General features: G+C 35.4%; 2 pseudogenes; both read left to right on the top strand.

Annotated features, from left to right (window-relative positions):
* The first annotated feature begins 34,981 nt into the window (after positions 1–34,981).
* On the top strand, positions 34,982–35,859 carry LOC149828721 (uncharacterized; annotated as a pseudogene).
* Positions 35,860–41,491: 5,632 nt separating this feature from the next.
* LOC149828720 (uncharacterized) lies at positions 41,492–42,370 on the top strand (annotated as a pseudogene).
* Positions 42,371–72,089: the final 29,719 nt, after the last annotated feature.

Raw genomic sequence — 72,089 nt, 5'->3', positions numbered from 1 at the left:
GCTCTGATCTTGACAGAGTGAGACCAATTCCATAAGGGGATTCGTGAATTTGACACACTTACACGTCGTGAATGAAATCTAGGATATTCCCAACTTATGGGAATAACATTGGCATTACCACAGTTGGTTGTCGTGCTCGCAGAACCCAACGATGCTGTTAGAGTGATGGTTTTGATGAAGCCATCGAACAATTAAGTCAGAGGAAAACTTTATGTACGCGTGGGAAGCGTAAATCTCACCCGACAACTCCTACCAAAACTACCAAAATGGGCCCACGGAGAACACAGAGTTTACTCTGGACCCAAACTCCAATTCGTCTACCCGAATGATCAATACAAGGTACAATGTACCGATGCATCAAAAATAATAAATGGGACTCGTATGGTCACGAAATATACATTTTTGACAAAGCACAAGTGTGCCAAGCATCTGACTGGGTCCACTAGACAACGAACCCACACAGTCTAACTCCTATATGTTCACGGTTTAGCTCACATTCCTTTTTTTTTAACATTTACAACACATTTACCAAGGACAAAAACTGTCCCTAGAGGCTGGCCTTTCAGACGTGTCCCGCTAGGTTACACATGGCACTGGAGTGAACCTAAGAGTTCAGTTCATACTCTGCACCCGTGGTGCAGTCTGGACCAAAGCCCCGCAGTACCGGCTAGACCACCCAACCCCGCACTCGAGCAAGTGCCCAATGGGGCAATCCAGGGGAAAAAGAGGGTCGCGTCTGGTTCTCTAGACCAGACCATAATCTAGGTCCATTCTTGGTCTGAACCCAGAGTTTCAGAGAAGGTGGACCAAGAAACAACAGTAAAAAAAGGGGTGCCCAGCCCGCAGGGTACTTGGGTGCGGTTAGCACCCGGCAGCCCACTGTTGTGCCAAGGCAACTCAAGTAAGGTAAGTGCGGGTCTGGTCCTCTGGACCAGGCCATAGGTCTGACATGGGTTCTGGTCTGAACCCATGGTTCAAACCAAACAATTAGGCCAAGGAGCCACATACCCCAAACAAACAAAACTGGGCTACCCAGGGGGCGGCAAGCACCCGGGTGGGGGGCACTATGGTGCTAAGGCTAAAAGAAAGGTCCAATGGTTTGCTCTCGGCCAGGGCCTTGGGTCTGGTCCTTTGGACTAGACCACTCGGTCTATCCTTGCCACTGGTCTGAACCACAGGTTCAGACCATGCGTCTAGGCAAACCCAGGTGCACCTAGCACCCGACGGCTAGCCAAAAGCTAAGGCTAACCCTAGCGGGTCTGGTCCTCTGAACCAGACCACACAGGTTTGCCAAGACTCTGGTCTGAACCTACGGTTCAGACCAGACTCACTGGTCTAAGGGTCGATGGTCCCGAAGTAGGGCTACCCGGGTGCAACTAGTACCCAACGGCCACTATACGCCAAAGGGAAAAAGCTTAAAGGGATGGGTGCACCTGGTTGAGCCCTGCTTGGACCAGAGTGCACCTAACTGGGCTTGTCCCAGCAAGGTACAGACCAAACTGAACCAAAAGGGGACGGGAAACAAGAAATTAAACAAAAAGAAAGGTAAACAAAACCCAAGGAATGGCACCTCGCATGCCAAACACCCGAACCAAAACTTCAATCGCATGCAAACCTCTAATGGGCAAAGCAACGAACCTGCATTCGAAGAACTCAGTACCAAACCCATACCATAACCTAGGCGTAGTGACTAAAAATGAGTTTAATAGGAAGAAAACATGTTAATAAAAGTAAAATGATAGGATCAATGGTAGAGGCAAACAAATAAAAATACGTTTTTACTCGAGCATTCTCAATGTTTTTCATGGATTGAAAAGAAATGAACATATGCTCAAATATTTATGCATTTTACTAAATCCACCAAGAGGCTTCTAGAAAAGGAGAAAATCGCACAACTCTCTCTTGGCTTCATGATCCGTGTTATAAGAACCTCCACGAAAGAAACATGGAGATAGAGGGTTGTAGTTCACTTTGCTATCGGTTGGAGTTGGAGCCTTCACTTGCCAACACACACATACACTCATGGCTAACACGTTAAGAAGGAGAAGAATAAGAAAACAAGAATGAGAGGGAGAGAGAGATGGGAAAGAGAGGGAGAAGAGAGAGGATGCCCCCCAAAAAAAATCGCCACTTGGGCTCCTTTCTCTTTCCTAGACCCTTAAGTATGGTTGCATGCATAAGGAAGGGTCGGGATCTCTCTAAGAGATCCAACGGCTGGGGTGAATCACACCCCCCCATAGCTTTCCAACCTACCCACTCACCCCTTGCTATTCAAAAGAGTTTGGAAAAATTACAAGGCCATGGGGTGCAGCCCCATGCCTCTCTATCTTGGAAAATCGCCCCTCATGATGAGGCTTTAAGCCTCATCATGAGGCCTTGAGCCAAGGGCGTGGCCAATCATGGCCTTTCCTTTTCTCAACACCTTGCATTCTTTATAAGAATGCTATCAACCCAGCTGGTCAACTTGACCAGCTGGTCTCCAACTTCCCAAAATGACCAAAAGTGGTCGACCAAGGGCTTGGTCGACCCCTTGACTAAACTAGCCCAAAAATGATTTTACAACAATTTATTTAAAACATTAATTAATATCAAAAATATCATGACCTATATTCTTTTATTTTAAATTTCCAATACAATACCTTTCTAAATCTCATCTCAAGAAAATTTTCCATCTCTTACAGAAAATTGCTCTCGTTTGACTCTCGTTCTATTGCTACGCGATCTCCAGTAATTCACATGCACTGATGGGTTTTTTTCGTTGTTTGGGTCTAAAATTCGGGGTCAAACTAAATATATACATTATAAATTTACCCTTAAAATTTCAGAGGTTAACTCACTACGGATTTCCCTCAATCGCTATTTACATTTTACTTACGTGATTAAGGTCTCGTAGAGTCCAGAACACATATTTTACGAGGAAGTCTAGCAATCACGCATGAAATTTCCGTCACTAAAGCACATCAAAACATATTTTATTTCAAAAAAACATTGTGGATCTTACATTCTCATCCTTAAAAAAATTAGTCATTGTGGGCATAATTGTTTTTGCGAACTTCCTCATCCTCGCAAAAAAATAGTCATTGTGCATATAATTTTTTTTTACAAACTTCCTCATCCTCGTAGATCTTGGTCATTGTTCACAAATCTTTGAAACAGGCTTTGTGAATGACCATTTCAAAAGTATTATACAAGGATCTAGGCATAAACTATTCTAATATTTTTATATCAGATGGTGCATAAAGTGATATTTTATGATTTCAGGTATCCAAAGAGATCAATAATTTACTACTTCTTTATATCTGAGAAGCTTATAAATGTGGATATTTATGTAATACTTGGTTCCATTTCAGTTATAAACTTTGTTGATTCTTTTACTTTTACTATGATGCATTTTTTTGGTTTTTAGTTTCTTTTGGGATCTGATATCATCGTTGCAGTGCAAGATCAATAATTTAAAAAACATCAAAAACTCTATCAATTTTATATTACAAAATTTGTCAAAATTACATTAAAAAATCTATCAAATTTATATTAAAAAATCTGTCAAATTTACATTCAATAATTTATTAAATTTACATAAATATTTTATAATATTAATCAACGTATAGTCTCTAGAATTGTCCACAACTCAGCTTCTAAGATCTCGTCCTTTAAACTTTTCTTTGCTCTTAGGATATTTTGTGTTTTGCTGCAGCCCTTTTTGGTTTTTTGCCTCTTCCCCAGCCAATTTTTTGGCATCCTATAAAGTTGTCTTCTCCCTTATGATTTTATAGTATTAAATCATATGATTTCTATACTATATTACATCATTCTGAAAAGGGATTGTTAGCAAACAACTAACTATAAATTACATCCTCAAAACTTAACAAAACAACATATATAAATATGTACCTACATGAAGTTCAATTTCTTATTTCTACCCAAGTACTGCATGTACAATAAAATAAATATAATATAATCAAATTTGTAACAATAATATACCAAGTCAAGAACATATACATGTATGAATTGAATTAACAAATATATGTAAAGTAATTATCTAATTTTTGTTGAGAAATACCATCCACGGGACAGGCTATCCAATTGATGTACCACACTACAAAAAAAATGAACATACAATGCTAACATTAAACCTACTGACTACAAAAGAGCAATAAGCACATTATTGAATAAGTAATGTTATCGTACTAGTGCTCTAATGTTTTTATCTACATTAGTTGTATTTTTCATAGAATTATAAAGCTTTGAACTCATTCACATTCATATTTATTTTCCAAATAACCCAAATATTTGTTGCCTCAGTTGACAAGAATTAAAATCTATAACATAAATCGAGTTTAAAGTCATTATGCATGTGCAAATTTATGTTTTGTAAGTATACAAAGTTGTAGAGCAGATACCTTGTTTGCTTTATGAAAATCATACAATAATTGGCCGGTCTACAAGCATGAATGAGCCTCATCTTCCATCCCTTTAGTTTTGGTCATTTGTTGTAAATATTTAATGTCTACCAATTAGTTTCTATTAGTCGGTAGAAAACATCAAAATCCTGACTTTCAAGACTCACAGATAAATAGGGGGTAAGGTAAATGATCTCTGTCTGTTCATTTTTGTTTGTTGTGTCCTTGTGGACCGCTTTGAGTTTTTCTATGATTCTTGCTAGATGATATATAAGAGAAATATGTGATACATTCTTATTAGATTCAAATGACTATACATATAGATGTAAAAAAAAGAACAAATAAATGAAAGTGCAAACCAAACACTTACATCATTTGCCATTATTTTTTTCATAAAATTCATGCTCTTTCGGTTTTGGTGGTTGGAATCCTTTGCTTTCTGTGTCAATAACCTGTTCTCATTACCAATTGAAAAATAATTATAAATACATACATAAATTGTATCATTGGTTGTATACACACATGACTTAGGATATTAATTATACCTCAAGCACCACAACTAGGAACTTACTTGGGGGTTGAGATTTATTTACACTATCACGTTTCCCTTTATGTTTATAAGTATTTATCTCAAATTACCTAAGATACTATAAAAAAAACCTTAAACATAGTAAACACTACATAGTAAATTCTGCAACAAATATTAAATTAAACATAGAAAACATAAAAAAACATCCACAACAACGACTGAATACAAATATGCATGGGGCTATTAAATACTCACATCTACAAACAAACTAAAAAGTTCATAATGAATAACACAAATATGCAAGGAGCTATTGGACTCACCTTTTGACCTAACCTAAGAACTCGATGCAAAGGATACCGCAACCTCGTTAAAGTGCAACAAATTGTTTTTATGAGAATCGTCGCAAGGGAAGAGATAAAATGTTGAGGGTTTTAGAGAAAAAATGGTTAAGATTCTTTTCATAAACAAGCAAAAAAGAAACAAAATGAATAAAAATGACTTTATATATGATTCAATGAGCATGCAATTTTTATAGAACTTTGCAACATATTATATGGGCAAATCACCACTTATTTACAAATCTTATCAGTAACTAAAATGAGAACCTTACAACGCTTTGCAAACTTTGCACTATATGTGTGAATTTAGTTAAATATTTGTGAAGTTTTAAAGGTTTCAGTTACTGAAAGTTCACATATTTGGTTATGCAAACTTTATACAATATATGCGAATTTAGTGAAATATTTGCTAAGTTTCTAAGGTTTCAGTAACTGAAAGTTTGCATATTTGGTCATGCGAACTTCATATAATATATGTGAATTTAGTGAAATATTTGCAAACCTCAACATGTTTGAGTTATAGGAGGTTTGCAAATTTGGTTATGCAAACTTCGTAAGGTTAGCAAAAAAAATTGTGCAAATCTACATTTAAGTAAGTGTTTACGATAGCCGATGAGCAGATCGATATACCACGTGAACCTCAGGAGGTCCGCTCATGTGAAGGTTAAAATGGACCTTTTAAAGTCGAACATTTGCGATTTTGGAGATTAGGCAAATTTTTAAAAATTGTAAGGTTTTTTGAGAAACACATCATTTTTGCTGTACAATACAATCAATTTTAATTTTTCTTTTGTGTCACTATTAGGATCCTTCAAAAATCATAGTTGTAGGTATTTTTTCTTGATTTGAACTAGTAATATTTTTCTTACTTGGATGTATTTTTTAAAGAGATAGAAAACTAACATCAGATATTGCACTAAAATTTGATTATAAAATATTCAATTTTCTCATTAAATTAATTTGGTTCAAAGCTTGTTTTTTAGTAAATAAGAAATGATAAACACATTCGCTTAACCAAAAAAAGGTAGGATGAGAGAAAGAATGGGGATGGTCCACCCCTTGTCCTCCCTTTCAAAAGGGTGTGTTAGATATATTTTTTTAGCAAATCTAATCATATGGATGTGATCTCCATGGTTGAGCACATTATGAATAGATTATTTGATCAAACTTTTTTTATTGTAAGATTTTAATGGGGTTAAAAAATGAATGGTTTTAAAATTTATATTATAAAATCTCACCTATACATCAAAAACCTTTGATCCAAGAGTCTAATCACATCTATAGGATTAGATTTACCAAAAAAACATAACATATATATTTTGAAACAGAGGATAATGACGAGACCATTTAGTGGGTGGACCATCCTCCTTCTAATACACACACACACACACACACACATATATATATATATATATATATATATATATATATATATATATATAGAGTGAGAGAGATCCTATACTACTTGCATGAGTACCGTGCACCTAATTCTCTTAAAAGCTTAATTGAACAAAATTAGTAAAGGCAAAGGAAGAATATATTCTCTTTTGCTAAAAGTGGTTTCCCTTTCCGAAAGGGCACATGCTCTCCCCACCCCACCACATTCTTTCTCTCTCTCTCTCAAAAGCATTTTTTGATGAATAGCCCGGAACAGGGGCCCACCTACTTGGAATGGAATCCCTTTAATTCTATCTATTCCTCATTCGTATGGTATTTGGATATGAGAACCAGGCAGGTAAGCTTTTAAAATTGTATCAGAAACTTAGGAAAACTTGATATTATACTTGAATTTCTTTTAAAGCCATATTCCATGTGTGTACATGAGCGTGCACTGCGAAGACTTAAATGTTTTTGTGGACGAATTCATGATTTTGTAGACAATTCACTCTTCACCGTTAGAGATTGCAGGCTATGGTAAATCAACCAAAAAAGTTGGTGTGAAAAAAACAGAAAAAAGGATGTGACACATTAAAAGGTGGACAGAATTGTGATTATAGGAAAAGTTATTAAATGTGACAGTGGCACATTAAAGCCTGCTTGGACATTTTTCAATTTTAAAAGATAAAGTGTGTCCACAATAAACAGTCAAGAGATATCCTTTTAAAGGATAGAGATTGTTGGATATTCTCCTATTTTCCAAAAGGTAAGAGAAAAATTCATTTATTAGCCAATCTTTTGCCCTAAATTCAAAATGTACCTTATGTTTATGAATTTCCTGACACGGGCTTCTGTTTTCCTAGAAACTACCAAACAAAGACCTATCTTACAATTGACCATTAACTCAAGTTAAACCAAGTTAACTTGTGTCAAATAACAATAATACCTTCAAATGACTAAAATATCTACCATTCTCTTTATGTAAGGATAAGTATTTTTCAACTCCAAGATAGAAACCTATGGCCTATCAGGAAATTCAAAAAAGTGAAGCCCACTTTGAAATTAGGATGAAAGGTTGACCATTAAATGAAATTTTCCAAAAAGCAAAATATGAGTCCACAATAAATTAAAAAATGGATCCTCTCTTTAAGAACACAAGGTACAAGGGAGCTGCTTTATTCATGTGGAGACTGGAGACAAGGGGATTGCTTTATTAATGTGGAGCTCGAGACTGAAAGATAATTTTATAAAGGGTTTTCCGTAATCATACACGTCTTATGGGTCATAGAAAAATTCATCCTAACTTTTTTAACCATGCCTAAAAGTACCCTTTAGGAAGGACATAACTATCCTAACGTTGAAAAAGGCAAGGATGAATTTGTCTATATGCCCATAAGACAGAGACGATTATGAATAACATTTTTACAAAATCAAGAATTCTCCAACAGAAACAGCTCACCCTTCCTAAAGGCACAACTCATCTTAGAGGACAAATGTTTTTCCTGCAACCTTTTTATCCCTTTCACGTTTGGCTATCAAACATTTCCCATCCTGAAATTTTGAAATCCTTCATAATAAGGTGTTGGGAAATGAAATGAATATTCAAATAAAAAATTGGTGACTAAATATAGGAGAGCTTTTAAAAAGGCACCTAACGTTTTGAAAATAATCGAAAGGCAACAAATCTTTTCCAATTTTCAAAAACAAATTTTTTGGAGGTTAATCAATCCGAACCATATATATATATATATATATATATATATATATATAGAGAGAGAGAGAGAGAGAGAGAGAGAGAGAGAGTAAAAACGTCAAAATTTATAAACTTAAGTTTGGTTAATGATGAACCTCAGGGGAGAGGAAGGGCGCAAAGGGGAAACAAATAGAGACAGAGGGGAGGGGGTAGGACCGGTGAGACGATAACCAATGGGGGTGAACTAGCAGAGCACAACGGCAAGGTGTGAGGGAGAGCAGGGGCCGATGAGGGTGGAAAGGGAAGGAAGGTTAGCGCGCCCTCGAGTAGGTAAGTCGAAGGTGGGGGAGAGAGAAGGTTCTGACAAACATTGAAGAGAAGGTGGGTCCCCAGAAGGAAGAAATAGAGTGAAAGGGGTGGTGCAAGACTCGGGTCAAGGGAAAGAGGGGTTGTAGGCTGACCACCTGGAGACTCCACATGGTGCATAGAGAAGGAAAAAGTGATGTGGTGTAGCTGACAGTTAACCTTGGAAGTTGGAGGAATGATTATCACTGTGATGGATGCGCTGGAAGTTGGAGGAATGATTATCACTGTGATAGATGCGCATTCCTGAGAAGGAGAAGGCGACTGCGGTGTGGCAAGTATGTGCATCTTCTGAGTGCCAGAGGACAAAGATTCCAGCAATGGAAGTGCACCGAAAATCGGTCAACAGCTAATGGATGAAGGACCAAAAATAAGTGATGCCGATGCAATCACAAAATCATTTGGATTGTTCAGGTGGAAATTGAACCTTTTTTGGGAAAAAAAGAACATTGGGGTTACCAGAATTTATATTAAAGTATGAAAAAAATTCTAAAAGATCACCCTCGTACAATAGCCAATCCACTGGCTTATCTTTTCATAGCAAATTATTACATGACCGAAGCAAGAAAACATCATCACAGAAATGCATTGTCCGAAGACCTTCAGCAGCAGCCCTAACTGATCTGAACCAGCAATCACGCACACATGCAATTCTTGCTGAAAAGACGATAACAAAGGCAAACATTCATCTTCATAAAAAGATGAGTTTGATGCTCTCTTCATCCCCCCAAACATAAGTCTCTACGAGTAAATAACAAAAGTGAGTAGATCACAGCCTATGAAGAAGCACAATGCAAATTTGATTGCAAGCAAATAAAATCAGCTAACAAAACACTGTCATCTATCAATCTTGTTTTAACCAACAAGGATATATAAATTTAATCTAAGATATCGGCAGGTCTATCGCAGCAAAGTATCTTCCCAATAACACTCCCTCATGATATATGTGAAATTTAATATCCCAGTTAAGGATGATAGTTGGTGTACACTTTGTCAATATATTTTTAAAAAAGATATTTTGATGAAAAGTATTTATGAAAGTTAGTCACCAAATTTTAAAAATTCAACTCTCACAAGTAGTGAGAACCGAGATCGAACACGAGGAACGGGTTGATATAACTTTGTATTCTACAAATGCTAATTATTTATTGCCTTAAAAAGGAAAATTAAACTAATTAAAAATAATTACAAAATGAAAATTAAAGGATTATTACATACCCCAAATAATGCTGAAATTGAAATTAATTACAAAGCTTAAATGTGTCAAAAAATGATCTAATTAACTAGGAATTGAAAATACTAAAAAAAACTAAAAATACAACTTCTTCACCTTTGCTTCTTCGATTTAACTTCAAATCCATTTCATTTCAATCATGAAAAATCAGCAAATGGCACCACCTCCTGCAAAATGAATACAAAAACACACAAAATGTAAAATATACACTAATTTAAACTTTTACCTAAAATTATAATTCTGCCACTAGCTATTGTAGAATTTTCTGTCAGAACAAGTTTCTATAATTTGATAGAATCAGATAGCAATTGGATTTCAATCATTCTCAAATTTTTTAGATATATTATCAAAACATTAATAAAGAGAATTCAATTTACAGAATTGAAAAGTTCAAAGTAGAACTTGATTTATTAACAACTGAACAACAACTTCCAAACTCCAAAAATTGTTGTCAAAACTTCTGACAGCTTTCAGAATTTAATAATTTTAGTCTGGCAAAACAGATTAAAAATGAATGACAATTCACAACAGATTACAAATTTGGATTTAGATTCTAAAAACTTCAGATATAACAAAAACAAAAACTAAAAAAATGCAGGAAATAAAAGTTGCAGAAAACAGAGATACCAGAATATATGGCCGAAAAAAGCTTAGAATGACCCATCAATAAGACTCCGATCATGATGAATTTTTGCAGAGAGCAACTAGTCTCAAGCATGAATCAAATTCAATTTACGGATCATAACTTGGAATTTGAAATCTCCAGATATACTAAAAACAAAAAATTATAAAAAAACAAGAAAAACAAAATTCTAGAATTCCAGAATTTCACAATTTGATCTATTGCATTAGATCAAAGAATAAATACTTAGAAATTCATGAAAATAATATCTAATCATTTACTAATCTAATTTTAAAAGATCTAACCAAGAAACAAGAATTGAAATGCAAGAATGAAAATCTAAACTATCAGATTGATTGATCTAATGCTCTATTGAATTGAGATCGATCAAACATATATCCCCATCTTATTTTTGGATTTTCTCAAGAACAAAAAGAAAATTGATCTAAAAAAGAAATTAAAGAAAACAAAGTAATTGTAGAATTTAAAAATACTGAAAGATCAAATTAGAACAAAGAATAAAAATGAAAACTAAAATTACATCAATTTTACAAAGAGAAAGGTAAAGAGAACTCACCAAATCGTAGATCTAGTGAATTCGATTGATCTTCAACCAAAGAGATGTGCAACTCCACTCCGAATTGGGCTCCAAGCTTGCCTCTATTGCTGAATTAGAAAGAAGAGAGGGAAAAGAAGAAGGAGAAGAAAAGAAGAGAGAGAAAGAAAGGGGAAAGAAGAGCAACAAAGGGGATTTACTTGGAATTCAATGAGGAGATAAGGAAAAAGAAGTGAGGTTTCACTCCAGACCTAAGTGAGTATTTATAAGAAATTTTACAAAAATTATATTGAGGTCCTATATTTTATAAAATTTTAAAATAAGGATTAAAATAAAAATAACTGCTAGGCACCATTTCCAAAGAAAGTTTTTCAAAAACTTTGAAATGGATTTGATTTAAAATGTTTGCTGAACACTTTAGAATTGGATCCAAGATCCAATTAAGGTGTTTTGGATTAGATCATGGTTCGAATTGCCTTGAGATCTGATCCAAAAGCGTACAACGACTGTAATTTTCTTGTTTTAACTCTGAATTCCGCAAGATTCAAACTGTGACTTCTTTAACCCTAAAATATCATCAGCATGAAATGTAAACCAATAAAATATACTTAAATGCATGATTTATGTAAAAAAATGAATGTATATTCATGAATTATCAAATTCTTCCATGCTTATTGTTTGCTAGTCCTCGAGCAAACACTAATCTTAAACTAAAGTGAAAGCTGAAAACTCCATTCTAAAAAATGCAAAAACCAAAGTAAAATTACCTAACTCACTTTCATAAGAATCACAGTTGCATTTAGCATATGCAACAAGCCCTTTAAACCCCTGGGTTACCCTAGTGGACGAGTAAGGTCTCGTGAGGGTTTCTAGTGATGATACCCACAAACATCTGTATCATGCATAACTTTCTCAAATCTTTCAAATATCAAGCAAGTAAAAAACTCTTTTTAACAATTATATTTTTGATATTCACATTCTTTTTCATTTATTGAATCATCCATGCCTCCACAGTGGAAAAACTGTTTTCTATCTTTTTATATTTCTAGATTATCTATGCTTTATTTTTTGAAAAATTTGCTTACTCATGTCATCCTCTATTTATCTTTACATAAACACGTTTGTACTATTTTATAAAGATTTTAAAGCAATGTTTTTTTTTCTTTAAGCTATTTTATTTTTATTTTTTTTATTAAGCACTATGTCAATTTTCAGATTTTGTGATCCATGCAATGAGATTTAGGCCAGTGACTCCTAGGTCAGACAACCTTAGGGCACACAGTGTTCTTCAGACTTAGTCACTCGAGTCATTACATCTTGGATTTTCATAGTTACACATAGTTTTTTTTCTCTGCTTCAGAAATGTCTCAAATCTCTCTCTTCTTCCTCTCCTTCTAACGAGCCATGCGAGCTCCCATTTCTCTCATCTCCTTATTCTCCTTCGTCTAACAGTGAAAGGTGATAGCGGCAGAAGGACTGGGAAAGCAGGGCCCCGCCCTGCCTTACTCCATTTGGACCATTGATGAAGGACATGAAATGGGGAATGGACCGGGGATGGAGGTTAAATTTTTGAAATGGGGCAGGGGCCCAGTAAGTCTTGAGCCACGAAGGATGATAATAAGACGTCATCTACCCTTTTAACTTAGGCATAAATTCAGTATGATAGACTCTCTTCACAAAAAATTTGCACACAAATTTCCAAATTAGTTTAGCAGTGAAACACGAAAACAACAAATGAGACTGAGCTTCTTCATGCTTAAAGTAGATGGGACATCTATTAGACAATGGAACACCAAAACCCTTCACCCTCTCTTGAGTAAGAAGTATGCCATGATCAACCAAATATGCAACCCAAGCAGCCTTGAGAGGCATTTTTTTGGGCTACACATACCCAAACCAATTATACGATGGAGCATCCTTTCAAATGGATTCAAAATTTCTTTCTAACTTTCACTGCACATTTAGAACCTCTCTACCAAAGACTATTAGAGCCATAAGAAAGTTGAAAACCAATCAGATTGGGCCACAAACTTTCAAGGCTTGGAAAAAGAACATGACGATCCACACATAAAGCCAAGATTTTCTTGATGGATTTTTTTTTCATGTTAACCAATCTGGCTTTCCCCCTCAGGGAGAAGAGATAGTAGCAGAGGACCTTGCCAAGGATCAGTCTAAATTCACATAACAGTCTCATCTACCACTGCACAAGACATCAACAACTCAATCTTCTTTTACCCCCAGAGTATCCCTTTCATGCTCTAGAATTGACATATGTATTCACTCTCCAAAAACTTCTATTTTGAAGATATTCGCAGTGCATAAAACATATTGAGATAGAATCTCCAATGAACACATCAATCGCAAGCTTAGTCAGATAAGCAAAATTCAGCTCCTCAATCCTTCAAAGACCAACTCCACCTTCTCTTTTCGGTTTGCAGAGGACCTTCCAAGCCACCAAGTGGGGTCTTCTCCCAGAGTCTAAATCCTGCCACAAAAAGTTTCTGAACATGGTTTTTAATTGAATCACCACATTCTTAGGAACCTTGAAAAACATGATTTAAAATATAGGAATAGAGGTATGCATATTTTGAATGAGAAACAATCTCCTTTTATAAGATAACAACTTGGCCTTCCATGCTTCCAACTGGTGTTGAATTTTAGCAATGAGTGGCTGACATAAAGATGTATTCATCTTACCATCACAAAGAGGTAGGCCCAAATATTTTAATGGTAAACTACTCAACTGCCAACCGACCAAATGGAAAAGCCGAATAGCCACTTCTGAGTTCACATTAAATGGCACTATAACAAATTTTTTATTGTTTATTTTCATATATTCATCATATTCAAACTCCAAGAAAATATTCTTAACCTTTTGCACATGATCCTCCAACAGATTATAGTAAAACAACACATCATCCAAAAAAATAGATGAAAAATATCATGATCAAGATGAGAAACTTTAGCAACCTCAAACTAATTGTTAAATTCACATAATTTTAACCTCCTAGAGAGTCTTTCCATCACAATTAAAAACAAATAGGGGGTCAAAGAATCCCCTTGCCTCAGACCACGAGAGCACTAAATTTTTTTCTCCAGAGCTTTGTTCACCATTACTTGAAACAAAGTTGTAGAGACACAAAACATAACTTTTTCTATCCAAAAATAACTACATCACATTTTGCACAAACAATTATGCACATACAACATTCCCTAAGAAGCTGACTCTAAATGCATCAATTATGAAATAGCTTGTAGGACCCTAATCCTGACTCTAGGCTCAGATCAGCTGTATCCAATCATGCTATGCCGATATACTCGAGCCGAGGCTCGATGTATGTGGCATAAGATCAATTTCTTCAATTCTAGGTTCATGTTTTCCAACATCCTTGAGCGCCTGCCGATATACGTTGGACTATGGCCCTTGGTACGTGGCAGGGGGGCGTTAGTCCAAATAAGTGGCCCAGTTGTGAGGCTTTGTCTCGAACTATGGTTTTAGAAGAAAGACCAGCAACGTGAAGGCCGGGTAGACATAGGTGGGGTGGTTTTTTTAAAACATGATCACATACATGCAAACAAAGGGCTCTAAGTCCTAAAGAGATAGAATTTTGAAATATTTGAAGAAGCAAACATTATTTTCATATAATTCTTGGATTGAGGAGGGTTATATTAGACCTAAATCTATGTGAGCATGAAAATTTCTTCCTCAATATGGTCCTACCAAACCATGCCTAGTCTACATGCATCCATGTCAGCTGGGTTCAAGTCTAGGCTCCTAGGTTCACATGATAACAGAAAGTAAAAGTTGACATTTCATGGAACACGATTTTAACAATTTGAACTAAGTCAAGTACACAATTGATCAAGCGAAGACAGGTCCCATCACGGTCGCCAAACCTATTATCATCGCAAAATTTTACTTTTGCAAGTCAAACTGGCCTTTGAAAAAGTTTTTGAAAATAACTCACCTCCGTTTTAAAATGCGGGATAATTTCGAAGAATGGGACTCACCTGACGGTACGAGGTCCAACCATTCCTGGCGCCTTTACCAGGGGTAATTGAACTAAGGATCAAAAGTGTACTTAGCTTTGCTCAACTTGTCTAAATCGTGTTCTATTTCCTAAATGCACAAAGAATCAGGCATGTGCTATGAATTTTCTAAAAATGCAGATTGAAAACATGATGTTTGCTTTGAATATTTGAAACACTAGGAAAATTCTTGGAAAATATAACACTTTGAAAATCATGAGCCTTGTTGAGAGAATATTTCTGAAGAAAATAAAAGTCAATTTATGAAGAAATACAAGTGTTTTGTGAAAATCGATTTCTGAGGAATTTCAAATGCTTTTGGAAAAACTTGATTTCTCGTAATTCAAACATTGAAATTGAAGATATTATGACTTTGAAAATCATGATTTGAACTTGAGAAATATTTGAAATACCACTTGAAAGCTCAGAGTTTTGAGAAAATCAATTTCTAAGACTTAAATTTTTTAAGAAAATCAATTTCTCTGGATTAGAATTGGAATTTGCAAATTAAATGAAATGAATGAATATGGATTTGAAAGATATGTTTTGAAGAATTGAGAAAATCTTTTTGTATTTTTGAGAAATGCAATGCATTTTGAAGTGAGCTTAAGAGTGTAGGCTGAATGTGGCTAATACGAAGATCGCAAATCTGGGTTTTATTCGTATTCTGACTATGACCATGAATACGAATTTTACCGAGTTTGTTAACTCCCTAAGAGCTTTGTGCATGTGCCATTCGTGTAAACCATGGTGAATTTATAAAGAATATGTATGAATTATACATTCATCAGATATTAAAATTTGCAGAATTAAACTATATGCAATGCTCCATATTCTAAGCAGAAAATGTAAATCTGATTTCAAGCATATTTAATTTACATCACTAATTGAATTTAAGTACAGAAAAATAAAAGAAAATATAGCCTTGGAATGTCCCTGCAAAACTAGAAAAGCTTGTTAGTGAAGATATGTCAGCTTTTCTAGATTTATCCAGCAATATCTGGAAATTGCTGAATTTATCTAGACATAAGCCTTTTCCCATGATTTCCTGAAATAAACATAATGAAATATGGAATAAAATGGAAGAAATAATAAAGATAAACAACTTTGACATTCAAAATTTTGTGAAAAATGACAAAAATACCCCTAAAAATAAGACTATTGCCTTGAAATCATGGTTTTCAAAAAGATATTTTGTAAAATGCAAATTTTGAAATTCAAATGAGAATAAATCAAACACAAGATGATATGATATGATAGAAAATAAGAAAATACAAGTTAAAAATTTTGAAATTGAGGTCAAATGACCAAATTACCCCCAATAGCAAGACTATGGCCTTGAAATCAGGGTTTTCAGAAAATATTTTGGTAAAAACTTTGAATTTAGGATATAAATAAAATCAAATAATCTCTAAATCAAACATGAGGTGTCCTAGCATGATTTTAAACATGAAAAAACCCTAAAAACATGAACTTATGCATAAAAAACTAAAAATATCACAAAAATCATGATTTTGGCATTGTTTCGGGATCCTGCGAGCACCCTGTTTTGCAATTTAACTCATACAAGCATCAAACGAGTCCTAAAATTAATAAAAATCGGTACCTGCACTTGTTATCACCGTAAAATTAGATTAGAATCAGAAAAAGATATTTTTGACATTATTCCAATTCAAAAATTGCATTAAAACCCTAAAATATGCTATTTTTATCTGCGAGCACATGCTTGTCATGGTGTTAGACCTGAATCAGGGGTCAATTCACCATGAAAATCTATAAAATTTTACAAAACCATAATAGATATAAAAATAAAGAATCTCCATTTTACAGATCGGAAAAATCATCTATGTTTAGGGAGATATCATTCCGGCAATCTGTACTTGAATGTAACAAATATAAAATCGATCAAAACAGGCACTTCCGGTTGTAAATATAGGGAAAAATAGCATAATTCATTAAAAAAAATTAAGATTTAAGAAGTGAATAACAGACATGTAAATAATAAACTTTTAATTTTACAGATCATGAATCAAATCTACGGTTAAGGATCTTTGATCGCCACAATTTGAACTAGGGTTTTAATAAATCATAACAAGTTTTAAAGCATGGGTCTGAATTTCTAACAGATAGAAAACAGTGAACAGTAATATAAAAATACAAAAAAATCAAAGTAAATAATATACATTAACACAAATCTATTGCACTTTACGGATTGCAAATCGAACTTCGGATGACAGAAATAACGCACTTGCAAGTTACCTATGAATTTCGATAGCGATTTTAACACCTGGAAATCATGATTCGATCTTTTATTTTTCTGATAGGGTTCCCGAATCCCAAAACCTCTATTTTTTTACAGAGACTCAATAATATATCATGGACCACATATAAAATTTTCAGTAATTTTTAACAAAGATTTAAGCTCGGAATAACATAATTTCTACAGTTCTAGAATCAAAACACATGGAAATCTAAGAAACACTAAAAAAACATGGTTTAATAATGGAAAACACTAAAAAATATCTAAATAGCAACACAAAATCTATTTTAATGCTGAAACATATGCAATGAACATTAATATGATAAAAAAATAAATAAAACAAAGGGAATCTATGGCTGAAATTACTTTTACCTTTGAAAACATGGATTTAATCCATTTAACGGATAAATCTCATGTTTCATTGGTTAAGAACATAAAAAATGACAATCTAAACGATTCTAATGGATTAGAATTTTAAAAAACAGCATGAAATAGGGCTAGATCATCTTCTTGAATCAAAATTGATGTTCTTGGATGAGAATCCATGGTTAAAACCATGAAAGGGAGGGAGCCAATGGTGAAATCCATGTTAAAACATGAAAAAATATTAAATAAGGCATAAAAAATTTATGAAAACCTTACCTTGAGGTTGCAGCTGCAATAGTGCAATAGTGGAAAGAGAGGTGCGGGAGAAAAGAGAGAGAAAATCCAAGATTTACCCAAGAGAAGCCTAGGGTTCGACCCCTCTTATGGCCCCTTTAAATTGAAAGATTTAGGTTTAGTTAAAGAGTTTGGAAATTTCCAAACTCTTTTTCTAATTGGCTTCTTAGGGAGGGGGGGGAGGGGGGTTTTTAGAGAAGATTACCTAACTTAATTATCCTAATCAACACCTAATCTAGACTCCTAATTACCTTAAAAGACTCCCAAATGTGGCGCCACTTGGGTTTTTCAAAAAAACTGATTTTTAAAACTTTAAAATCAAAGTTAAAAACTAAAGTGAAAATAGGGATTTTAAAATTTAAATTTTGACTCACCTAGACATCTAACCTAGGTAGGATAGTGACTAATCCTAGTCTAACCCTGATTTTTACAAATGTGGCGCCACCTCGAGTGGGCCCCACTTGAATTTTCAAAAAAGATTTTAAAACTCAAAAAATAAAGGTTTTCAAAATAAAGTTAAAAGTGAAGTTGGAATCGGATGTTTTTAAACCAAATAGAATTCAGATTGAATCAGAACTCTTCCAGATGTGGTGCTAACTGAGTAGGCCCCGCACCAGGGTTTTGAAAAATTTGAAATAAAGAATAAAAATGGCTTTGAAAAGGGGTTAAAATCAACAGGTGAAATTCAAAGGTTCTGAAAACAGAGTTCTAAACGAACTGAAATTCTGAACCAGAGTCCTGAACCAATTAGGACTCTGAGTTTTTAGAATTTTGAAAGTCAAATGAAGAAGTTTTTGAAAGATTCCATCAAAACTGGTAAAAATAAGTCAAAAAATGTAGTCAGGGTTAGAGTTCTAACTCAACCGAAACTCTGAAATAGAGTTCTGAATCAACTGGGACTCTATAAAATGGACTAATTTTGGAAAAAACAAGTGAAACAAATAAAAATGGAAGTAAAAATAAACTCCAGAATAAACTTTTAACTGGATTAGAACTCTGAGACAGAGTCCTGATCGGACTAAAGCTCTAGATTTTTTTTGGTATTTTATAAAAAACAGATTAAAGAACTTGCCAAAATAGTGAAAATAATGACAAACAGTGAAATCAAAGCAGAGTTCGGATCCAAGTAGGACTCTTGGGTTAGAGTCCTAATTGAACTAGGACTCTTAGAATTTTGGATTTTCTGAGAAAACAAATGAAAGGATTTTGAAAAATAGGTGAAAATAAGATAGAATTGAAGTCCGGTTCAGAGTCCTGATCTGACTAAGACTCTGAGGATTTTAGGTTTCCTAAAAGCAAATTAAGAGATTTTAAAAAAAACTTTTGAAAACCAATGAAAATGAAGTGATTTAACAAACTTTGGATAGAGTCCTGATTCGATCAGGAATCTGGGATAAAATCCATAAATTTTGAAATTTCATGATAAAGGTACAACAATTTTGATAGATAAAAAGATTTTTGAAAGATTCTCTCAAAATTGAAATCAGGTTCAGTGTCCTGATCTAACTGGGACTCTTCAAACAAAGTCCTGGTTCAACTAAAACTATGGAGTTTTGGCTAAAATGAAAGATTTTGAAAGTCAAAAGTGTACTTAACTTTGCTCAACTTGTCTAAATCGTGTTCTATTTCCTAATTGCACAAAGAATCAGGCATGTGCTATGAATTTTCTAAAAATGCAGATTGAAAACATGGTGTTTGCTTTGAATATTTGAAACACTTGGAAAATATAACACTTTGAAAATCGTGAGCCTTGTTGAGAAAATATTTCTAAAGAAAATAAAAATCGATTTATGAAGAAATACAAGTGTTTTGTGAAAGTCGATTTCTGAGAAATTTCAAATGATTTTGGAAAAAACTTGATTTCTCTGAATTCAAACTTTGAAATTGAAGATATTATGAATTGGAAAATCGTTATTTGAACTTGAGAAATATTTGAAATACCACTTGAAAGCTTAGAGTTTTGAGAAAATCAATTTCTGAGTAAGACTTTGAAAATTTTGAGAAAATCGATTTCTCTGGATTAGAATTGGAATTTGAAAATTGAATGAAATGAATGAATATGGATTTGAAAGATATGTTTTGAAGAATTGTGAAAATCTTTTTATATTTTTGAGAAATGCAGTGCATTTTGAAGTTAGCCTACGAGTGTAGGCTGGATGTGGCTAATATGAAGATCACAAATCTGGGTTTTATTCGTATTCTGACTATGACCATAAATACGAATTCCACCAAGTTTGTCAACTCTCTAAGAGATTTATGCACGTTCCATTCGTGTAGACCATGGTGGATTTGTAAAGAATATGCAAGAATTATAAATTCATCAGATATTGAAATTTGCAGAATTAAACTATATATAATGCTCCCTATTCAAAGCAGAAAATGTAAATCTTATTCCAAACGTATTTAATTTACATCACTAATTGAATTTAAGTATAGGAAAATACAGCCTTGGAATGTTCCTGCAAAACTAGAAAAGCTTGTTAGTGAAGATATGTTGGCTTTTCTAGATTTATCTAGCAATATTTCGAAATTGCTGGATTTATCTAGACATAAGCCTTTTTCCATGATTCCTTGAGATAAATATAATGAAATATAAAATAAAATGAAAGAAATAATAAAGATAAATAACTTTGACATTCAGAATTTTATGAAAAATGACAAAAATACCCCTGAAAACATGACTATGGCCTTGAAATCAGGGTTTTCAGAAAGATATTTTGTAAAATACAAATTTTGAAATTTAAATGAGAATAAATCAAACACAAGATGATATGATTGAAAATAAAAAAATCCAAGTTAGGAATTTCGAAATTGAGGTCAAATGACCAAATTACCCCTGATAGCAAGACTATGGCCTTGAAATTAGGGTTTTTAGAAAATATTTTGGTAAAAACTTTGAATTTAGGGTATAAATAAAATCAAATAACAGCTAAATCGAACATGAGGTGTCCTAGCATGATTCTAAACATGAACAAACCCTAAAAATATGAACTTATACATAAAAAACTAAAAATATCACAAAAATCATGATTTTGGCATTGTTTCGAGATCCTACGGGCACCCTGTTTTGCAATTTAACTCATCCAAGCATCATATGAGTTCCAAAATTAATAAAAAATGGTACCTGCACTTGTTGTCACCCTAAAATTAGATTGGAATCAGAAAAAAATATTTTTGACATTATTCCAATTCAAAAATTGCAGTAAAACCCTAAAATATGCTATTTTTATTCGCGGGCACTTGCTTGTCAAGGTGTTATTTTACAGAGCAATAAAGATAAAAAAATAAAGAATCACCTTTTTACATATTGAAAAAATCATCTTTGGTTAGGGAGATATCATTCCGCCAATCTGTACTTGAATATAACAAATATAAAATCGATTAAAACATGCACTTCAGATTACAAATACAAGGAAAAATAGCAGACTTCATCAAAAAAATTTGAGATTTCAGAAGTGAATAGCAGACATGTAAATAATGAACTTTTCTTTTTACAGATCATGAATCGAAACTACGGTTAAAGATCTATGATCGCCACAATTTGAACTAGGGTTTTAATAAATCATAACACGTTTTAAAGCATGTGTCTGACTTTCGAACAGAGGGAAAATAGTGAAAAGTAATATAAAAATACAGGAAAATCACAGTAAATAATAGGCATTAACAAAAATCTACTTCACTTTATAGATCACAAATTGGACTTTGGATGACAGAAATAACGCACTTGTAAGTTACCTATGAATTTCGATAGCAATTTTAACACCTGGAAATCACGATTTGTCTTTTATTTTTCTGACAGGGTTCTCGAATTCCAAAACCTCTGATTTTTTTTACAGAGACTCAATAACATATCCGTGGACCACATATAAAATTTTCAGCAATTTTTAACGAAGATTTAAACTCAGAATAACATGATTTCTACAGTTCTAGAATCAAAACACATGGAAATCTAAGAAACACTAAAAAAAACATGGTTTAATAATGGAAAACAATAAAAAATACCTAAACAACAACACAAAATCTATTTCAATGCTGAAACATATGCAATGAACATTAATATGATAAAAAAATAAATAAAACATAGGGAATCCATGGCTGAAGTTATTTTTATTTTTGAAAACATGGATTTATTCCATTTAACGGATAAATCTCATGTTTCATTGGTTAAGAACATGAAAAATGATAATGTAAACGATTCTAATGGATTAGAATCTCAAAAACAACATGGAATAGGGCTAGATCATCTTCTTGAATCGAACTTGAGGTTCTTGGATGAGAATCCATGGTTAAAACCATGAAAAGGAGGGCACCAATGGTGAAATCCATGTTAAAACATGGAAAAATATTAAATAAAGCATAAAATTTTTATGAAAAGCTTACCTTGTGGTTGCAACTGCAATAGAGAAAGGAGAGGTGTTGGAGAAAGGAGAGATAAGCTCCAAGATTTACCCAAGAGAAGCCTAGGGGTCGACCCCTCTTATGGCCCCTTTAAATAGAAAGATTTGGGTTTAGTTAAATAGTTTGGAAATTTCCAAACTCTTTTTTTAATTGGCTTCTTAGGAGGGGGGAGGGGGGGAGGCACGATTTTTAGGGAAGATTACCTAACTACCTCTAACCTAATTATCCTAATCAACACTTAATCTAGACTCTAATTACCTTAAAAGACTCCCAAATGTGGCGCCACTTGGGTTTTTCAAAAAACTGATATTTAAAACTTTAAAATCAAAGTTAAAAACTAAAGTGAAAATAGGGATTTTAAAATTTAAATTTCGACTCACCTAGACATCTGACCTAGGTAGGAAAGGACACTAACTAATCCTAGTCTAACCCTGATTTTTATAAATGTGGTGCCACCTCGTGTGGGCCGCACTTGAATTTTCAAAAACGATTTTAAAACTCGAAAAACAAAGGTTTTCAAAATAAAGTTAAAAACGAAGTTTGAATTGGATGTTTTCAAACCAAATAGAATTCAGACTAAATCAGAACTCTTCCAGATGTGGTGCCAACTGAGTAGGCCCTGCACCAGGGTTTTGAAAAATTCGAAATAAAGACTGAAAATGGCTTTGAAAAGGGGTTAAAATCAATAGATCAAATTCAAAGGTTCTGAAAACAGAGTTCTAAATGAACTGAAATTCTGAACTAGACTCCTGAACCAATTAGGACTCTGAGTTTTTAGAATTTTGAAAGTCAAATAAATAAGTTTTTAAAAAATTTCATCAGAACTGGTAAAAATAAGCCAAAAAAATGCAGTCAGGGTTAGAGTCCTAACTCAACCGAAACTCTGAAATAGAGTTCTGAATCAACTGGTACTCTATAAAATGGACTAATTTTAGAAAAACAAGTGGAAAAGATAAAAATGGAAGTAAAAACAAACTTCAGAATAAACTTTTAACTGGGTTAGGACTCTGGGACAGTCCTGATCGGACTAAAACTCTAGATTTTTTTTGGTATTTTCTGAAAAACAGATGAACGAACTTGCAAAAATAGTGAAAATAATGACAAACAGTGAAATCAAAGAAGAGTTTTGATCCAACTAAGACTCTTGGGACAAAGTCCTAATTGAACTAGGACTCTCAGAATTTTGGATTTTCTAAGAAAACAAATGAAAGGATTTTGAAAAACATATGAAAATAAGATAAAATTGAAGTCTGATTCAGAGTCCTGATCTGACTAGGACTCTGATGATTTTAGGTTTCCTAAAAGCAAATGAAGAGATTTTAAAAAGAACTTTTGAAAACCAATGAAAATGAAGTGAGAAATTAAACTTTGAATAGAGTCCTGATTCGATCAGGACTCTGGGATAAAATCCCAGAATTTTGAAATTCCATGATAAAGGTACAACAATTTTGATAGATAAAAATATTTTTGAAAGATTCTCTCAAAATTGAAATCAGGGTCAGTGTCCTGATCCAACTGGGACTCTTCAAACAAAGTCCTGGTTCAACTAAAACTCTGGAGTCTTGGCTAAAACGAAAGATTTTGAATGTCAAATGAGAAGGTTTTGAAAACAAGTGAAGAACAGGAGTAACAGATGAAATCAAAATAGAGTCCTAATTCAATTAGGATTCTGAGAAAGAGTCCTAATTCGACTGAGACTATAGAATTTTGGCAAAAAATAAGGATTTTGACAAGTTTTTTCAAAAACAGGTAAAAAGGGTTGTAAAAGATAGAGTTCTGATCCGACTAGGATTCTGGAAAAAGAGTCCTGATCCAACTAGGATTCTAGAAAAAGAGTTCTGATTGGACTGGGATTTTGAAATTCTGGCAAAAATGACAAGAATGGGCAAGGGATATGACTACATCTGGTTTAAAATTAGAATGGAGTTTTGAAAAGTTTCAAAAAGATGAGAATACAAAGTTTTAATCCAACTAGAACTCTGAAATTTTTGAGATTTTTGATAAATAAAGGAATCTAGAAGCGACACCACCTAACTGGGTCTCATCTGAGGATTGAAATCGATTGAAATTGAGTTTAAAAATGAATCCAAATTATTTTATGAGAAAAACACTTTAAAATATAAGATCCTGGAGGTTGACAAATGGTAGAATGTCGATTCAAAACCTAGGTTTTGAAATTGACTTTGAAAGAAAAGTTCTAAAACTCGAATCTGGATTTAATATTTTGAAAACAGGAGTTCTGGATCTCGATAATGAGATGTGATGACATGCAATGAGATGCAATGCAATGAAATGATATGCCAAATGCATGCAGTGATATGCAATGACACATGAAATGTAAACACTGGATGCGGGTAAAAATTTGGGGTGTTTACAGCTGGGCTTTACTTTGATTTTCTGTAGCAGGTCGTCTAGTACTTGTTGATGCTTATTAGAAGCTTGGGCTAAATCCAGGATAGAGACATTGGATAGAGCAGTTAATGGCTTTTGAGTTGATGTCTCCCCTTTCTCTGGAATGGACTTGATGAAGAGTTTGGGGAATCCAGGAATAACTCTTGCTACCTCAGGGGATGCCTTTGCAGGCTCGGCAGACACTTTCAGCTTGCCAAAGGCTGAAATGAGGTCCATTTTCTTACTGCTGCTTGGTGCAATACTAGGACCTGGTGTTGGACTTGAATATCACTATTGGAACATGGTTTAATGTGATCTTGCGGCTGAAATGACTGTTCAGAGATCATCGCCGCAGAATGTTGAGGGAATGGTCGATTCAGAATGTCCATTTTTTCTTCTTCGGAACCCTCTACTAGGAGATTCTTGTCAATATAGTCCTGAATAATGTTTTTGAGAATGAAACAATTCTCAGTATTGTGTTCCACTGTCCGGTGGAACTTGCATAATTGATCTTTCAACTTTCCCATAGGCACAGGAGGATCGGCCAACCTGGGCAACTTGACCATTTCTTTGGGCAGCGTGTACTTGAGCACAGTCTCAAGTGATTGATCGAGAGGAGTAAACTTTCTTTCGTAACTCCACTCTTCATGCTTAGTTTTCTCTCGCGGCTTTGGTCCTTGACCTTGCTGTGGGGGCTTTCCTTTCTGATCGCCCTTGGAATTTGAGTTGCCTGTGCCGTAGCAGTAGTCTTTCTTCTACCCTTTATAATGATCGCGACAGTTGTTGCTGGCAAAGTAGGTGAAATAAGCTTTCTTTTTCTGCTCATTCTAGTGGACGCTTTTGGTAAATGTGAAGCCCTCATAGACTCCATTTTTCATGCTTAGTTCGAGTCATTCGTCTCATTCTGTCAACTCAATGAAAGTTCTGGTTGAAGTAAAAATTAAACCTCTCAGAGGCTGCGGGAAATTGTTAAGGATCAGTGACAAAGCATGTCACTCTGATATTGGGTCCCTTATTTTGTTGCAAGCTGACCTCCATCGGTGAATGAAATCCCTTGCCTTCTTATTTTCTCTCTATCTGAGGCTACAGAGATGACTCAATATTGAGAGCGCCTCCGCGTTGAACATAAATCGTTCTATGAATAAATTCACCACCTTGTCAAATTCTTTTAGCTCAATGGGGTTGATATGTTCTGCATACCACTTTGCAGCAGTTCCTTCTAGGCTGTGGGGGAAGCAAAGGAATAGAGCCTTGTTGTCTCTCTTGAACTTAGAGCACTCAGCAAAGAACATGGCGATGTGCGCTTTGGGGTCGCCCGAATCGTCGAACTTGATGAATTTTCTAGGAAGGTTTTCAAGATTATCGTCCTATTCTAAGCCATTGTAGAAGTCTTCACTGGTGAAGACTTTCTTGCCCTTGTCGCGGGCTTGTAGATCCTTGACTACTCTTGCCATTTCCTTTAATTGGGCTTATAGTGGATCTTCTATTGCTTGATTCTTTGGTTTGCGAGTTGCTTCCTGAATGATCTCACATTCTTCATCAGTATCATTTGCTGACTCTTCTTCATCAGAAGTGTCTTCTTGCTGAACCTGCTTCTTGGAAGTTTTCACTGGTTTCTTGGTCATGCGACCTTGGATCTTTTGTCTGAATGGATTTTTTTTGAGCTGGTTCCGGCCTGCTCGCTCATCATTTTGTTCATCATCTTTTGGAACATGGTATACATTTGGGGATCGATGCCATTGTCCTCTTATTGACCCTGACTCCTGACTGAACGTGGGGAGTTCATCTCTTCTTCTGAAGCTAATGAGTATATGACGCGTTGAGATGATGTTGTCTTTCTTCCTGACCTTATCTGAACCATCAAATGTAGGGAATGCTCTCTGCATGGCAAAGATTTGATTAGATTCTGAGAAAGATTTTGATTTGGAGAAAAATGATTGTTGAAAATATGATAGACAATTGTAAGAATATCCCATTACTAGAGATAGAGTCATCGCTCGAATCACGATAATTGCATTGCCATTTTTTACAAGAACAAACAACTGAAAATTTGCCTTGTTACCTAGGCGAGGTCGTCAAACCATGATAGAAAGAGAGAATTTTATTAAAGAAAACATGATTTTATTAATTTTCACAAAGAGGTGGAGGACAAACAATCTGCCACCATTCATAATAGTCGGCAGACACTTTAGGACCAGAAAAGAAATTGAGAGTAACAAAGGAGTCCCAGTCATAGCGTGCAAAATGATATGCTCTGAACCATTGTGCGGATGTGAGATCAAATTCTGGCATAATTCCTGTTAGTAGTCGAGCTTCTATGTATTGTTGTCTTTGTGAAAACTGTCGTACACATTGCTCTGGCTGATAATAAGTGTAGAAGAAAGGTCTCAGTAGCTTGAATCACTTGCCATAAGCGTACGTGTATCTGGGAGGAGATATCTGACGATCAAAGTAGTCTCACACGACCTCTTCTTCTTGAATATCATCGATCATGGACCTGTATTGTGCCACTAGAAGGAGTTCTTGTCCATTATATCTTAAAGAACTTGCTCGGGTTGGAATGTGCTGGAAAAACCAAGACTGAAACGCGTAAGTACACCCTTCGACTAGAATGGACTCTCTGAGTGTGAAATGAGTAAACCCTCGGTACAGGAAGGCAAGTGCTGCCATGGCTATGGAGAGACGACTGGTTTGTCGACTTCCCATCTTCGCATGAGCTGAACTATTCTGATGTCCACGTAGTTCTGTCTGTCTGGGAAGAAGGCTAGTCCTACGGTGCATAGAACCATTGCATTCTGAATCCTTTCCCGAGCTGTTCTTAATAGTGAACTGACTTTAGAAAAGGTCTCGTATTGACGATATAATTCGAGCAAATCAACTTATTCATTCCCATCCATCTGAATTAGAGGCCAAGATTGGCGGCCTGTCAGGCAAGCTAGAGCATCTTGGGGATCCAAAACCTTGACATTGATTAAGAACTGTTGCTCCAACGGATCTTTAGGTTGACCAGCTGGTTCAGGTAATCCCATGATCTCTGAAAATTCATCCATCAACAAGGTCATCCCCTCCCATGGGAACCAGAAGGTACATGTACGAGGGTTCCATCGCTCTGCCATCGCATGGATCAGATTGCCATTAACTGTCAATTTCCCCACTGCAGATGCCAATTCTAATCCACACTCGCTCAAATGGTCCGGGAACATACGAGAAAAGCTTTTGAGCCACAAATAGTACCACCAATAAATGAAAGATCTAGTGTTAAGGGCTCAGTGTTCAGGAAGACCTTGTCGCACCTCATAGGAGATGTGATCTTCAGGAAAGATAGGATCAAGTTGACTAGATGCCATCAGACTGGAAGACAGGAGAAAAACTCGAAATCAGACTTAGGCAAAATATACAAATTTTAGAAAATTGCACGCAGGATAAAAACTGAAGCTGAGGAAAAATAGATAATTTAGAAAAATCGTCCAGGGTTTTGAAAAAAAAGGAAATATTTTACAAAAAGATGAAAAATGAGGTATTTGAAAAAAATTGCCTAGTGTATTTGAAAAGCGGGAAAATAAAAGAAAATGCGGGAAAGTGAAGTACATACAATTACATCTTGCACAAACAATTATACATATACAACATTCTCTAAGAGGCTGACTCTAAATGCATTATTTTGAAAATAGATGTAGGACCCTAATCCTGACTTTAGGTTCAGATCATCTTTGTCCAATCAAGTTATGTCGATATACTCGAGTCGAGACCTGAAGTATGGGGCATAAAATTTTCATCTTCGGTTCTAAGCTTGTGTTTTCCCAACATCCTTGAGCACCTACCGATATACTTCGAACTATGGCCCTTAGTACGTGATAAGCAGCCCAAATAAGTGGCTCAGTTGTGAGGCTTTGTCCCGAACTATGGTTCTGGAAGAAAGCCTAGCAATGTGAAGACCAGGTAGAGATAGGTAAGGTGGTTTGAAAAAATGATCACATGCAATAAATGGAGAGAACAAAAACCTAGAGAGATAAAATTTTGAAAATCTTTGAAGAAGCATACATTATTTACATTCAGATCCTAAATTGAGGAGGGTTGTGTGAGACCTAAGTCTATGTGAGCATGCAAATATCTCCTCAATATGGTCCTACCAAACCATGCCTAGTCTATATGTAGTTCATGTCAGCTGGGTCAAAATCTAGGCTCCTAGGTTCACATGATATTAAAAGTAAAAGCTGACATTTTAAGAACACGATTTTGATAATGGAGCTAAGACAAGCACATAATTGATCAAATGAGGACAAGTCCCATCACGGTTGTCAAACCTGTTATCGTCGCAAAATTTTTCCCTTCCCTACTGGAGAGAGGGGAAAGATCTGGTGAGTCAAACTTGACCAAAGTTTGAAAATGATTTTCAAAATACTCGCCTCCATTTTGAAAATAGCAGAAAATCCGTAGGATGGAGCTCGCCTGTCGGTACGATATTCGACCATTCCTGGCACCTTTAGCAGAGGTAATCAAACCAAAGATCAAAGAGTGCTTAGCTTAACTTAATTACCAAAATTGATATCCTATCCTACATGCACAGAGAATTCAGGCATGTGCTATGAAAATTTGTAAAAATGCATATTGGGAAATATGATGTATGCTTCTGAAAATGTCTTGGAAAATGAAAAGAAAATATTTCAGAAAAGGATGGGAATCGATTTCTCAGAGAAAATCTTGATGAAATGGTTTTTATGACCTTGAGAAAACTTTTGAAGACTTAAGGAAAATCGACTTCTCTAATTTTGGAAAATACACTTTAGAAAGTCGTGTGAATTCAGAAAGTGAGTGAAAATCCTTGGAAAACAGAAGGAGTTTTGAGAAACCCTAACTATGGGAAAACAAACAACTTTAAGGAAAATCACCTCTTGAGAATCCAACTTTGAAAATCGATTTTGATTTTAAAAAATCGTTGGAAATTCATGGGGAATCCTTTTAACAAGGGAAAATCTAATCTTTGGGAAAATTGAAGTTCTGAGAATACTAGCTTTGAGAATTTGAAAATCAATTTGGGGATCTTGAAAATTCACTGAAAATCCTTTTTGAGAATCAAATCTTTAAGAAAATTGAAATTTTAAGGAATTTCAAGGTATCTTTTGAGAAATCGATTTTCTTAAAATAGGATTTTCTTGAGAAAACCAAAATGAACATAATTCCATGATGCAAGCTAGCTTAAATGAATGAATGCAACTTTTGAAAGATATTTTGAGAAATTCTGAGAAAGTCACTTGAAAATGTGCATCTTAGAATTGAAATAAGGTAAATCCATTATATATTTCCGACTATGGTCGCAAATATACTAGGAATTTAACTTATTTAATTCTAAAACATTTTGCAAAGTGTGAAATATGCTATGACTTTTGAAAATAGCCTAATAGTGTAGGCTCAATGTGGCAAATACGAAGATGATGAATCTAGGTCTCATCCGTATTCTAACTATGGCCATAAATATGGATTCCACCGAGTTCATCAACTCCCTAAGAGCTGGTGCATGTGCCATTCGTGTTCATCCATAGTAATTTTCAAAGAAGATGCATGAATCATATATCAGGATATTACAGAAAGTAAACTATATGCTATACACCCTATTATAAGTATAAAAGTAACTCTTATTCCAGATTTTCATTTTACATTTACATCACCAAAATAAAAGGAATAAAACAAGAAACTCAACACCTCCTTTTGAATATCCCTGCAAAGCTAGAAATTGGATTAGTCACATGTAATTTTTTCCAGATTTTTTTTATAATATCCAGAAATTAGCGAATTTATCTAGATATAAACCTAATCTTATGCCTCCTTGATATGAATATGATTTGAAATCATGGAAGTGCAAGAAAATAGGATAAGAAAGATTTTGAAATTCGGAATTATGGTCAAAATGGCCAAAATACCCCTAATAACAGGATTGTGACTTTGAAATTAAAGTTTTTGAAGGGATTTTGATAAAATGTGGGAGTTTTGAAATTCAAATGATGATGAAATTGAGGATGGAGCATGATGCTATGCTGCTAAACATAATAAAGTACTAAAATCAGTAATTATTCTGAAAATTTTGCCAAAAATATGAATTTCATTTTCGTCTCACGCGAATCAGGGTCCTGCGAGAACCCTGTTTTGATAATACAACTAAATCGAACATCAAATAAATGTAAAATCCTGCCAAATTCAACATGGGTAATCCTATCATCCTCAGAAATGGAGTAGTACCTAAAATTGGGTTTTCAGGCATTATTTTAATATGAACTTTTGAATAAAAGCCTAAACTAAACTAAATTTTGCCTGCGGGTGCGAACCGAACGCGGTCTTCAATAGAATAGCAGAGTAATTCACCACAGAAATTCTTGAGATTTTGCAGGCTGCTAGAAGATGTAAAAATAAGCAATTTCGGCCTTTACAACTCCTGGATCTGATCTACGATGACTTCGGTAGCACTGGTCCAACTCTGACATGTATGGATTTAACAAAATTTTCCATAAAACATATAAAAAAATAATAATATGCTACCAAAATTTCCGAAAATTTAAGAGGATACTTCTGCTATATAGATAAGCAATTTTTATTAATGCAAACTCGACATTTGACTTCTTGACAGTGAAGATTTAAATATGACAACTGACTCATGAATCAGAGGAACAGGAACGAATAATGAAACCACCAAATTATTCTAAAATTACTGGAAAGCTATCAACTCTATTCTAAAAATTATGAAAATTTAACCTCAAATAGTAGACATCCCGAATATGAATTTTTTCTTTTACATCCTCTGATTAATAGTCACAGATTGAGAACTACAATCGACTTAATTTGATCCAGATCTCTAGGGACTCGTATCTGGCTCTGACACGTTGCCATTGCCTTTCGATTTTTGACAAATAGTAAAACTTTTCAAAAAAATCTGATAAAATCACATCAAATACTAGTCTAAATTCTAAGACGGCTGCATTTTTTAGATTAGTAATCGGATCTTCTATGAGTGAGATATAGAATTTAAAATCCGAGACCCGAAACACTTAGCATTTTTTGAGTCTAAAAACCTGGTCCAGAATTTTGAACTTTGAATAAAGCAAATGATTTCAAATGATTCTGAAATTTTGCAGGATATCAGGAACAATCATATGCGTATTACATGATTTTTTGGGGATTTTCTGAAGAAAATAAAAATATGAAATAATGAGTGGACTGACAACTAAAATCAAAACTCTACATAAATGTGTGAACACCCCAAAATTTTCAAAATCTTACAAATATTCTCTTTTGCCCCTGATTTCATTTTCTAAGTAATTGAGTCACTTTTAAATCTAAATTCCATTTTATTTCTCAAATTTTACTGAAATTAAATTCATTTTATATATCTGACTCGATTTCCGATCCAGATCCAATATTAAAATCCAAATCTGAGCTTCACTATCCAATTTTCATATTAAATTTTACAAAAATACCAAAAATAAATTCTAAAATGTTCAGATAGTCGAACCAATATCCACTTGTTTTCGAGACTCTATATTCCTTGGTTCGAAGTTCAAAGCTCGAATATTTCTTCAAAACCCCGGATCTAAACCCATTTTCTGAAGAAAATTTTAAAAATAAACCCGAAATATCATAAAACCCTTCTTTTGTAAATATTTGAAAATTTAGTTTTAAAATCTCTTAGTTTTAGAATTTTTATTTCAAAAACACCAAAAAAATAGGAAATGCAATGAAAAAAAGAGCAAAAAAAAAAAATCAAAATAGAAAATACAAAAAAATAGTTTAGAAAACCCTGATTTGTTTATCCTTCTTAGTGAAAACCACTCTTTTGAAAAAACTTATTTTCAAAAAGCATCAATCTAAAAATTTAAAAAAATATCAAGGACCAAATGCAAAGAAGGCCTAACGGCCTTCTATTATAAAACAGAGGCCGTGGCTCCCCTCTTTTGCATCCATTCCATCCATCTTCACCCCGTCATTGCTTCACACACCCCTCTCTCTTCTTTACGATCCACTGTTTTTCTCACCTTTCTTCATACATCTCATTCCCTAAATCCATTTTCCTCCTCCCCTCCATCGATAACAACGATTCAGCATCAGGAGTAAAAGGAGAATTCCTTCCTCAAAAATTCAAACGGCAATCGAAGGCAAGTAGATCGTCCTCTTCCCTTTCCTATCATATCCCCCTTTCTGATGTTTTATTATATTTGTTTTCTTTTTTTTTTATAGGTTTTTCTTCTACCCTTTTACTTCAGTTTTCTATAGAGATTTCATATTGACATATTCTCCTATTTTGAAGTTCGTTTTTCTTTAAAGCATTGAGGGTGGATCAACCTGCATATAGAAGGGACGAACCCCCCCCCCCCCCCTTGTGCAACAACAACGGAATCTCTAATTCCAACATCCGATTTCTATTTTCTCTTCATTTTATTTATTTTTTTTGTCGGTTGTTCTGAGTTTTTCTCTAATTTTTTTTCTCTCATGTCTGGTATATCATAGTGTCGCATAGTTTTCATAAATTTCCTTTTGGGGATTATTTATTATGTTTTCGGCTTCTTGTTTATATCCTCCATCTGGGATAGCATTTTTTTTCCTTCTATATTGCGTTCATCTTATCACATTTTCAGTTTTTGGTCTATTCATTATACATTTGATTGTGTTCAAATACGATCGGATTGTATATAGATTGCATATACTTGCTCATTACAAATTTTTGTTTTTGCAAGCATCTATTTCCTGTGTTCTTTTATTGGTTATTATTTAACTCTTCTTTATGCACTAAACTGTAGTGTCTGTTAGCATTACTCATTCTCCAGGAGACATTGTCCGCTCTAACTCCTCTGGATTTATGGGTTCGTCATATTGTTTATGCAACCCATGTCTGGATTCATCAGATTGGATATCGATCCCTGTCATATTCTTCCTTTCACATTATATATATCTGCTTAATCATTTTATACAACATATAAGATTCACATCCCATGAGAGTTCGTCTTGCATCTACCCTGTTCGTGGCTGTGATATTATCTTTGTTTTTATCTCGATACTTGAATTGTTGAAAATCTCTTGCGATGTAACCATGTTTTGACCCCTGCAATCGACTGGAACAGAAAACATTGCATTGATTTTATCATATTGATTATGTCAGCCCTGCGTGATTCATGCTAGTGACCCACCGTGTGTATTGAGTTCAATCTATACATACGTCTTCTGTCATTTTGAATTTTTTTTATTGGTTGAGATTTGCTGCCCATCTCTTCCGATTCGTTAAAACACAAGCCAGGGCCTTTACAATATGAATCGACTTGAAGGAGATCTTGGGGTCCTTAAATACAAAACCAGATACTACCAAAGGAGCAATAAATGCCAAATCTGCTCTATTCAAAAGAGAAATGATGTTTTGTCCTAGATGTGCAGGGGGTTACACTTGCCGAATCGAGAAAAATAGCTGAATGATTTCTTATTCTGTCAAAAGAATGCACAAAACCCTCATCTCTTGAGTTTCAACAGAAATATGGAGGCATAGTTCAAAGTTTAGCAAAGAAGATATTGCTTTGTTAATTACAGCAGGATAATCTTCAATTGAGTGTAGGGTTCTAGGCCATTAAAGCTGCATAAAGGAAATGAGCCAGTTGCAGAAGTAGAATGGTTTGCAGAATATGTAAGAGAACTTGTTCCCTCCTCTCATTTAGAGGTTCATTTCTACATAGATGCCCCTTTGCTGGTAAACGTTACTTAAAAGGTCTGGATGAAAAATGGCAAATTCCTGTTGTCAGATGTAGATCATCCCTTCATGTACAACAGGTCATCCTCTTGAAATTTCTAATTTCCGATTTCTGCCACAACATGTTTTCATGATATCTAAAGCAGCTAGCATGCCATTGAAAAAATCTTTGCGCATTGTGATCATTGATAGCAATCCTTTCCTGTTATAAAGAACGATCTTCCTAATCCAAGAATGCATGTTTGAGTTTACACTGGATTGAGATATACCAGAATTCGGGTCTTGAAAGGACAATATACCCTGCCAAATTGACCTCAATGGTGTCACAGTCTCCTCCTCCATCTTTGGAGGATACACAGTCTCTCCATCCTGACCAGTAGAATGAATTGTCTGGAAAGAAAGGGCATGAAGACATGCAACAATTTAATCAGCAAGTGCACTTGGAAAAATTGGATTTAAGTGATGGAAGTAGCCTTTAGGCAAAACTGGTGGTTGGGGCTGATGGATCCAAGTCACGAGTTAGAGAGGTAGTTGGTTTTAAAACGACTGGATGGAACTATTCTTAGGATGCAGTCATATGTACTGTTGAACATGCTACCGAGAATGAAATGCTTGGCAAATGTTTCTGCCTTCTGGCCCACTAGCTCTTTTACCAATAGGGGATAGATTCAACAATATTGTTTGGTCAATGACTCCCTATGAAGCATCAATGCACAAGTCTATGAGTGAGGATGATTTTGTTAAAGTTGTGAATAATGCATTAGCTCATGGATATGGACCATATCCGGGCTCTGGTGCTTTTGAAATCAACATGGATAGACTTTTTTGGTTTACTGGTAGGACAGGATCAACGCTATCTGATTTTGAAGTTCCACCTGAAGTTCATAAGTTGGTTGTTGAGGGGATAACATGCATGCCCATGATTATGTATCAAACAGATCAATACCTATTGGTGATGCAGCTCATACTATTCATCCTTTGGCTGGTCAAAGGGGTCAACTTGGGATTTGGTGATGCACATTCACTGTCACAGGTTATTAGTGAAGGTATCTTGGTAGGAAGTGACACTGGAGGGACTTCTTTATTGAAGAAATATGAAAAAGAAAGGAAGCTCACAAATCTCACAATGATGGCAATCATGGATGGATTCCAAAGGGCTTTCTCAGTTGACATTGCGCCAATAAATATCCTTCGAGCCATTGCATTTCATAGTGCTCAACATTTTGTCCCTCTCAAAAGAAATATAACTTCATTTGCACGTGGTGAGAGGAAATTGCCCTTATTCTTTTGATTGTATTGTCATTGATACTGCTTCCAGGTAAATTGACAACATCCAGCATCCCATAAGAAAACTTGTGCTAATAAGTACTGCAAGTAGCCACTGTCATTACCGTCATATTTCCTATTCTCTGATAGTGATTACTTACGAGTTACCACCTCCATTGTTGTCCCTCTTAGTCTGTGGGCAATCACCACATCGGTCGTTCTTGTCCTTGTGATCAGCCCCTTCAATGTCCATGTTGTCATCCCCTGTCACCTGTTGCTACAACCCACCATATCTTCAATCCCATTTGTATACTCTGCACCTGTATCACCACTTTCACTGCATAGTGGCTATCCACTATTCATTACATTGCAGCCCATCCACCATCTATGTTCTTTTACTGCTGTAATTACAACAAATTCATATTTATTCACTCTACAAGCTTATTCCTTCAGTCCCCCCTCTTTTAGCATTTATTATATAGTACTTCACTAACAGCAAGCCATCACCTTGTTGTTCACCTTGTTCACTATTTACAACCACATTTTGAACAATATCCATTCAACCCTCAGCATGTTGCTACATATGCACGCCATGTTCATTCCTTCACAAGTCACACCTTATGCACTGTTGCATCTCCACTTTAAACTCTTGTAGACCTATTACATCATTACCACATCACCCCCCTCCAATGCACAACATACTTGTTGTTTCCTGCAAGCTATATTGTTCACCACCTGTTATGCTGCATTAATTCCCTTTCATAACTACACTTTATCATCAGCATTCACTGCATTCTCATTTGCTACTTACTGTTTCAAACCTATTGTAAATACTTATTTTCTGCTCTTACTTTTAGATACATGCCCATGCATGCTAGTTCATTAAATATGGCATTTTCCTTCTATATTGCTCATACTAACACTGCTTTTGCAGGAAATACATGGAAAATTGTTATTTTCTTTCATAGGATTAGAGATTCTGGTAATTTTAAAATCAAATTCAATATTGTAATAGTTAGACCATATTGAGAATTCTAGATTTCAAGTACTAGAATAGAATGAATGAGCATGTATTTTCATAGAATTACATGTTTTTCATATCATTTTCTCTTTTTATTTCAAAATTTCACGAATGGGAACATGAATGGCATGTGCACCGTTCCATAAGAGGTGATTAAATCCTAAGTTGATGATTTACATCAATGAACATAGTCAGGATGTGAACAAGACTTAGGATTTTCATCTTTTATGAAATAACATTGGATCCACACTGGATCTCTTTCTAAAAATCATCATATTTTTAAATATTTTCTTCTTTTATCAGAGTTTAACTTAAAATTGACTCAAAATATATATCAATGGCCATAGTCAGGGTATATTGAGAGTTAATTTCATTTTAAAATCTATCAAGGCACCAAAATATGTTTTATTCTTCACCTGAATTTGAATATAGATTATTATATAATACATTTCATGACCGTAGTCAATGATGTATTATATTTTCAATCTTATTTTAATTCATTTAAAGAATGAAATATGATTTTCAAATCCAATTTCAAATTCTTTAAATTCATTCATCATTTAGGATAGAATTGCATCATATTTCCAAAATTCTTTTTCCAAAACTCCAAGTGATCTCAAATATCTTTCTTCAATCTCTATTTCAATTCATTCTTCTTATTTCAAAGATTTAAAATTTCGATTTCAAAGTCCAATTTGACTTTGAAATTTCAAATTCAATGTTATATTCAAAATTCCATTTCCAAATTCAAGTCCAATTTCAAAGTTCAATTTAACTTTGAGATTTCTGATTCATCTTCTGATTCAAAATCAAGTTTATTTTCTTATCTTCAAACTCAAAATCAAAGTTTGAGATTGATTCTAAATCTCAAAATTTAATTCTTTCTAAAGTTTTAAAATTTAATTTGGTTTTTTCAAAACCCAGACCCATCTTTAAAAGTCCCATTTGGATTTTCAAAATCCAAAAACCCAAAGTTAAAACCCCATTTCATCTTGGGTTCCAAATCTTGGATCCAACTCCATTCAGGATCCAGAATTCAATCAAATCTTGGACTTCAGATCCAAATTCCATCTTGGATTCCAGATCTCGAATCCAATTAGGATCCAGAATTCAACTTCATAATTGGTTCTCAAACTTCAGATCCAATTCCCATTTAGGGTCCTAGATCCAGAATTCAAATTCCATCTTGAAATTCCAGATTTCAAATCAAATTCTATTCCCGATTTCAACTTTCAAATCCATTTCCATTTCATTCTAGATTTCAAAATCCAACTTTATCTTAATTCCCAAAATTCCAAAAACCAATTTCGTTTCTCAATTCTATTTGGATCTCTCTAATCTCATTTTGATTTCAAACTTCAAGGCTAGAATTCAATTCCATTTCAAACATTCATCCAGGTTCAAAATTCTAATTTAAAGTCCACTTATGACTTTGAAACTTCCATTTCTTCTCCTTTTATCTCAACTTCAAAATCACTCCTTTCAAAATCCAGATTTATTTTCCCAAAAAACTCTGATTATTTTCAAAGACTTAGAACTTCAAAATATCTCTCCTTATCTATCTCAAGTTCTAAGTTAAGATTCAAATCATTCAGAAGCCATCTCTTCTCTCTATTCATCTCAGAAACACTTGAAGATTTCCAAATCATTTTCAAAAAGAGCATACATCCTTGCATTGCACAAGCATGATTCTTTGTGCATTTAGACTTAGGATAAATTCTTAGATGATATTCTAACAAAGCAAAGAGGCATAAATTCGATCCTTGGTTCAATTACCTCTGGTAAAGGCGCCAGGAACGGTCGAACCTCGTACCGACGAGCGAGCCCTGTCTCCCAATTTTCCCGCAAATATTTCAAAATGGAGGTGAGTAATTTTATAAATATTTTCAAATCAAGGTCAAGTGAGACCCCACAAAAGAGTTCTTTTTTCTCTTCTCTTCTTTTTCTCTTCTCTCTTCTTTTGTTTATTTTATTTTCTCCCTTCAAAAGGGAGAAAATAGAGGTTGGAAAGGAAAAGAGAAAGAAAAGAGAGAGAAACACCAAGAGCGGAAAAATTTTGTGATGATCACAATTTTTCCTCTCTTGGACATCCAGCATAATAGAAACACCAAGTGATGACCATGATGGGATCGGAAAAATAGAAAAATACAAAAAAATAGTTTAGAAAACCCTGTTTTGTTTATCCTTCTTAGTGAAAACCACTCTTTTGAAAAAACTTATTTTCAAAAAGCATCAATCTGAAAATTTAAAAAAATATCAAGGACCAAATGCAAAGAAGGCCTAACGGCCTTCTGTTATAAAACAGAGGTCGTGGCTCCCCTCTTTCGCATCCATTCCATCCATCTTCACCCCGTCATTGCTTCACACACCCCTCTCTCTTCTTTACGATCCACTGTTTTTCTCACCTTTCTTCATACTTCTCATTCCCTAAATCCATTTTCCTCCTCCCCTCCATAGATAGCAAGGATTCAGCATCAGAAGTAAAATGAGAATTCTTTCCTCAAAAATTCAAACGGCAATCGAAGGCAAGTAGATCGTCCTCTTCCCTTTCCTATTGCATCCCCCTTTCTACTGTTTTATTATATTTGTTTTCTTTTTTTTTATAGGTTTTTCTTCTCCCCTTTTACTTTAGTTTTCTATAGAGATTTCATATTGTCATATTCTCCTATTTTGAAGTTTGTTTTTTTTCAAAGCATTGAGGGTGGATCAACCTGCATATAGCAGGGACGACCCCCCCCCCTTGTGCAACAACAACGAAATCTCTAATTCCAACATCCGATTTCTATTTTCTCTTCATTTTTTTTTCCGGTTGTTCTGAGTTTTTCTCTATTTTTTTTCTCTCATGTCTGGTATATCATAGTGTCGTATAGTTTCCATCAATTTTCTTTTGGGGATTATTTATTATGTTTTCGGCTTCTTGTTTATATCCTCCATCTGGGATAGCATTTTTTTTCCTTCTATATTGCGTTCATCTTATCACATTTTCACTTTCTGGTATATTCATTATACATTTGATTGTGTTCAAATACGATCGGATTGTATATAGATTGCATATACTTGCTTATTACAATTTATTTATTTTTGCAAGCATCTATTTTATGTGTTCTTTTATTGGTTATTATTTAACTCTTCTTTATGCACTAAACTGTAGTGTCTATTAGCATTACTCATTCTCCAGGAGCCATTGTCCGCTCTAACTCCTTTGGATTTATGGGTTCGTCATATTGTTTATGCAACCCATGTCTGGATTCATCAGATTGGATATTGATCCCTGTCATATTCTTCCTTTCACATTATATATATCTGCTTAATCGTTTTATACAACATATAGGGTTCACATCCCATGAGAGTTCGTCTTGCATCTACCCTGTTCGTGGCTGTGATATTATCTTTGTTTTTATCTTGATACTTGAATTGTTGAAAATCTCTTGCGATGTATCCATGTTTTGACCCCTGCAATCGACTGGAACAGGAAACCATTGCTGCGTTCTAGATCTTTTCTCAAATCCTTATATGCGTTCTGCGTTCTAGATCTGCATCTGCAGTGGTTTATTCATTTTGGTATATTCATTCTGTGACATATTTCAAACATTGAGCGTCACATTGCATTGATTTTATCATATTGATTATGTCAACTCTGTATGATTCATGCTAATGACCCACTGTGTGTATTGAGTTTAATCTATACATATGTCTTCTATCATTTTGAATTTTTTTTATTGGTTGAGATCTGCTGCCCATCTCTTCCGATTCGTTAAAACACAAACCAGGGCCTTTAGAATATGAATCGACTTGAAGGAGCTCTTGGGGTCCTCAAATACAAAACCAGATACTACCAAAGGAGCAATAAATGCCGAATTCGCTCTATTCAAAAGAGACATGATGTTTTGTCCTAGATGTGCAGGGGGTTACACTTGCCGAATCGAGAAAAATAGCTGAAAGATTTCTTATTCTGTCAGAAGAATGCACAAAACCCTCATCTTCTTAGTTTCTACAGAAATATGGAGGCATAGTTCAAAGTTTAGCAAAGAAGAGATTGCTTTGTTAATTACAGCAGGATAATCTTCAATTGAGTGTAGGGTTCTAGGCTATTACAACTGCATAAAGGAAATGAGCCAGTTGCGGAAGTAGAATGGTTTGCAGAATATGTAAGAGAACTTGTTCCCTCCTCTCATTTAGAGGTTCATTTCTACATAGATGCCCCTTTGCTGGTAAACGTTACTTAAAAGGTCTGGATGAAAAATGGCAAATTCCTGTTGTAAGATGTAGATAATCCCTTTATGTACAATAGTCATCCTCTTGAAATTTCTAATTTCCGATTTCTGCCACAACATGTTTTCATGATATCTAAAGCAGCTAGCATGCCATTGACAAAATCTTTGCGCATTGCGATCATTGATAGCAATCCTTTCCTGTTAAGGAATCCTGTTATAAAGAACAATCTTCCTAATCAAAGAATGCAGGTTTGAGATTACACTGGATTGGGATATACCAAAATTCGGGTCTTCAAAGGACAATATACCCTGCCAAATTGACCTCAATGGTGTCACAGTCTCCTCCTCCATCTTTGGAGGATACACAGTCTTTCCATCGTGACTAGAGGAATAAATTGCCTGGAAAGAAAGGGCATGAAGTCATGCAGCAATTTAAGTAGCAAGTGCACTTGGCAAAATTGGATTGAAGTGATGGGAGTAGCCTTTATGCAAAGCTGGTGGTTGGGGCTGATGGATCCAAGTCACGAGTTAGAGAGGTAGCTGGTTTTAAAACGACTGGATGGAACTATTCTCAGCATGCAGTCATATGTACTATTGAACAAGCTACCAAGAATGACACTGCTTGGCAAAGGTTTCTGCCTTCTGGCCTACTAGCTCTTTTACCAATAGGGGACAAATTCAGCAATATTGTTTGGTCAATAACTACCTATGAAGCATCAATGCACAAGTCTATGAGTGAGGATGATTTTGTAAAAGTTGTGAATAATGCATTAGCTCATGGATATGGACCATATCCGGGCTTTGGTGCTTTTGAAATCAACATGGATAGATTTTTTTGGTTTACTGGTGGGACAGGATCAACGCTATCTGATTTTGAAGTTCCACCTGAAGTTCACAAGTTGGTTGTTGAGGGGATATCATGCATGCCCATGATTAGGTATCAAACAGATCAGTACCTATGGGTGATGCAGCTCATACTATTCATCCTTTGGCTGGTCAAAGGGGTCAACTTGGGATTTGGTGATGCACATTCACTGTCAAAGGTTATTGCTGAAGGTATCTTGGTAGGCAGTGACACTGGAGCAGCTTCTTTATTGAAGAAATATGAAAAAGAAAGGAAGCTCGCAAATATCACAATGATGGCAATCATGGATGGATTTCAGAGGGCTTTCTCAGTTGACATTGCGCCAATAAATATCCTTCAGGCCATTGCATTTCATAGTGCTCAACATTTTGGCCCTCTCAAAAGAAATATAACTTCATTTGCATGTGGTGACAGGAAATTGCCCTTATTCTTTTGATTGTATTGTCATTGATACTGCTGCCAGGTAAATTGACAACATCTAGCATCCCATAAGAAAACTTGTGCTAATAAGTACTGCAAGTAGCCATTGTCATTGCCATCATATTTCCTATTCTCTGATAGTGATTACTTACGAGTTACCACCTCCATTGTTGTCCCTCTTAGTCTGTGGGCTATCACCACATCGGTCATTCCTGTCCTTGTGATCAACACCTTCAATGTCCCTGCTGTCATCCTCTGTCACCTGTTGCTACAACCCACCATATCTTCAATCCCATCTGTATACTCTGCACCTGTATCACCACTTTCATTGCATAGTGGCTATCCACTATTCATTACATCGCAGCCCAGCCACCATCTATGTTCTTTTACTGTTGTAATTACAACAGATTCATATTTATTCACTCTACAAGCTTATTCCTTCAGTCCCCCTCTTTTAGCATTTATTATATAGTACTTCACTAACAGCAAGCCATCACCTTGTTGTTCACCTTGTTCACTATTTAAAACCACATTTTGAACAATATCCATTCACCCCTCAGCATGTTGCTACATATGCACGCCATGTTCATTCCTTCACAAGTCACACCTTATGCACTGTTGCATCTCCACTTTAAACTCTTGTAGACCTATTACATCATTACCACATCACCACCCTCCAATGCACAACATACTTGTTGTTTCCTGCAAGCTATATTGTTCACCACCTGTTATGCTGCATTAATTCCCTTTCATAACTACACTTTATCATCTGCATTCACTGCATTCTCATTTGCTACTTACTGTTTCAAACCTATTGTAAATACTTATTTGCTGCTCTTACTTTTAGATACATGCCCATGCATGCTAGTTCATTAAATATGGCATTTTCCTTCTATATTGCTCAAACTAACACTGTTTTTGAAGGAAATACATGGAAAATTGTTATTTTCTTTCATAGGATTAGAGATTCTGTAATTTTAAAATCAAATTCAATATTTTAATAGTTAGAGCATAATGAGAATTCTACATTTCAAGTACTAGAATAGAATGAATGAGCATGTATTTTCATAGAATTACATGTTTTTCATATCATTTTCTCTTTTTATTTCAAAATTTCACGAATGGGAACACGAATGGCATGTGCACCATTCCATAAGAGGTGATTAAATCCTAAGTTGATGATTTACATCAATGAACATAGTCAGGATGTGAACAAGACTTAGGATTTTCATCTTTTATGAAATAACATTGGATCCACACTAGATCTCTTTCTAAAAATCATCATATTTTTAAATATTTTCTTCTTTTATCAGAGTTTAACTTAAAATTGACTCAAAATATATATCAATGGCCATAGTCAGGGTATATTGAGAGTTAATTTTATTTTAAACTCTATAAAGGCACCAAAATATGTTTTATTCTTCACACAAATTTGAATATAGATTATTATATAATACATTCCATGACCATAGTCAAGGATGTATTATATTTTCAATCTTATTTTAATTCATTTAAAGAATGAAATATGATTTTCAAATCCAATTTCAAATTCTTTAAATTCATTCATCATTTAGGATAGAATTGCATCATATTTCCAAAATTCTTTTTCCAAAACTCCAAGTGATCTCAAATATCTTTCTTCAATCTCTATTTCAATTCATTTTTCTTATTTCAAAGATTTAAAATTTCAATTTCAAAGTCCAATTTGACTTTGAAATTTCAAATTCAATGTTATATTCAAAATTCCATTTCCAAATTCAAGTCCAATTTCAAAGTTCAATTTAACTTTGAGATTTCTGATTCAAAATCAACTTTATTTTCTTATCTTCAAACTCAAAATCAAAGTTTGAGATTGATTCTAAATCTCAAAATTTAATTCTTCCTAAAGTTTTAAAATTCAATCTGGTTTTTTCAAAACCCAGACCCATCTTTAAAAGTCCCATTTGGATTTTCAAAATCCAAAAACCCAAAGTTAAAACCACATTTCATCTTGGGTTCCAAATCTTGGATCCAACTCCATTTAGGATCCAGAATTCAATTCCATCTTGGACTTCAGATCCAAATTCCATCTTGGATTCTAGATCTCGAATCCAATTAGGATTCAGAATTCAACTTCATAATTGGATCTCAAACTTCAAATCCAATTCCCATTTAGGATCCTAGATCCAGAATTCAAATTCCATCTTGAAATTCCAGATTTCAAATCAAATTCTATTTCCAATTCCAACTTTCAAAGCCATTTCCATTTCATTCTAGATTTCAAAATCCAACTTTATCTTAATTCCCAAAATTCCAAAAACCAATTCTGTTTCTCAATTCTATTTGGATCTCTCAAATCTCATTCTGTTTTCAAACTTCAAGGCTAGAATTCAATTCCATTTCAAACATTCATCCAGGTTCAAAATTCTAATTCAAAGTCCATTTATAACTTTGAAACTTCCATTTCTTCTCCTTTTATCTCAACTTCAAAATCACTCCTTTTAAAATCCAGATTTATTTTCCCAAAAAACTCTGATTATTTTCAAAGACTTAGAACTTTAAAATATCTCTCCTGATCTATCTCAAGTTCTAAGTTAAGATTCAAATCATTCAGAAGCCATCTCTTCACTCTATTCATCTCAGAAACACTTGGGGATTTCCAAATCATTTTCAAAAAGAGCATACATCATTGCATTGCACAAGCATGATTCTTTGTGCATTTAGACTTAGGATAAATTCTTAGATGGTATTCTAGCAAAGCAAAGAGGCATAAATTTGATCCTTGGTTCGATTACCTCTGATAAAGGCGCCAGGAATGGTCGAACCTCATACCGACGAGCGAGCCCCGTCTCCCAATTTTCTCGCAAATATTTCAAAACGGAGGTGAGTAATTTTCTAAATATTTTCAAATCAAGGTCAAGTGAGACCCCCCGCAAAAGAGTTCCTTTTTCTCTTCTCTCTTCTTTTCTTTATTTTATTTTCTCCCTTCAAAAGGGAGAAAATAGAGGTTGGGAGGAAAAGAGAAGGAAAAGAGAGAGAAACACCAAGAGAGGAAAATTTTGGGGTGTTCACAGATGTTCTTTGAAGACCCAAATTCTGGTATATCCCAATCTAGTGTAATCTCAAACCTGCATTCTTGGATTAGGAAGATCGTTCTTTATAACAGGATTCCTTAACAGGAAAGGATTGCTATCAATGATCGCAATGCGCAAAGATTTTATCAATGGCATGATAGCTGCTTTAGATATCATGAAAACATGTTGTGGAAGAAATCGAAAATTAGAAATTTCAAGAGGATGACCTGCTGTACATGAAGGGATGATCTACATCTGACAACAGGAATTTGCCATTTTTCATCCAGACCTTTTAAGTAACGTTTACCAGCAAAGGGGCATCTATGTAGAAATGAACCTCTAAATGAGAGGAGGGAACAAGTTCTCTTACATATTCTGCAAACCATTCTACTTCCGCAACTGGCTCATTTCCTTTATGCAGCTGTAATAGCCTAGAACCCTACACTCAATTGAAGATTATCCTGCTGTAATTAACAAAGCAATCTCTTCTTTGCTAAACTTTGAACTATGTCTCCATATTTCTGTAGAAACTAAGAAGATGATGGTTTTGTGCATTCTTCTGACAGAATAAGAAATCTTTCAGCTATTTTTCTCGATTCGGCAAGTGTAACCCCCTGCACATCTAGGATAAAACATCATTTCTCTTTTGAATAGAGCGAATTCGGCATTTATTGCTCCTTTGGTAGTATTTGGTTTTGTATTTGAGGACCCCAAGAGCTCCTTCAAGTCGATTCATATTGTAAAGCCCCTAGTTTGTGTTTTAACGAATCGGAAGAGATGGGCAGCAGATCTCAACCAATAAAAAAAATTCAAAATGACAGAAGACGTATGTATAGATTAAACTCAATACACACGGTGGGTCATTAGCATGCATCATACAGAGCTGACATAATCAATATGATAGAATCAATGCAATGTGACGCTCAATGTTTGAAATATGTCACAGAATGAATATACCAAAATGAATAAACCACTGCAGATGCAGATCTAGAACGCAGAACGCATATAAGGATTTGAGAAAAGATCTAGAACGCAGCAATGGTTTTCTGTTCCAGTCGATTGCAGGGGTCAAAACATGGATACATCGCAAGAGATTTTCAACAATTCAAGTATCAAGATAAAAACAAAGATAATATCACAACCACGAACAGGGTAGATGCAAGACGAACTCTCATGGGATGTGAACCCTATATGTTGTATAAAACGATTAAGCAAATATATATAATGTGAAAGGAAGAATATGACAGGGATCAATATCCAATCTGATGAATCCAGACATGGGTTGCATAAACAATATGACGAACCCATAAATCCAGAGGAGTTAGAGCGGACAATGGCTCCTGGAGAATGAGTAATGCTAATAGACACTACAGTTTAGTGCATAAAGAAGAGTTAAATAATAACCAATAAAAGAACACAGGAAATAGATGCTTGCAAAAAAAAATAAATTGTAATAAGCAAGTATATGCAATCTATATACAATCCGATCATATTTGAGCACAATCAAATGTATAATGAATATACCAGAAACTGAAAATGTGATAAGATGAACGCAATATAGAAGAAAAAAAAATGCTATCCCAGATGTAGGATATAAACAAGAAGCCAAAAACATAAGAAATAATCCCCAAAAGGAAATTGATGGAAACTATGTGACACTATGATATACCAGACATGAGAGAAAAAAAAAACTAGAGAAAAACCCAGAACAATCGACAAAAAATAAAAAAATGAAGAGAAAATAGAAATCGGATGTTGGAATCAGAGATTCCGTTGTTGTTGCACAAGGGGTGGGGTGGTCGTCCCTGCTATATGCAGGTTGATCCACCCTCAATGCTTTGAACAAAAACGAACTTCAAAATAGGAGAATATGACAATACAAAATCTCTATAGAAAACTGAAGTAAAAGGGGAGAAGAAAAATCTATAAAAAAAAAGAAAACAAATATAATAAAACAACAGAAAGGGGGATAGAATAGGAAAGGAAAGAGGACAATCTACTTGCCTTCGATTGCCGTTTGAATTTTGGAGGAAGGAATTCTCTTTTTATTCCTGATGCTGAATCCTTGTTATCGATGGAGGGGAGGAGGAAAATGGATTTAGGGAATGAGAAGTATGAAGAAAGGTGAGAAAAACAGTGGATCGTAAAGAAGAGAGAGTGGTGCGTGAAGCAATGACGGGGTGAAGATGGATGGAATGGATGCGAAAGAGGGGAGCCACAACCTCTGTTTTATAACAGAATGCCGTTAGGCCTTCTTTGCATTTGGTCCTTGATATTTTTTTAAATTTTCAGATTGATGTTTTTTAAAAATAAGGTTTTTCAAAAGAGTGGTTTTCACTAAAAAGGATAAACAAAACAGGGTTTTCTAAACTATTTTTTTGTATTTTTGTATTTTTAATTTTTTTTTGCTCTTTTTTTCTTTGCATTTCCTATTTTTCTGGTGTTTTTGAAATAAAAATTCTAAAACTAAGGGATTTTAAAACTAAATTTTCAAATATTTACAAAAGAAGGGTTTTTTGATATTTCAGGTTTTATTTTGAAATTTTCTTCATAAAACGGGTTTAGATCCAAGGTTTTGAAGAAATATTCGAGGTTTGAACCTCGAATCGAGGAATATAAAGTCTCGAATCCAAGTGGATACTGGATCGACTATATGAACATTTTAGAATTTATTTTTGTGGAAACTGGGTCCTTTATTTTAACGACCAGCAAAGAAGCTGGAACCTTTGATTTAATAACCAGTGAAAACTAAGACCTTTCATTTAACGACCAACGAAGGAGCTGGGACTTTTTATTTAACGACCAGCAAAGTAGCTGGGACTTTTTATTTAGCGACCAGTGAAAACTGGGACATTTCATTTAACGACCAATGAAGTAGCTGAGACTTTTTATTTAACGATCAGTGAAAACTGGGACATTTCATTTAACGACCAACGAAGTAGCTGTGACTTTTTATTTAACGACCAGTGAAAACTGGGACCTTTCATTTAACGACCAGCGAAGGAGCTGGAACCTTTGATTTAACGACCAGTGAAAATTGGGACCTTTTATTTAACGACCAACGAAGGAGCTGGAACCTTTGATTTAACGACCAGTGAAAACTGGGACCTTTCTTTTAACGACCAGCAAAGAAGCTGGAACCTTTGATTTAACAACCAGTGAAAATTGTGACCTTTCATTTAACGACCAGCGAAGGAGCTGGGACTTTTTATTTAACGACCAGTGAAAACTGGGACCTTTCATTTAACGACCAGCGAAGGAGCCAGAACCTTTGATTTAACGACCAACAAAAGTTGGAACTTTTCATTTAACGACCAATGAAACTGAGACCTTTCATTTAACGACCAACGACATAGCTTGAACCTTTCATTTAATGACCAACGAAAGTTGGAAGTTTTGATTTAATGACCAGCAAGAGAGCTGGAACCTTTGGATTTAGCGATTTTTAATCTAAGATTGAGACTTTATGAGAAACAACCAGTACGAGGACTGAGTTTTGTGAATGAGCTTGATCTTTAGATTTGAAGATTTTGAGAGGTAACCCGTGTGAGGACTGTGTTTTTCAAATGAACTTGGTCTTTAGATTTGAAAATTTTGTAAAATAACCAGTGCAAACACCGAGTTTTTCAAAATGAACTTGATCTTTAGTTGAAAATTTTGAGAGATAACCAGTGCGGGGTCTGGGTTCCTCAAATGCACTTGGTCTTAAATTGAAAATTTTGAGAAATAATCAGTGCGAGAACTGGGGTTTTCAAATGAACTTGGTCTTTAGATTTGAAAGTTTTGCAAAACAACCAGTGCAAGCACCGGATTTTCCCAAATGAACTTGATCTTTAGTTGAAAATTTTGAGAGATAACCAGTGCAGGGACTGAGTTCCTCAAATGGACTTGGTCTTAAATTGATTTTTTTTTAGAAATAACTAGTGCGAGCACCGGATTTTCCCAAATGAACTTGATCTTTAGTTGAAAATTTTGAGAGATAACCAGTGCAGGGACTGGGTTCCTCAAATGGACTTGGTCTTAAATTGAAAATTTTTGAGAAATAACCAGTGCGAGAACTGAGATCTGAAAAATGGTTCGATATAAGATCGAAAATTTAAAATGACCAGTTCGAGGACTGATTTTTGAAAGCATACCAGTAAGAGCACTGAATGTTTGAAAATATACCAGTACGAGCACTGGATTTTCCAACTGAGAGTCGAGAAAGAGACCATCATTCTTAAGATATTTGGAGATCGAAGCAGGAATGATTGTCAGGGTTTCAGGATTATCCCTTATCCTGAAGGGGAAATAGAATAGACATTTGATGAGAATTTAGGAGATCATAATAAAAATGATTCAGGTTTATCCCTTAACCTGAAAGGGAAAAGAATACCTCGAAGGCCGAGGTTCAAGTTTGTCCCTTAACATGAAAGGAAAAAAAAGATTTTGTGAAGAGATGACCTGAGACTTGAATTTAGAAGGGATATGATAAGATTTATGATTTATGATTTATGGTTTATGATTTAGATGGACCAACAGAATTAGCTGTATGCGGTCCAATTTTCAGAATTAACCCATTATCCTGAACGAGAAAAAGAAAGAATAATATTTGAGAAGATAGAATTTGATGGAAGATTGATAAAAATAAAGAAAATTTTGAGGAAATTGATGAAAATTTATTTTGTAAAAGAATTCTCACAAGTAGCATTGTTGCTCCTATGAGTGATCTCAGAATTATCCCTTATCCTAAATGGGAACACCTCGAAGAACGAGGGTCGAATTTATCCCTTAACCTGAGCGGAAAAAAAATAAAGGAAATACCTCATAGAAAAGAGGCATCAGGTTTATCCCTTAAACTGAAAGGGTAAAAATTTAATAAAATTGAGGAAAATTTGATAAAACTTGATAAAATTTGATAAAATTGATGTAAACTTGGTAGAAAAATAAATGAAATTGAAAAAGATAACAAGATTTAATTGAAAATTTATAAGATTTGAGAAAACGAGTTTGTCTGATCCTGCCTGCATATGGGATATTTAAAGTGAAAGGAAAAAATGTTTATTTGAAAGACAAGTGAGAAATCATTTTTGGGAAGAAGACCAACCGCAAGAAGAATTATCAGCGCGGGATCTGATCTCTAAAAGAGAATCGACATGAGAGATCATCATGAGGGTCAATTTTTGAAGGCAATGGTTTAAAAAACCTATTTTGTGAAAAAGAAGATCAACAATAGATCTGATTTATGAAAATATCAGTTCGAAACCGGTAACAAGATCAACACAAGGGTTGATCTTTGAATATAATGTTTAAAAACCAATCTTGGAAGATAAGACCAACACAAGGGTTGATCTTTGAATATAATGTTTTGAAACCAATTTTAGAAGATAAGACCAACACAGGGTTGATCTTTAAATATAATGTTTTGAATAAAAATTTTTGGGAAATAAGATCAATATGAGGGTTGATAATGATTCGAAACCCATTTTTGAAAAATACGATTAACACGAGGGTTGACTTTTAAAGGCAATGTTTCGAAACCAATTTTTGAAAATAAGATCAACACGAGGGTTGATTTTTCAATGCAATGGTTCAAAACCTTTTTTTTTGAAAATATGATCAACACGAGGGTTGATTTTTGACAAAGGTTAGAGAAATGTTTTTGAACTTTTTGGTTATCATAGCGAAGACTTTGCAGAAACTTTCAAAATTTCATGATTTTTGAAAAACCCTCATAGGTAATATCATTTCTCTCATGAATGATGTCAAGATTGTCCCGCATTCTGAAAAAGAATAGGAATTTAATGCCCTAGTATGGCAAAAGAAAGAAGTAAAAAGATATAAAGAAAAATGACATTTCATTGATAAGCAAAGGTTCGATAACAAGACTGAATATTTACAAGAACTTTAAAAGAAAAGATTCATAAAAGACTGGGCCGACTTGCCCCTACAAGACGACTAACAAAAGGGAATGATAGTGCAGAAAAACTTGGGCATCCTCAATTCTTTGAGTGATCCGGAAATGGCTCTGTCAGGATTGCTGGGTGCTCTTCTTCCTTGTCCTCCACTAGCTCACTTCTATCAATGCAGTCTTGTATCATATGCTTGAGGACGAAGCAGTGCTCTGTATCATGCCCTGTTGCCCTATGGTACTTGCAAAATTGGTCTTTGAATTTTCCCAAGATTACGAGAGGATCTTCTACTTTAGGGAGTTTGATCATCCCATGCTTTAACAGGTAATCCAGAATTGTTTCCAAAGTTTGATCTAATGGAGTGAAGACTCGATCTTTCTCCCATTTGATGTACTTGGGCTTCTCTTGAAGATCCCCTTTTGGTTGGAGGACAGTCAGAAATGGTTTGTCATTGTTCTTAAAGGATCTTTCCTTCTGCCCCTTGTTCTGATCTACCCTCGGGACACTGCCACTGTTGTTTTTGTTTCCTCTGCTGCTACTGCCAAGACTATTGCTGAAGGCATCAACTGAATGAGTGAACTGCGCCTTCTTCTTTTGGTCTTGGATATTCTTGACCAGAGGCATGCCCTCGTAGAGCCCATTTTCTATTCCTGTCTCGAGCCATTCGGCTCGCTCAATCAACTTGATGAAGGATTTCGCTGAAGAAGTGGCAATGAGGCTCCACATGGGCTGAGAGAAATTGTTGAGGATGATTTGCAATGCGTGCTCCTCTGGAATGGGTACTTTCATCTTATTACAGGTGCTTCTCCACCTGTGAATGAAATCTTCTGCTCTTTCATTTTCACTTTGTTTCAGGTTATAAAGATGATTTAGTGTAGGTGAAGCTTCAGTGTTGAATAAGAAGCGTTCAATGAACAAATTTACTACCTTATCGAACTCTCATAGTTCGATAGGATTGATGTGGTCGGCATACCACCTGGCCGCTACACCCTCTAGACTGCGGAGAAAGCAAATGAACAGAGCTCTGTTGTCCTTTCTGAAACGGTAGCATTCTGCATAAAAGGTGTCTAGGTGAGCTTTAGGATTGTCGGTTCCATCAAACTTGAGAAACTTGCGAGAAAGATTCTCCATGTTATCATCCTCATTTAGGCCATCGTAAAAATCCTCGCCGGTGTAAGTCTGCTTGCCCTTACTCTTGGCTTGAATGTCCTTGATTGCTTGATTCATCTCCTTTATTTGCTTGCTCATCGGGTCCTCTGCTGGAATCCCAGACTTGGGCTTGTTGACGGATTCAGGCTCTTCTGCAGCTATCTTTATGGACTGCCTCGGAGGATCCTGGCTAAACACAGATTGTTCCTCTTCTTCTGATTCTTCTTCCTCTGACTCTGTCCCCTCAGAAGTATTGTCTGGCTGTCTCTTCTTTTTTATGATTCTGACGTGCTTTTTCACAACTTTCTTCTTTGGTTTGTTCTTAGGAACTGCCTCTTTCAGATTGGCCTCGGCTTGCTCCGACATCATCCTAGCCATCATCTTTTGAAACAGACCATACATAGCGAGGTCAATATCATCTTCTTTGGTCTGACCCTGTCTTCTGGATGCCCGGGGAGAGTCCATTCTTTCTAATTCTCTATCACTGTGTTGAGGAACTGTTTCCTTTCTATTTCTTGTCTGAACCATTTTTGGATATCAATGCTTTCTGTAAAGGAAAGTGGAGGCTTTAGACTGAAAAAATTTTGGAGAAGTTTGACAAGAGGAAGGATTAGGTTAAATATGTTAAAAAAATTGGATCCCAGTACTAGGGATTGAGTCGTCACAGAATCTATGACAATTGCGTTGTTACTCTACGAGGGAGAGTAACCAACTAAAACACAAAGAAAATGCTATTTTGAAAAGGATATCTCTTGACGGAAAGAGATTTTATTTATGAAAATATAAACAAGAATATAAAATCAGAAGAAAAAATTAGGAGGGAAAATGAAATTTGAGAATAAATGGTAAAGATTTAAAATTTGAAGAACTTGCAGGCAGGATCAGAAGAATTTGAAGAAATCAGAAGAAGAAAAGGAAAATACACCTGGGTTTTAAAAACAAAGAGGAAATTTTGAATAATATATACCCAGGGTTTTGGAGAATATAAGAAAGATATAAAATATCATACAATCATAGATATAAACACAAGTATGCACAAACAACACTCCCTAAAGCTGACTCTAAATGCAATATTTGAAATGGCTGATAGAATCTTAATCCTAACTCTAAGATTTAGATCATCTGATTCCAATCAAGGTATGCCGATATACTCGAGCTGAAGCTCGAAGTACGTGGCATAAAAATATTTCTCCGGTTCTAATTTAATGGCTTTCCAACATCCTTGAGCACCTACCAATATACCTCGGACTATGGCCCTTAGGTACGTGGTAGGGGGCGCGAACTCAAATAAGTGGTCCAGTTGTAAGGCTCTCTCTCGAACTATGGTTCAGTGAGACAGCCCAGCAACGTGAAGACCGGGACAATATAGGTAGGGATGTTTTCAAAATATGTTCAACATGCAAGAAATCCAGAAAGTTCTAATGCAAGTCCTAAAAGAAATAGATTTAAATGAAAAGAAGCATACACTTGCATACATTGTTTGCATTCAATCCCTATAATTGAGGAGAGTTGTATTTCAGACCTAAGTCTAATGTGAACATGGAATAATCTCCTCAATATGGTCCTACCAAACCATACTTAGATCCTATATGCATTGATGTCAGCTTAGGACAGAGTCTAGGCTCCTAAGGTTTGCATGGAAATGAAGCTGACATTTGAAGAATAAAGACTTAGATAATATCAAAGCAAAGCAAAAGGCAAAAATTCGACCGGACGGAGATGGGTCCCATCACGGTCGCCAAAACTGTGATCATCGCAAAAATTTTCCTCTCTTGGTGCTTCTCTTCTTTTTCTCTTCTCTCTTCTTTTCTTTATTTTATTTTCTCCCTTCAAAAGGGAGAAAATAGAGGTTGGAAAGGAAAAGAGAAGGAAAAGAGAGAGAAACACCAAGAGAGGAAAAATTTTGCGATGATCACAAAATGAGACAAAAACAAATGACATGCAAAATAAATCACAAAAACTGCTATTAAATAAAAATATATATATATCTAACATGAGGCATGTGTATTAATGATGATATGATGCAAATGATTCAAGGAGGCACATGTTCTTTGTTAATGTTAGCCATCCATAAGAGAGATTCAGTCCATCGATCAGACAAATCCTCTTGTTGGACTAATACAGGTACGTTACCTCTCAAAACAGTATGAATCCATCTCAAAGTTAGTTTACATAGAATTTCATGTTAATCATATGCAGAATGAAGGATTTCGAATGCCAAAATGCAAAACAAGAAAAGGTTAATCTGATATAGATCTTACCTTGGTATTGGCAATGGCGGTGGTGGTCGATCCTTGGTGCTCGGCTACCACTCAGATGCTAGGTTGAAGGAAGAAGGATGGAGGTCGATTCTGCAATGCTTGGCTGCTCCTTGGTGGTTCAATTGCTCGTTGGTGACTTGCTGGAAGGTGGAAGGGAGAAGAAGGAAGCTAGAAGGGGGCGTGTGGTAGGAGAGAGAAAGAGGTGGAGAACCAAAAGGGGGCGGGTGCTGAGAGATCTAGAGGGAAGGAAAATGGGAGCTCCAAGATGCTGGACGGATGGATAGAGGGGTCGGCTAGAGGGGGTTTAAAAAAAAGGTGGCTAAAAGTTAGGAGGAGCTAGGGTGAAAGCTATTTTTTAGGAAAAGCAATAGAGGGCATTTTTGGCTCTTTCATTTTTTTTTTTGAAATTTTGTTTTGCCTTTTCTAAAGAGGCCCCAAATGTGGCACCACCTCATGGTGAGGGCCCACATTTGTTTATTGATAAAATGAAAACAAAAAGAAATAAAATGAAAGGGAAACTCTAGAGAGGCACCACCTTAGAGGGAATGAATTTGAACTTTTAAAAAAAATTCATTTACTTTTCCTAAAGTTTAACTAAAGCAGGCTACTTTTAGGGGAGCTTCAGATGTGGTGCCACCTCAGGGTGGGGCCACGTTTTATTTTTGAAAATAACAAGATGAGAAAATTTATTTATTTTAGGTGGCACCACCTCAAGGTGGGATGCCCCTATTTTCTAGGTTTTTTCAAAATTCAATTTAAAAGTTACCTATTTGTGAGAAAAAGCAAATGTGGCGCCACCTTAGGGTGGGCCCACATTGCTTTTTAGATTAATAAGAAACAAAAATAAAAAGGATATTTTTGGAGGAATGCCACCTCAGAGTGGATGGCTCCTTAATTTTAGTTTTTTCAAAAAGTTAAAACAAAGACCTATATCTAAAGAGGAGCTAAGGTGGTGCCACCTCAGAGTGGGCCCATATCCAATCCTTTATTGGTTAAAAATCGAATTTGAAGACTAAAAAGTAAAATTTAAAACCTCTTTTTGGAATTTTCATAAAACCTATACTAATTGGCAATTGTAAAGAATACTTGACCTAATTATGATTTTTTTTGGAAAAAAGTGGTCCCTCAGGGCATATTTGTAAAAATGATTTTGAAATTGCTGATAAAGAGGGTGAAATAAAGAGATTTTATGAAATTCAAAGTCCTTTTGCAAAATTTGAAATGAAAATTCAGAGCTTCGCCCCCTTCTCTAGGTAGAGCCAATCAAGTTTTTAAAAAAAATCAATTTTGAAAAGTATCAAGATTGTTTTCCTGAGAAAACATTTTGAAATTCAGAGTCCTGGGGGTTAAATTGGGAAAATATGGCAATTTTGAAGACCCAGGGGTTGGAAATTGATTTCAAAAGAGTTTGAAATTCGAATCTGAATTGACAATTTTAAAACCATGAGTTCTGGACCTCGAAACAACATGTTGTGCAGTGAAGTGATATAAAATGTTGTGTGCTGACATGCACTGACATGTTTTGGGAAATTCGATTTTGAACCAGGAATTGGAGATTCCTGTCTCATGATATGAGTAAGACTTTAGAAATCTGCCACTGGGGGTGAAGATTTGAGCCAGAATGTGAAAATTTTGAGAATTGTAAATGAAATTTGTACTTCTGCATGGTCCCAACTCAAAAATTGACCATTTTGCCCTCTTAAGATCTCGGAGGACTAGTTGCGATGACTGCGTGGAAGTGTTGGGGAGGTGAGTGAAAATTTGGGGTGTTTACAGAGGGGTCGACTCCCATTCACATGGGTTGATCCCCGGGCCTTTCATGTGTACTGAATTAATAGGGGTCGACTCTTGCAGAGCAGGGGTCCACTCTTGTGACTGTAGAACTTGAAAAGCTATGGTTTGGTGGTGCTTCTTTGTTAGAAAATACATTCTTTTTATGGCATTCTTTCATGGACAACTGCTAGTCCCAACTTATAGCATTTAAGCAAGAGAAAAACATACGCTTTTATGAAAACTTCAAAATAGTTCATGCATATCATCCATATAAGTAAAACTACAAAAAACCTTGCATGAAATAACGTAATCAACATGCATGGGTTTCTCACATTACCCCTACCCTAAAAACTATGAAGGAAACAATGAAAAAGGCAGGACACAACAACAAAACATTGTGGCTGTGAAGCGAGACCTACGACAACCTCTAAACCAAGAGAAACAAGAACTGGGAGGGTGAACCTCTTCCTGCCTATTCCTAACTGAGAAGAGAGCAAAAGAAAGGGCGGCCTTTGCAACTATTGTGAACAAACCTATTCCTGCCTGTTCCTAACTAAGAAGAGAGCAAAAGAAAAGGTGACCTTTACAACTATCGTGAACACAGAACCAAAGAGAGTGAGTGAGGGGTCTGGGGTCTTCAAACCCACCAAATAAGAAAGGGAGATGGATCTGAAATGAGAGGGCAATTGCCCCTTTTTATAGACAGAGAGAAGGGGTTCAACCAGTTGAGGAGGAGAGGCAATGGTGTGTAAACGCAAATGGAGTTTAGGTGAGAGGGTGGTGGTGGCTGGAGTAGGGTGGTGCACTAGGTAGGGGGTGATAATGATAATCAAAACCCAAAACCCCTAGGGGTTTAAGCAAAACGGTGGGGGAGGGGGTGGGGGAGGTCGTGAGGTGATGATGAGGTGTCAAACTGACATACATAGACACACACACATCAGGGGGTCGACTCTTTTGGGCAGAGAGTCGACCCTCGTGGTCCCTTTTATCCTACAACACCAAAACACCAAAGGGGCTCAACTCTCTTTATAGAGGGTTGACCTGTGAACACCCCAAATTTTTCAAAATTTTGTAAAATTTTCCTCTTTGTCTCTAACCTCATCTTTCTGAAAAAATTGAGTCATTTTCAATCCAAATTCCAGTTATTTCTTGGATTCACTGGAATCCAAATTCATGTTATATATCTGACTCAATTTCGAATCCGTATACAATGCTAAAATTTGAGCCTCGTTATCTAATTTTCAACACTAATTTTACAAAAATACCAAAATAATTTCTGAAAGGCTCAAACAGTCCATTCAGTATCCATTTGGATCCATTTACTCTACGTTTCTCGATTCGAGATTCAAAACTCGAATATTTCCTCAAAACCTGGATCAAAATCCGTTTTCTGAAGAATTCAAATCCAAATTCTCAGAAAACCCCTCTTGTGTAAATATTTCTCAAAAATAGCAAAAAAATATAATATAAATAGTTTTAGATCTCTTATTTTCCCGTAGTTTTAGAATTTTATGTCAAAAATACAAAAAATATAGAAAATATGAAGAAAAAAAAACCCAGGAAAATATATGAAAAATAAAGTAGTTTAAAAATCTTTGAAGCTTGTTTTACTAAAAACCCCTTTTAAACTACTGTTTTGAAAATTTTCTAAAATAAAAGGGGTCCTCGCTGCAAGCAGCGCAACGGTCTCCTCCCAGAAAAACACCAATGGAGATCGAAGGAAGGGGAACCCTTCAATCACCCTCACTCGCTCGAACCCTCCATCGCCAACCGTCGGCCTCTCTCCCCCCCCCCCACCCCTCGACCATCGATCCCTAACTGCCCCTTCTCGATCCTTCTTCCGTTTCTTATAAAAACGAACACAGGGGTCTCAGAAAAGGATCATTGATCATCCATCCATCTTTCGCCAAGCTCCCTTGCGCATCCCTCGCTCCTCTTCCTTCTCCTCTTTTCCCTTTTCTCATTTCCTCTGCTTTTTCCTATCGAGCGGTAAAAGAGTATTGCTTCACAGTAGTATACAGAGAAAGCACCCCTTCCCTCCCAATCGAAGCCTAGCCACGATCGGGTGAAGGAAATCAATACCTGCAGTAGAAAGTAATCCAGACATCGATCCTTCAGCTATCCTATGTTATGAATGGATATGCAGTGCCATATCTGTGCCCCAAGAAGTTTTATTCAGAGAACAGAATCATCGTCATGCCGAGCATTTCGTGATTCTCTGGACATGGTTTCTTATGTGCATTTCATATCATGCTTCCTACAGGATCATTAGGCAGGATCTTTTGGGTTAAGTCCCATCTCATTGATCAATTCAATTTCAGAATGAATCCCATTCAGCATTGAGTAGACATCAGAACTGGAATTTCGTCACAGTCTCTAATGTTTTCCTTTTGGAATCCATATATCTGCCATAATACATTAGATATGATTCAGTTGAAATAGATTGAGGTTGGTAAGCTAAATTCTCATTCATTTCTTTAAAGCAAAGTACTAATTCCTCTCATATTTAATTTGTATTGCAAAGTCTGGATTCTGATCGCTGTAAAAGAAAGACTATTAGAGATATTTTGTGGGTTATGAAATTTGTATCACATGATCCAATCAATAAGGTTTGAATCCATTTTGTTTTCTGTATTCTTCCATTTTTTTTTTACATTCCTGAATGTTATTTCTTTATTGCTATTCCATCAGCATGTGTTTAGTTTCCTGTTAAAATCATTCAATCACATTTATTTCCCTCATCAAAATTTAGCTCTTGAATGGAAATCTCTGTGTATGTAAAATTTCAATCTACAGACAAACGTTGTTCATTTATTTAGCAAAGGCATCTACAAGGTAATGTTAGGCCTGGTAAGTTGACATTCCTACTTTGTAAGAGAAACAAGAGTAAGTTGGAGAGTTTATTATTACTAATCGCTGTTGTAGAAGATGCTATCTAAAGAGTTCAACACATACAAATCTCCAAGGCATACATTTTTCCAATAAAAAAAAATTAGAAGATGGCAGTCAGAAGGATGCAGTGAGTGCGAATCACAATTTGCCATCTATGAAATCCAAGTCTACTTCATTGAAAAACAATCAGACATCAACCATCCATCCTGTGTCATCCAGTTTGCCATCTGGTCCATGGGGAAAAGCATTACAACTGACTCATAGCATGGAAAGCATTCAATCTGGCAAAAGTGTATCAATTGCCAAAAATAGCAGCTATTTCTGTGTCTCCTCTGGCACCCATTTCACCTGTATTCTCATCCGTTCCAGCATTTTTATCACCAGCATCACCTTCATATCCCACGTTTTACACCTGCACTGCATATTGGTTAGTGCACAACATAGTATCATCAATGGCTAAAACTAAGCATATCATTCCCAAGCACTCACTGGTTTACTTTAGTCAAATTGGCTAATATTGCACAACATCTTAAATTAGTTCGTTACCCGAGCTTTAGTTTTCAACTTCTGAAGGCCAACTCGTTGTCAGGTGCGAAGGTGGTCAAATCTTGATGCTTGACATACAGTCATGTCTTAGGCATCCACCATTCATTATTGGTTTCCCATAACATTGGAATGTTTGGGTCCAGTAAGTAATGTAACAGATAATCCAGAACATCCAAAGCCTAAGCCCTTATGGCAGGACATGACTGGCGGGGGGGGGGCTGAACTACCTCTTTGTTGCTGACAGAAATGCCAATCTCATTGTTATTAAAGCATCCATTGGCGACATGGCTAGCTCTCAATTTTTTTTCTCTTATCCATTGTTCATTGTTATACTTACCCATTACATAGCATGCTTCATCCACTGAATTCCCAGTATTGTTCATTGTTGCACTACACTCTCATTGCACGCTTCCCGTACTTGCTACATGTTCATTCCTCACTGCATTGCTTTATATTTTGTCACAACATTCCATTGGCCTCTGCACCATCACTGCTCCCTTTAGCCATACCCTGTCACCACTGCACTCTCTTTATTACAGTATCTCTTCCACATCCTTCCACTACCACAACACTTCGGTCCCACACCCATTTGCACAACACTGCAGCATTAACTCATATCGCTCCCCTCTATCTTTTTACCTTGCAAGCCTCCATTTTCTTCTCATTGCATAGAATATTATACCAACTTATAGCATTCACCAACCCTTGCATTGGTCTGATCACTATCAACCTCTCCATTACTTCAAACTTTATTGTATCATGATGTTTTTTTTTTTTTTGCAAAGTGTCATGTGGCATGTTTCTTCCTGCTGAATATTGTTTACCTTCCATCATTTTAGGTCATAACAATATGATATTTCTTGCTATGTTCATTTTTATCTTGTACTAATACTGATTTTCGCAGGAAAATACATGGAAAATGTTAATTCTCCTCTTTAAATTAGGATTTTATGGTTTCAATTTCAATTTCAGAATTGTAATAATTAGATATTAATGAGAAACTTTACTTTTCAAGCATTAGATTAGAATGTATGAGCATATATATGCTTGTTTCATATCATTTTTTCTTTTATTGCAAAATTTCACAAATGGGAACACGAATGACACGTGCACCATTTTATAAAAGGTGATTAAATCCGAAGTTGATGATTTGCACCAATGGCCATAGTCAGGGTGTGAACAAAGCTTATGATTTTCATCTTTTATAAAATAGCACTGGATCCACACTGGATCCTTCTAAAAAATCATCATATTTTCAAATATTTTCTTCCTTTATTAGAGTTTAATTTAAAATTAACTCAAGATATATATCAATGGCCATAGTCAGTATATATTGAGAGTTAATTTCATTTTAAACTCTATAAAGGCACCAAAAATGCATTTTATTCTTTACTGGAATTTAAATATGATTACTATATAATACATTCAATGACCATAGTCAGGGATGTATTATATCTTCAATCTTATTTCAATTCATTTAAAAAATGAAATATGCTTTTCAAAATCCAATTTTAAAATTCTTTTAATTTATTCATCATTTAGGATAGAATTACATCATATTTTCAAAATTCTTTTCATATTATTTCAAAATCCAAATGATTCTTGAGATAACTTTTCAAATATTTTCTTCATTTCTCAAACCAATCTTCAATTTCTATTTCAATTTATCTTTCTATCTCACTTCAAAATTCAAAATTCAATTTCAAAGTCCAATTTGACTTTGAGATTTCAATATCATTCCTTCATTCTAAATTCAATCCAATTTCAAAGTTCAATTTGACTTTGAAAGTTTAAATTCATTTTCATTTTCAGGATTCAAATTCAAATTCAATTTAAGTATTTTGGATCTAATTTTCAAAGTTCGATTCCCGATTCATCTTTTGATTTCAAAACTCAAGCTTTAAATCAAGTTTTATCCTTTATTTTTCATTGAGTCTTGATTTTCAAATTCAAAGTCAGAGTCTTGAGATTGATTCTGAATCTCAAAATCCGATTTTTCCTAAGTTTTCAATTTAAATCTGGATTTCCAAAATCCAGATCCATCATCAAGACCCATTTGGATTTTCAAAATCCAATTCGATCTGGGATTCTAGATTTAGAACCCAGTTCCACCTTGGATTCAAATTTCCAATCTCCATCTTGGATTCTAGATTTAGAACCCAATTTCTACCTTGGATTCGGGTTTTCAAATCCAATTCCATTTAGGATTCCAGATTTCGGATTCAACTCTATCTTGGATCCCAAACTTCGGATCCAATTCCATCTAGGATTCAGATTTCGGATCCAATTCCATTTAGGATTCAGACTTCGGATTCAAATTCCATCTTGGATCCCAGATTTCGAATCCAATTCCATTTTCAGATCCCATCTAGACTTCTTAAATCCAATTCTATTTTCAAATTCCATTTGGATTTCTTAAATCCAAAATTCCATCCTGATTTTGAACTTTAAATCTGGAATTCAATTCCATTTCAAATTCCATCTCTACTTCGAAATCCAGATTCAAAAATTCAAATTCAAAGTCCATTTTGACTTTGAAACTTCATTTTTTTCTATCTCAGCTTCAAACCCCCCCTTTTCTTCATTCTTTTCAATTCAAGATTTATTTTCCTAACTCTGATTATTTCAAAAAACTTAGAACTTCAAATATCTTTTTAGATCTATCTTAAAGCTCTAAGTTAGATTCAAACTTTCAAAAATCATTTCTCTATTCCATTATCACATTTACTTCAGAATCACTTGGAAAATCTCAGATTTCCAAAATTGTTTTCTCAAAAAGCATACATTTCTGCATTTGCATTGCACAAGCATGATTCTCCGTGCATTTTAGACTTAGAATAAATTCTTAGATAATATTTTAGCAAAGCAAAAAGGCATAAACTTGATCCTTGGTTCGATTACCCCTGGTAAAGGTGTCAGGAACGATCGAACCTTGTACCGACGAGCGAATCCTGTCTCTCCATTTTTCCTGCAAATTTTTAAAACGGAGGTAAGTAATTTCAAAACAATTTTCAAAAATTAAGGTCAAATGAGACCTTGCAAAAGAGTTCCTCTCTCTTCTTTCTTTTCTCATTCTCTCTTATTTTCTATCTTTTATTTTCCCCTTCAAAAAGAAAAATAGAGGCTAGAAAGGAAAAGAAAAGGAAAAGAGAGAAACAAGAGGAAAATTTTTGCATGATCACACGACCCTTAGTGTAACGCCCCAAAATCCCAACTTGGAAAATCCCTAGTTTTTTAGAGATTTTTTTTTTAAATATTACGCAAATGAAAAACTAAAATAGAAATAAGTTAGAAATTCTGAGCAGATTACAGAATGAACAACAAGAAGAAACATCATATAACTAATGGTTTACAAGGTGAGAAAGAAAGATGTATATCATATCATTTCTATTACAAAATGTCTCCTAAAACAAGGGATTTCCCAAAATCAACTGCCAAGATCGCAGAAGTCCAAAGTGTGGGTTCAATCCTCCGTCGCATATCTAATGCCATCGTACCACTAGAAATCACCACCTGCATCCCCATAAAACAGGGTCAGTACTCTTGCGAGTTGGTGAGATACAATCCATAACTTTCCATTTTATGAAAAACATAAGCAGTAATAGCAAGATGTGCAAATATCAACATGGCTATATATAAATAACTTAGGGATGATGGAATAGTTAGAAACTTTTTGCAGAAATTAACAAGTGCAACTATGAGCCAGAAACAGTAAGCAAGAAAATACATCTTTAGCAATATGATCAGAGATAAGCAGTAAGAACATTACCAAGTGACTAGCATGCTCATGTGATTATAGTTAACATTCAAATACAACACTGAATAATTCAACAATTATAATTATGAGCAGATAAATACAACTTTAATCACAGAGTTAATACTAAGTAGTGAGTGACATCATCATGTAACAAGCATGCATCTAGATTTATAACTAAATGTACTTAAGCAGTTAAACAATTAAGCAATTAGATAATTAAGCAATTGAGCAAGTAGCAATTTAGACAATTAACTACTCCAAAAACCATCAACTCATAAGTCAGCTGTTAACACGTTAGTTTAATTACATTGTCTTGATTACCCCTTTGGGTATGCGAAAGAATCTCGCACCGATAATGGATTTTTAATCCACACTCTCTAAAGTGAACTATTTAGTGTACGTGCAACCGGGCGGTTATCTCACCTAGGCTTATCTCACAACATTCCCTCCTTCCATGGTGTTGAGGCCCATCTGGCCTTGAGTTCTCCACAGAGCAACACAGACAACATGACGAGGTCACACTCGTACATCTCGTACACTAGCACAACAAGCCAAGAGGAGCACTTCGTCGGTGAAGGCGACATCAACATTCACCATTTAGGGGTGTATGGCATTCTTAAACAAGTGAGCTCGACTCACTAGGTGGGTTCATTGACCACACATAACTCGCCACGGAGTTCCAACATACAATACATCTCAAAAGACAATCATACCCCTATAATGTGCCCCATGTCCCCTTTGCATTTTTGGGATAAATCAAGCATCAAGTGTGCATCATGTGTCAAGTGTACATGTATACTAATTTGTTTAAGCGCTCATCACATGCTAAGAAACATCATTAAATATAAGACACTTGATTGATGAACATGCTCAATTCAACACATTTTAGTTCACTGACATGATGTATCAAAGTGCATGTGAGACTATCACATCATCAAGTATTCAATCGTATATTTCTATGATTCAAAAATACATGCGCTACATCATTTTAAGAAAGACATTGTTTTGCACATGCTTGATTAGACAATTCGCATTATGGTCGATGTCATTACCATTAATCACACATCATGGAATATCAATCCTCACGCTCATAATTTGTTTCAAGCAGTAATTTACATGTTATAGAATATCTATCATTTGTTTCGATAAGTGAGTCTCATTCGTATAATTCATTCTAATGATGAACTATGTGATAATGTACTTCATTTCAATGACACATATGTGCAAGTACTAAAGTTTTATTTTCAGAAGTTGGCGAGCACGTGATCTCTCGCTCTTGTTTTACACAAGCTACCATAAGTATTGAACTTGCAAGGGAAGATCAATATCGCAGTGAGAGAAACGCCGCCAAATGTGTGTAACACACAAAAAAGATACAACGAGGACATGCTGCCCTATATGCACCAAAGTATGGGGTACAATACGTTGTGCACACGGTGTTGCTCGCAAGTGCACCCTGTTGTGGAAAAATACAGCACACCAGGTGTTGTAAAAAACATGACAAACTATTGCAGCAAACCAAGGGCTACCACCGAGTCCACTACTGTAGGAAAACTATAGCGATAAGGGCGCTACCATGAGGGTCAAGCATGCAGTCAAAAATGCAGCAGCTAAGTGCTGCCCTATGTGTGCCAAATGCATAGGTAAAATGCAACAAATAGTTTGCTGCCATGCAAGTGATGAGGTTGCAGAAAATTATCGCAGCCTCTAAGTGCTGCCACATGCAATGAAAAAGTGGAAAATAGACCATAGCAATAGGCTTGCTGCCAAAGGGTTTAGGGATGTTGTCCAACACAACATTCTAGTTCTGAAATGGGTGCCAAACTTGCGCTAAAATGAGGGGAAGTGCGGTATCAGAGGTGCTTCCACTTAGGTGTTCTAAATGCGAAAAGATTATGGCTGGCGAAGGGGCTGCTCAAGGGTCGGTTTGTCCCACACCTACGGCTCACCGACACTTGCCGGTTTGGCATAAGTGGGGGTTCGAGAAGCTGCTGAGCAAAAACACTGCCTGTTGTCCTTATAGGGCAGGGTTGATACGTGTGCCCTACGATAAAGGACAAGCTGCCACGCAGCCTGACATGTAGGCCCAGACCTGCCAGTCACCTTGCTCCTAGCTGCAGCCAAAGGGAGTGACCCGTATGGCAGGCATAAAGCTAGCCTGCTGCACCACATGCAACCAGCAAGCGGCAGCCAAGGCCAATCCCTGTCGGGTGCAGGGAAAAGCAAAAGGGGGGGCCCAGGTCTGGTCTGACAGGTCCAGACCTGGACCCGCTATGCCCATCCCCCAAAAGAGTCTGAACAGGGGGAGTTTGGACCCGGTGTGGCTCAGCCATACCCACCACGTGGTGCATCCTAGTTGCGCAAGTGCACAGGCTGTGCAAAAACTCCAACGGACAGAAAAAAGGTTCGGGCTGCTGAGGATAGCACGCATCATGGCTGGGTCGGGTAGTGCCATGTTTCTGCCTCAGCATGGATGACCTCCAGCTTGGTCTGGTCAGATGGTCTGGGTTCACCCGCACAACCAAGACAAGCTAAAACAAAAATATATCGAACCCTCTAAGCCACTATGCATGAAAACAGATCTGACATAAGCATTTTTTTATAATAAATTTTTTTTTGCATGCAAACAGACTCGAATCTGAGCAATCTCCAGGGTGCTGGGTTGCTCTAGGGCCAGCCTGGGGTGCACCCAACTCAGCCCAGCCGAGTGGTGCACCTGCCATGCGGCAGCCACCCAACGGTTAAAGGAAATCCACCCGAGTTTGACCCATACGAGGTCAGACCAGAGCCATGCTGGTGGTCAGACCGACCTGGTCTGAACCACATTGTTTAGACCCTGGTATGGGTCTCCTAGCCGAAACCCAAATCTGAAAATAAAAGGGGAAATGTGACCTATGTTTCAAGGGTGTGCTAGATTGGCCTCCCTTGCTCTCGACGAGGCAAGGGAGCGTTTCAGTCACTTCCCATGGCCATTATTTCCAAGTGGGAGACTCTCACGACCATAGAGAGGTCGTGAGGCACTCAACCATGGTGTGGGTAAAAAAAAGGAAAACAAAAAGCACCAAGAATCTTGTGCATGTGTGTGCTCATTCGATGTGCATTACAAACACCAAACATAAAAATTACAACCGGTAGATGTTCTAATTCGCCTAGCCCCCATGTATGCAAGGAATGCAATGGAGATGCATGACTTCATGCTAGTGCTTGTAATATTTTTCAACAAGAAATGGAAGCTAAAGATGAACCACATCTTGTGATTTAGAAATCCGGAGAAGGAAAATGGGTCTTCAAAGGCTTGCCGTGTAGGGGAGAGTCCCACAGGCTCGACACCCTCCACTACACACCCAAGCACAAGGAAGAGGAGGCACGATTTTCGGTTGGGAGAGAGAGAGAGAGCCCAAAAATCGTCACTCCTTCTCAAAAGTATAAATACTTTAGGGTTTATAATTGGAGGGCTGAGATTAAAGTCCCAAGATGGATGACTGAGCTTGAATTCACCCCCTTCTAAGCGGTGGCATACTTGAACTATTTCAGGTATGCCTCCCACGACCCATATGGGCTACTAGCATTTGAATTTTATTAGAAGTTTTTCAAAAATGCTATAGGGCTACCGCCCCCTATGGCCAATGAGCCTTCTTGATTTAATATCCCAACAAAATATTATAGCTGGGCCACCGCCCAACTGGTCAAATATGCCCAGGTAGGGCTCCCACCACATGGGTTGCATCTGGTGCGCCGAAGCTAAGGGTTGGCGTTGACTTGGTCCGAAATTTCCATGTCAAGCCCAAGCACAACTTAGAATTCCAAATTTTATTTTTTTCCTACTTAACATTTTTAAACTTCATCTGATGTAAGAATGTCTATAACGAAACAGGTTTAAGCATATAAAATTTTTGACATGCAATTTAAGTAAATTTATGCATTTTAATTAAAACTCAAGGATTTAGTGTAATTACGAGGAATATAAATATATATATATATATACATTCATTTTAGTGTCTTGTATATATACTCATATATATGCGAATATGTACACATATACATATACATGTGTACGTATGCCCTCAAAGACATATTTGAAGTTCTTACATGAATGGAATTTTTTGTCAAAAATTTGTGGGTCTTATATTCTACCCTCCTTAAAAAGGAATTTGATTGCAAAATCACAAACATCAAACAACAAAAAGGTCAGGATAGTTTTTCCTCATACTCGCTTCAGGCTCACATGTGCATTCTTCGATGCCATGGTGGTGCCGACACACTTTGACCAACGGAATGGTCTTGGCACGCAAAACTTGATCTCGACACTCAATTTTCTCGGCAAGCTTCTCAGTCATAGTCAAATCTTCTCTTTTGATGGAGCCCAATCAACATAAACTAAGCCTTCAGTAGACTTCTTCAGACAAAACTTAGCGATATGCTATGGCTGCTCACACTTGAAACACTTGCCATCATAGAGAGGGCAAACTATGAAGGGATGATCTTCATTGCATCGTCGACATATTTGCTGGATATTTGGTTATTGTGATTACCTTCGTCATTGGCAATCTTGGTAGCCTTCCTGATGCTTTTGCTTTTTGGTAGGTGCTTTGAACTCCCTTTCACTAGGATTCTTCTCACCAGTACTGTTATCATCGCAAAATTTTACTTTTGCAAATCAAACTGACCTTTGAAAGAGATTTTGAAAATAACTCACCTCCGTTTTAAAATGCAGGATAATTTTGAAGAATGGGACTCGCCTGTTGGTACGAGGTTCAACCATTCTTGGCACCATAATCAGGGGTAATTGAACCAAAGATCAATCTTATGCTTTGCTCAACTTGTCTAAATCAATGTTCTATCTCCTAAATGCACAAAGAATCAGGCATGTCTTATGAATTTTAAAAAATGCAGATTGAAAAACATGATGTATTCTTGAAATACTTTGAAATATTTGGAAAAGGGGACACATTGAAATTCATGAACCATGTTGAGAGATCATTTCTGAAGAAAAGAAAATCGATTTCCGAAGAAATCTTGATTTTTTAGAAAAATCGATTTCTGAGAGAACTCAAAATGACAGAGAAAATTGATTTCTCTGAATTTGAACTTTGAAATTGAGAATATTATAACTTGGAAAATCATGAATTTGAACTTAGGAAAATATTTGGAAAATCTTTGAAAAACAAAGGGATCTTGAGAAAATTGGTTTCTAAGAAAAATCTAACAACTTTGAGAAAATTTGATTTCTTTGAATTCTGAACATTGAGAAGTTATTGGAACTTGAAATTTTGATTTTGGGACTTAGAAAAGCATTTGGAAATCCCTTGAAAATTGTTTTAATGAAAAGGAAACCCTAATGTTTTGAGAAAAATAAGTTTTTGAAGAAGTTTCAGGATAACTTTGAGAAAATTGATTTTTGTTGAGATTGAATTAGAAAACATCAAAAGATATGGGCGTGTAGCCCTGTGAAAACTATTTATGATGCAGTATAACTTAGATGAATGAATGAATGCAATTTATAAAAAAATATTTTCTGAAGAATTTAAGAAAAATCTTTGAGAAAAAGAATTTTTGTGCCTTATAGAACTTAGATGAAATAGATTCTTTACATATCTCTGACTATGGCCACAAATATGTATTGAATATAGTTCATTTGATTCTAAAAGGAGAAAATACTTAGAAAAGTTTGAAAAACATGCTATGATTTCTAAAAATGCCTAAGAGTGTAGGCTATTTGTGGCTTAGAAAAAGATGATAAATTTGGGTTTCGTTCGTATTCTGACTATGGCCACAAATACGAAACCCATAGAGTTTATCAACTCCTTAGAAGCTAGTGCACGTGCCACTCATGTATACCATGGTGAGTTTGAACATGCATTAATCATCATCCATCACACATTGATATTTATATAAAGAAATAACTATATGCAATGCAGTCCTATTCTAAGCAGGAAAAGTAAATTCTTATTCCAAATTTACAATTAATTTACATCACTAATTGAATTGAAATAAAAGAAAATAAAAAAAATACAATCTTGAATATCTCTGCAAAACTAGAAAGCATGTTAGTAAAAATATGTTGGCTTTTCTGGATTTATCCAATAATATCTAGAAATTACTAGATTTATCCAAATATAAGTTTTTTTCCATGTTTTCTTGAGATAAACATAATAAAATATGATATAAAATTGAAGAAATAATAAAGAAACATAACTTTGAAATTTAAAATTTTGGAGAAAATAACAAAATTGCCCCTGAAAACAAGACTATGGCCTTGAAATCAGGGTTTTCAAAAAAGATTTTTGGTAAAACATTGGATTTAGGGCTCAAATAGATTCAAATCAAAGCAAAATCGGGCATGAACTACGATAGCATGATTATAAACATGATCAAACATTAAAAACATAAAATGTTTTATAAAAAATTTGAAATATCACAAAAATAGTAATTTTTGTCAGTGTTTTACTCTAATCGGGACTTCGCGGGCACCTTGTTTTTATGATTTAATCAAATAATATATCAAATGAACTCAAAAATCTGTAAAAAAAACATGGATAGTTTTGATAACCCTAAAATTAAATTTCATTCAAAAAAATATATTTTTGATAATATTTTAATGTAAAAATTGAATAAAACCCTAAAATATGCAATTTTGTCTGTGAGCACGTACCTGTCACAGTCTCAGACTCAAATGAGGTATCAAATCACTATAGAAATTCACAAAAATTTACAAAGAGATACTAGACAATAAAACAGAGATTTCCCATTTTACAGATTGGAAACATCATCTCCGATTAGGGAGATATCGCTTCGACAATATATGGTTGATTCCGACGAATATATAATGAGTTAAAAAAATACATTTGGTTTTGGGTATAAGAAAATATAGCAAATCATATTAAAAAATTATAAATTTTAGCAGATGAAAGTTGATTGGATCTCCGATGAGGGAGATATCACCTTGGCAAGTTGTTCCCGAATCCACATAGTGATTTCACAGTTTAAAAAATAAGGTTCAGTTTTCTATTTTGTTGATAGGGTTCCAAAACCCAAAATAACTCGATTGTTTTATGAGAAGTCACTGACAAACCCATGGAACAATCCTAAAAAAATTATATTTTTTTGATAAAAACTTAAATATGAAATAACATGAGTTCTGTGTGCCCGGGATTGAAAATTACGTATTGTCGATAAAGCTTACAAAAACCTAATCTAAACATAAAAAATAATAAGAAAAACATGCAAATAATATCATAAATTTAAATTTGATGCTTGAATGAGTAAAATAAATATTAATATGATAAAAAAATAAAAAAAATAGGAATACACGGTTAGAATTTGATTTAACCTTCAAAAAGAGAGATTCAACCCATTGAACGGGTGAATCTCATCTTTTAATGGGCTTAAATAGAAAAAATAGTATTTCCAACAATTTGAATGGATTGGAATCATGCAAAATGTCCTCAAACAGCATTAGATCACTTTCTTGAATCGCTTTTACAGTTCTTGGATGAAAGCTAAGCTTGAAATCTGTATGCAAGGGGCGACAATGGTGGAAATCATGGAAAAAAGTATAAAAAAATAATAACATTAATGAAATAAGCTAAAGAAAACTCACCTTGGATGTTGCTGCAACAATGGAGGAGGGAGAGCTGCTGGAGGAGAGAGAGCGAGCAAGAAAAAGAGAGAGAAAAACCTAGGAGTCGACCCCCTTTTTCCCCTTTTTATAGATTTTTTTGAAAACCATTAATTAGGGATAATTAATGCCCTTTTGACTTTTCAAACCCTTATCTCATTAGGTTAACCATGGGGGGCAATTTTTGTTGAAATCCTAACCCTAAATGGACTCTAGCTAATTATCCTAATTGACTTAATTTAATTAAAAAAATTCTCAAAGGTGGCGCCACCGAGTGTGGGCCCGCATTTGGTTTTTTAAAACTCTAGTTTAAAACATCAAAAATCTAGGTTAAAATGAAAAGTGAAAATGAGTTTTTAAAAACAATTTTGACTCTTCTAACCTAGCTAGGATACTAAGCTAACCCTAACACTCAAATGTGGCGTCACTCAGAGTGGGCCACATTTGGTTTTTAAAACCTAAATTTTGAAGGCTTTAAAAACAAAGTTAAAAACCCAAGTGAAAATGGAAAATTAAAATCAATTTTAAATATTCTAAACTCCTAAACTAACTAGGACACTGGCTAAACCTAATCTAACCCTAACTCTTTCAAATGTGGCGCCACCAAGGGTGGGCCCTACTTGATTTTTAAAAAATGATTTTAAAACTTAAAATACAGGTTTTCAAAAAGAGGTTTAGAATGAGGTTGGTTTTGAAATTGGAGGTTTTGAGTCCATCAGAGTTCTAAATGGATCAAGACTCCTCCATATGTGGCACCAATTGTGTGGACCTTACATCAGGGTTTTGAAAAAGTTG

Source organism: Nuphar pumila, chromosome 9 (assembly GCF_984573655.1).
Source record: "Nuphar pumila chromosome 9, dmNupPumi1.hap1.1, whole genome shotgun sequence".
Lineage (NCBI taxonomy): Eukaryota > Viridiplantae > Streptophyta > Magnoliopsida > Nymphaeales > Nymphaeaceae > Nuphar > Nuphar pumila.
The sequence above is the reverse complement of the archived record's forward strand: the minus strand, read 5'-3'. Positions and strand labels throughout refer to the sequence as shown.